This window comes from Xyrauchen texanus, chromosome 4 (genome assembly GCF_025860055.1).
Source record: "Xyrauchen texanus isolate HMW12.3.18 chromosome 4, RBS_HiC_50CHRs, whole genome shotgun sequence".
NCBI classification, from domain to species: domain Eukaryota; kingdom Metazoa; phylum Chordata; class Actinopteri; order Cypriniformes; family Catostomidae; genus Xyrauchen; species Xyrauchen texanus.
The window spans coordinates 8258128-8330216 of record NC_068279.1 but is presented as its reverse complement, the minus strand read 5'-3'; positions in this window follow the sequence as shown (position 1 = coordinate 8330216).

Below are 72089 nucleotides of genomic sequence, written 5' to 3'. Positions count from 1 at the left end.
AATGATGTGATGCAGAATAAGATAATCATGTGTATGTGTGTGTGAGAGGGGGTTTGTGCCCCCAAGAGTTTACTCTTCACAATAGCAGTAGTGTACACTTGGCAGAAAAGAGCAGTCAGTCAGAGCCTTTGAACAAGGATGTTATGGTGTGTTGTGTGTGCACTGATGTGAGGTCCGTCCGGAGGAAGCCGGCCCTTGTTTTAGTTCAACTATTAAAGTATGGCCTAAGAATAACATGAATGGAAATTTTCTTAATTTTCTGTGGTAAATTATTGTATAACTTGTTTAATCAGTATGAATATTAAACACAGGATATTTTAAGCTATTGTAAATGGGTGTTATTAAAAGGAATGTAAAATGAGTCAGGTTTCTTTTTTCTTTTCTAATTTCTATTTTTGATCATTGGCTACTTTTTATGGGGTAGATTCAAACCTGTTTTCCCATATAAGCACGATGGCCCGACATGTCTGGATTGTGTGCGCTAACCACTAAGTCATAGCTCCAACCTTGAATTACACAAACCATGTGTCCTCACTATGTGTTATGGTAGCCAGCTGGTACGTGATAGCTGTGCAGTGTGTAAACCTCATTCTCCAGGCCTTTAGAGATGCACTAGCGACCGAGGCTAGGGCCATGGCTATTCTAGCCTCCTTGCTAGCGTGTCCGACTCCAATGCTGGGGATCGCTGGTCCAAATCCCACTTGGGGCGGGTTGAGTCAAGTAGGATCGGTAACACTGGTGCCATTGACTCAGATGGGAGTGAGGTTTAGGGGGGTGATTGTAACTGTTGTCAGCTGGTACGTGGTAGCTGTGCAGTGACCACAACAAGCAACAAAAACAGGGCTTTTTTTTGGTCACTTGTGCTGCCTTGAAGTTCAAATCCTATTTGTCCATATTCCTGCTCCTCATAACTGTATATTAAATAGATTTTTTTCTCATGCCACACAGATTTTTTGCTTTTATTGTGTATTTGCGTATTTGTTAGGACACCGTGTCAGGCATTTTTATTGGTCAATCTGCAATATTTTTTTAGCAATCACTGTGCCAGTTATTAAACCTAATCTATGGATCAATAGCATCTAGCTAAATCAATCTAGGGACATCACTGCATTGAAACAAGAGACAAAATTTTCAGAATATAATGGATCCTATTGGAATCCTATGAAATCACAGTGGTTATGTTTACATACGTAGTTATAATCAAGCTAAAGAGGGTTTTTACGTAGTTGAGCTACCTTGGTTTTTCAGAGCTTGCACAAAACGCATAGGCAAGATGTGGTCCGATTAACGTGTATGCATGCTGAGGTTGGCATGTTGTTTCTGATATTTCCGGTACCCTAGGAACAGTCACATTATTCCTGACATTTTCCATCTCCTATCAGATATGTTTGCTATATCGGCTATAGAATGATTACCTTCCCCTGTGGGGCAACCAGAAATGCGTTGCGTCAGTAGCATGGGAGTCCCAGATTCGGATACCACGTTCAACCCAGGAAGTAATTGCATTTGCATGATTATTGATATGAACAATTCAGTGGATTCATTTTTCCCTAAAACTTTAAACTTTTCTCCACTGATGGTTAGAATTAGGTTTGGGATTTGGGTTACACTGTATTGCAGCATGTACAGCTGAAAACAACTCTCTTTTGGCGCCCCTCTGTGGACATTTCACCCGGAAAATGGAGCTCACACGTGCCCATATGCGGAAGAACACTTACTGCTTCGGCCACTGGGGGCAGTGTTTCCATTTTCGGCAGACTTATTACAGAAAAGTCAACCAACTGTTTCTGATTTCACTGTGAGATCAGTCCGAACATTTAATAAGCTGTGAAATTTAATTTCATTTGACAGTGAGAGAAAAACGTATGTGCAGTCATATTCAATCAAGCTGGGTAAACTCAACTGTGGAGTTTTGTAATTACTATTACTGTAATTTCCCAATATTTGGCTGATACTTTGAAATGTTATAAACAAATAAGTTTAAGTTGAACTGACTCTGCTATTCTCTGTCCAGGTTTGTGTGTGGGAAGAAAGATCATGGGGGAAAATTACAAATAAATTTTATCTGAGCTCTCTGAGTGAATAAACAGGTTTATTTTTCAGGCCATATATTTTCAAAATATCCTCACAAATGTAATGAAACATCAAAAAGTGGGGAGGAGATTTGAAATGGAACTCACTATTTGGTCAAATCGTGTTAATTTGACAAAGCATCCCTTTGGGACATCCATGGATGTCATTGGAAAAAACTATTGATGTGTATTTTATTTATTTTCTTTCAATTTTAAAAATGCAAATGTTTTTTTGTGGTAGGGTTAGGGTTTGTTTTGGGTTAGTCTATAGCAGGGGTGCCCAATACGTCGATCGCGATCTACCAGTCGATCGCAAAGGGAATGCTGTTAGATCGCACAAAATTTAAATGTACTTTCGTAAAATTTTAATAAAAATAAATATAATGTCTTTCCTTCTTTTAGTTTCTGTCTGACTTGCACTAGATGAGTAAATATTGACCAGGCGAGAATTTTGTTTATTCAGTTGCCATGACAACTAGGTTTGCACATACATGCCTTCCAAGGGCTTCTGAGAATAGAGCGCGAAATTGCGATGCTAGCAGTGTTTGAGACCTGCTACCAGCAGCTACTGCCCGGATTATGCTAAAAGGTCTGATTCCATTCAGTGCAAATAATCAGAATAAGGTAAATGCTATTGTGCTGTAGGTGTTTTGGGTTTAGTTTTAAACTGAATGATATCAACATTGAACATTATTATATATTTTTTTATTAAATAGAAGATGAATTCCATGTAGGGATACATGCAGTAGTCCCAACAAGCATTTTCTTATTTTAAATGAAACTGTGTTTTTTTAGTTGGTAGATCTTATTGAGTTGGTCATTTAAAAGTAAATCATCACGCAAAAAATTGTGGGCACCCCTGGTCTATAGTATGTATAATTAGCAAACGTAAAACATATAGAAGTCTATGGTATGTTCTCATTTAGTTAGTAAACCTGTGTTTGTGTGTATGTATGAGTTTATTGAGGCAGAAAGTGGGCACACCTTAAATTTGTTTGTTCCAGTAATCATCACTTTCCTCATTCAGTGGGCGTTTAATGATTCCAAAGTTCCAGCCCTTCTGGATGTCTTGACTGATATTTTGAAGGCTTTAGTTTCACCGGACTGTCCACACAAGCACACACACACATATGCCCAGTGGAGTCATATACCTCTGTTCTTTTTGTCTCTCTATTTTCAGTTTCTTTTCTGCTAGCATGTGGGCAGGTTGTGAGTCACCTGGGGATTCCTGGCTGTGCTTGTTTCTCTGCCCTCTCTCTTGAGAAATCATTGCTCGATCATTCTTTTATATACATCATGGAGGAAGCTGGTCAGGGAAAGAGAGAAGAGAGGGATGGAGGAAAACTTGGAGGAAAATATTTTTAAAAAGCAGGAAACACGAGAGAGAGGAAGTGTGAGAGAGATAGCTACCTGTAGTAAAGGAAAAATCTCATTAAGATCTTTTTTAATATAATTTGGTGTCTTATAAATAGCAGTGAGATGAAATGGTGAGCGATGTGTTATTTCTGCGCCACTAGCATCACCAAACATACTGTAATTGCAAAGATAAAAGGTTTTCCAAACACCCCCAACACCATCTACAAAAAGCCTACTTATATTTGTCCTTACATGTAAAACTGGGATAGAAGAAAGCATTTTAACTTTTTTTTTTAAATTACACACATCACCTTTAATATTCCTTTCACTTGACTTGCATGAGCGTTCCATGATGCATTGAACTATATGAAGTGCAGAGCGAAGTTAAAATGTTACCCCTGACACTTCATTGTGCACAGGCCAGTTGTAGTAACATAATGCGAAAAGATCATTTTAAACCTTTTAAAGCCCACCAATGATCACTGGGGAATTTGCATGGGGTGTCATTATGTGGTTAGTTGAAAAAAAAAAAATCTATTTACTTGTTCAAATTGGCGGATTATGACTAGGGGGGGTCGGGAACAACGCAAGCCTGGTCCCCAATCAGCCTGATGGGGATGCGTGAGGGATGAAGGTGGCTGGTGACGACGGTTCGAGAGAGAGAGAAAATGACATGGAACTGCTCTGTATTTATGTTTGTGTGTTTTACATTCAGTTTATTAATAAAACTATTATTTATATTGCCAAGCCAGTTCTCGCCTCCTCCTTGCCCATTAACTGCCTTACAATGTCTTTTTAAGTTTTCATTAAACATTATTTTGACTGTTCACCCGGTTCCCGCCTCCTCCTAGCCAATTTTACCCATGTTACACACACAAAATAAAATATAAATATCTTCTTTTACAATGAATAGTGACTCAACAAAAAAGTAATGTCCCTTTTTCAGGACACTGTATTTTAAATATAATTTTGTAAAAATCCAAGTAAAGGGTTTAAACAATGTTTTCCATGCCATGCTTGTTCAATGAACCATAAACAATGAATGAACATGCACCTGTGGAACGGTTATTGAGACACTAACTGCTTGCAGACGGTAGGCAATGAAGGTCACAGTTATAAAAATTAGGACACTAAAGAGAGCTGTTTACTGACTCTGAAATACACCAAAAGAAAGATGCCCAGGGTCCCTGATCATCTGCGTGAACGTGCCTTAGGCATGCTGCATGGAGGCCTGAGGACTTCAGATGTGGCCACGGCAATAAACTGCAATGTCCGTACTGTGAGAAGCTTAAGACAGCGCTACAGGGAGATAGGAAGTACAGCTGATCATCCTCGCAGTGGCAAACCACGTGTAAAAACACCTGCACAGGATCGGTACATCCGAATATCACACCTGCGGGACAGGTACAGGATGGCAACAATAACTGCCCAAGTTACACCAGGAATGCACAATCCCTCCATCAGTGCTCATACTGTCGGCAATAGTCTGAGAGGGGCTGGACTGAGGGCTTGTAGGCCTGTTGTAAGGCAGGTACTTACCAGACATCACCTGAAACATCGTCGCCTATGGGTACAAGCCCAACTTCGCTGGATCAGACAGGACTGGCAAAAAGTGATCATCACTGACGAGTCGAGGTTTTGCCTCACCAGGGGTGATGGTCGGACTGGCGTTTATTGTTGAAGGAATGAGCGTTACACCGAGGCCTGTATTCTGGAGCTGGATTGATTTGGAGGTGGAGGGTCCGTCTTGGTCTGGGGCGGTGTGTCACAGGATCATCGGACTGAGCTTGATGTAATTGCAGGCAATCTCAACGCTGTGAGTTACAGGGAAGACATCCTCCTCCCTCATGTAGTACACTTCCTGCAAGCTCATCCTGATATGACCCTCCAGCATGACAATGCCACCAGCCACCTGCAAGACAGGAATGTCCGATTTCTACAATAGCCCGGATCTTAATCCCATTGAGAACGTCTGGGACCTGTTTGATCGGAGGGTGAGGGCTAGAGCCATTCCCCCCAGAAATGTCCGGTAACTTACAAGTGCCATGGTGGAAGAGTGCGGTAACATCTCACAGCAAGAACTGGCAAATCTGGTGGAGGAGATGCACTGCAGTACTTAATGCAGCTGGTAGCCACACCAGATAGTGACTGTTACTGTAAAATAAAAGCAGTTGAAAGTGAGAGGACGTTTCTTATTTGCTGAATTTATAATAAATGTTTTTGTTCGACAGCACTTTTCATACTAAGCATAAAGAATTAAGCCTAAAGTATGAAATAATAGTATGAAAATTCTCATTTTTAAGGAGTGACTGAATTTTCACAGGGCCTTATTGAGGGGGCCTTGTATAAGCTGACAGCTGTGGGGGCCACATATTCAAGAGTATATAAACATTTATTTTCTTTATAAGTTGATGGGCTGCAAGGTCTGGCTACACCTATGTTTGTTAATGTTTCCTCCTATATTTTCACTGTTTATTGTGTACACTTTTCACTTTCTTGCTAGTAAACCCAATTTTCTGTTACCATATTTATCTGGAGGTCAAAGTGGCACATAATGCTTGTGCTGATGTGTATTGAAGCCCTGACACAAGTCATGTGAAAGGGTCTCAAGTCTTCTATATTTAATATTTTTCTCCTGAGCAAAAGACCCAGTTATCTCATTTATTTCTCCTCTAGGGTTCAGAAGAGATCCTACCAAGGTCAAAATGTGTGAACAGATTAGCCAAATTTACAAAACAGACATCCTCACTAGGGTTGTCAATCGATTAAAACTTTTAATCAAATTAATAACATGACATGATGATTAAGTTAATTAATCGCAACTAATCTAATACATCATTATTTGCTGAGCCCCCAAATAAAAATTGTATATAATAGTAATAATTAATAAGTAATAATTCACCCAAAAATGAAAACGCTCTTATCATTTACTCACCTTCAAGCTATCCCAGATGTGTATGACTTTCTTTCTTCAGCAGAACACAAATGAAGATTTTTAGAAATATAGCTGAGGGTGAACAGACATTTGTAGCTCAAAAAATCAAAAAGGAAACATCCAAGTAATCCAAAGTAATAAGACTCCATTGGTTAAATACATGTGTTCAGAAGTGATATAATAGGTGTGGGTGAGAATTGGAACAATACATAAGTCCTTTTTTACTCTGAATCTTTACTTGCAGATGTGAGAGTGAAACTAAACATGCACCACATTTGACTTTCAGATGTAAATGTGAAAGTGGAGATATAGAGTAAAAAAAGGACTTATATTTTGACCTGTTTCTCACAGATGAATAAAGAATTGATAAAACAATACAAAAAGTGGCCTAAGAAATCAATATCTTGTTTGTTTTAATATCATATCACTGAACAAGCCTACAGTTGACAGCAATCTGTTTTGCACTGAGTTTATCAATGTGTCCAGTCCTCACAGGACATGTTCTTGTGTTCCATCTACACTGTTTTTAATTGTTGCTCTATGTACATGTGCGTGCTTCAGCTGGAGACTTTGAGAGGGTTTTACTGGTACTCAGAATCATAAACCCCACATGTTTAGGATGCTGTGTCAAGTTAAATTTAGTGGAAAATGTGAAAATCGCATCTCAAGATTCCTGTATTCTGTTGTGCTTCCTCCACAACAACAGCATATATGGTTTCTGTGAAACAAAGCAAGAAGAAAAAGGTGTTTTTAGGTGTTTCCCAAGAAGAAACACCTAAACCTTACAGATAGTGTCTTTAAAGCAAATGCGAGGTAAACAAAACAGAACTTCTTACCTTAAACCAACACATAAACCTAACCGATGGTGTCCTAAAAGGACATGCAATTTGTATAGCACATTTTCTGAAACAAACACAATTTTATTTTCGCTTGAATTACATTTTTGTCTTAAGTGTCAGTTTGCATGTCTGGCTGGGCTCAAACCTTGTTCTCCTGAGTCAAAAGTCCAAAAACTCAGACGAGCTACCACGGAATCTAATCACATTGGAATAATTGTGTAAATGTAGGTGGGGCTGTAAAACAAGCATTAAAATGTATAGTTTTTCAATTGAAGAATTAGCGTATAAGTGTTTTGATGCCATGTGTGAGAAATAGAGTGAAAAATAAGTGTGTATAAAGTTAATCAGCCATTGTAATAGACCTTTTACGACTTCCGCATTTTCCGACCGGAAATACGTCAATGAAGTGTATTAGAACTTCCTGTTATCGTAGCGGCAGATCCGAAAAAGGGCAGAGTCGAAGAGTCGCATTTCTGTTGTGTTCCAGGCTGTTCGTCTTCCACCCAAAAACAGCCCTACATTTAGTTTCATTCTTTTCCTGTCGATCCAAAACTGAAACCCAAATGGATACAGGCGATCCGAAGAGAGGAAGGGAACAGTTTTGACATAAAAAGAGGTAGCACCTATGTCTGCAGCCGGCACTTCGCTCCGGAGGATTACGTTGGTGGCTGTGTCATTCGTCGCCTGAAGAGTGGTGTTGTTCCGAGCCTATTCCCTTGGAACAATTTTACTGCTCCTTTGAGAAGGGAGTCAGTATATGACAGAACCATCAAACGTCAGTCTAGTATCCAGCTATGCTGTGAAGATAGCACCATGGTGGCTAAGGCAGTAAGGATGGATCACGACTACGTGACACACCCACCTGCAGGTAAGATTGCTCATAATGTGTTTAGTAAGTTAACACTAGTCAACTACAGGTGAAACTCGAAAAATTAGAATATCGTGCAAAAGTTCATTAATTTCAGTAATTTCAAGCCTTTATTTGATATAATTTTGATGATTATGGCTTACAGCTTATGAAAACCCCAAATTCAGAATCTCAGAAAATTAGAATATTACATGAAATCAATAAAAAAAAGGATTTTAAATACAGAAATGTCGGCCCTCTGAAAAGTATAATCATGCATATGTACTCAGTACTTGGTTTGGGCCCCTTTTGCATTAATTACTGCCTCAATGTGGCGTGGCGTGGATGCTATCAGCCTGTGGCACTGCTGAGGTGTTATGGAAGACCAAGATGCTTCAATAGCGGCCTTCAGCTCTTCTGCATTGTTAGGTCTCATGTCTCTCATCTTTCTCTTGGCAATGCCCCATAGATTCTCTATGGGGTTCAGGTCAGGCGAGTTTGCTGGCCAATCAAGCACAGTAATACCATGGTCATTGAACCAGGTTTTGGTACTTTTGGCAGTGTGGGCAGGTGCCAAGTCCTGCTGGAAAATGAAGTCAGCATCTCCATAAAGCTTGTCTGCTGAAGGAAGCATGAAGTGCTCTAAAATGTCCCGGTAGACGGCTGCGTTGACTCTGGACTTAATAAAGCACAGTGGACCAACACCAGCCGATGACATGGCTCCCCAAACCAACACAGACTGTGGAAACTTCACACTGGACTTCAAGCATCTTGGATTGTGTGCCTCTCCATTCTTCCTCCAGACTCTGGGACCTTGGTTTCCAAATGAGATGCAAAATTTGCTCTCATCAGAAAAGAGGACTTTGGACCACTGAGCAACAGACCAGTTCTTTTTTTCTTTAGCCCAGGTAAGACGTTTGACATTTGAAGCCCATGTCCAGGACCCGTCTGTGTGTGGTGGCTCTTGATGCAGTAACTCCAGCCTCAGTCCACTCCTTGTGAAGCTCCCCCACACATTTGAATGGCCTTTTCTTGACAATCCTCTCCAGGCTACGGTCATCCCTGCTGCTTGTGTACCTTTTTCTTCCACACTTTTCCCTTCCACTAAACTTTCTATTAATGTGCTTTGATACAGCACTTTGAGAACATCCAACTTCTTTTGCAATTACCTTTTGAGGCTTTCCCTCCTTGTGGAGGGTGTCAATGATGGTTTTCTGCACAACTGAGAGACCATTTAAAGGCTCAGGTACCCTTTGCAGGTGTTTAGCTGATTAGAGTGTGACACTTTGAGCCTACAATACTGAACCTTTTCACAATATTCTAATTTTCTGAGATTCTGAATTTGGGGTTTTCATAAGCTGTAAGCCATAATCATCAAAATTATATCAAATAAAGGCTTGAAATATCTTACTTTGCTTGTAATGAGTCTATATGATATATTAGTTTCACCTTTTAAGTTGAATTACTGAAATTAATGAACTTTTGCACGATATTCTAATTTTTCGAGTTTCACCTGTATGTGTACCGTTAATGGATAAATGCATTTCTAACTGAATAACTTAACCCTTGTGCATCAATTAAACCGGCATTCTGTATATAGTCAAACCTCCAGTTTGTGAGGCTCCTTGCTCTTCCTCATTGACCTGAAGCATCTACCTCTCACTACAACCTGTCCCTGGAGTATATTTGATACTATAACCGCATGCAACAAGAAAATATTACGTGTTATCTCACATAGAAATACACAACTTTACTTCGTAACGTTAACGTTAGGTCACAACGTCAGTAACATTTACCTAGTACAGCTTCACCAAATTACTGGTTGTTATGTTATCTCATACCCTCTCACTTAAACATACACACGACAGATTCACTGCGATGTGTTATACCTTATATTACAAATTCACAACACCTAAGATTTACCATTAAGTTACTTACTTTACAGTTAACGTTAACAGAGTAACCGGTGATATGTTTAAAGCTAGCTATAGCAATTTCTTGATTTCTTACCTTGGTAATTGTGGATAAACTCTTCGTGGAAGAATTTATATCCCTTGTCCAGTTTGTTCCCTTTAGTGGACGAATGTATCTCCACACTCTTCACCACATCGGCGCTGGTGAACTTCGGAAGACAAGTCAGGCTAGTCGAAAACACTCTAACGGTAGCTGCCATTTCTCCGTCAACAAAGCTTACACCGGAACTGGGTTTACGCTTCCTTGACATATTTCCGTTTTTTGCGTAAATGGTCTATGGTGATTTGTGTGAAAGTAAATAAAACCGACAGCTGTTGTAGTGCCTCTTGTGTTAATTTCACCACGTTGAGAGTGCCCTTGTTATTGGTGATGCTATTGTAAGGAACGTGAAAGAAGAGACTCCAGACACTATTTTTCCATGCATTTCCTGTGTCAAAGTGTCTGAAATCAGATCTAATTTACAAGAGCTGACTAATGCTAAACGTAGATTTTTTTAAGATTGTTATTCATGTCGGCATTAATGGTGCCTGGCTTCTCCAGTTGGAGATCGCTAATGATAATGTTAAAGAGGTGTGCGTACTTACAAAAACAATGTCAGACACCCTCTGGCAATGCTCTAATATGCTCTGGCACCCATCCTGCTCATCGTGGTGAAGAGGTTTATAGTAGGTTAGTGTCACTGAACAACACTACCTCTTCGTCTATGTAAATAAGGAACTGTCAGATCAAATTAAAGTTAAGTATGGAGTGCCACAGGGATCAGTTTTAGGGCTTCTGCTTTGCTCCCTATATTTGCTTCCCCTGGGAGACATTATCAGGAAACATGGAATTAGTTTTCACTGTTATACAGACGATTTCAAATTAACAGAGTGTGTAAATGATATCAAAGAGTGGATGGCTAGAAATGTCCTTCTACTCATTTCCGATAAAAGAGAAGTAGCAATTATTGGAACAAAAACCTAAAAAAACAAGATGCTAATATATAATCTGACTCTTGATGGATGTACTGTAACATCAATTTCTACAGCAAAAAATGTAGGTGTTATATTTGATAGCAATCTAACCTTTAAAAAACTCATGTCCAATATTAGAACTGCATCCTTCCACCTCAGATATATTGCCTAGTTACAACACATGCTCTCTGTTTCTAATGCCGAAAAATTAATTCACGTGTTCATGACCTCAAGACTAGATTATTGTAATGCATTACAAGGTGGATATCCAGCAGGTTTAATAAATAGACTTCAGTTGGTTCAAAATGCACCAGTAAGAGTGCTAACAAGAACCAAGAATTATGATCATATCAGTCCCATTTTATCAGCATTACATTAGCTAACTGTTAAGTTTTCATTATAAAATTCTGTTAATTTCTTGCAAAGCTTTGAATGGTCTAGCTCCAAAGTACTTAAGTGACCTTCTGTCATGCTATAATTCATCATGCTCACTACGATTACAAAACTCTGGCCTGTTAACTGTACCGAGAATATCAAAATCCACAAAAGGAGGGAGACAATTTTCATATTTGGCTCCTAAATTATGGAATAGTCTTCCTAGCAGTGTTCAGAGCTCAGACACACTCTTTCAGTTAAGTCTAGACTAAAGACTTATCTATTCAGCCAGGCATACACCTAATTTATCCCTCAATTCATAGTTATGCTGCTTTACATTTACATATATTAATTTGGCTTTTATCCAAAGCGACTTACAAAAGAGTTTTTTTTAGTGACTGGTTAAGTGCTCATGGAACAGATGTGTTTTAAGTCATTTTTTGAAGGAACGTTTTTTTCTTTAGTTAAATCTGCCAGAACCGAAAGCACTTCTCTTATTCTTAAACCTTGCTTTAATTTGAATGGTATCAACACTAATTTTATTCTTTTCTTTCCCTGTCTAAACCTCAGGATTATATTCTGCCAGATCCAACTCTGGTCCTGCCTGATGTCTGATTCCCACTTAACTTGTTCAGTTTATGTCTTAGTTGTTGAATATATTTATGTTCACACAAATACTTACATGTTAAGTTTGCTGAAAATAAAAGCAGTTGAAAGTGAGATGACTTTTCTTTTTTGCTGAGTTTAGTTTATACAAAATAATTTTGTTTAAGTATTGACCCACAACACTGACTTAGTTTACTAATTTTAACAACTAATGGTTCTAAACATAAATAACATATTGGCATTATATTAATTCATTTCTGTTATAGCATAATGTTATGTACAGCTGCTTTGAAAGAAAAACGCCTGTTGTGAAAAGCGCTATCCAAAACTGGGGAGAAACATATCAATTCTTTAATTTCTTTGCTATCTCTAATCCTTGAATCCCTTCATAATTTTATCACTCCATCACTCTCTAACTTCCCCAGAATTCTCCATTGTGTCTGTTTAATCCCAGATTACTTTAACTTGCAGGAACAGTCACACTGCATGAGCCGTTAGCTCTCCTTTTATCCTGCTAATTTTCTCCTTCCATCACAAAATGAGTGCTGTGTCAAATTCAGGACTCAAGTCATTTTAATAATGTGATTAGCAAGCCAAAATCCTTCTTTACACACTCTCTCTCGCTCTCTCTCTCTCTCTTTCTTTTCCTCTTTTCTTTTCTCTATTATCTTGCAGGCAAAAAGTTCTTAATTTATTGCTAATAAAGAGGCTTTTTTAATGAGCTTAGGAACACTTGTTTGCTCTTTTCTTCTTGGCTTTGATCTTGTGTGCTGTATGTCAGCTAATTTGCTGTTTAGTCATGTTATGCCTGTGTCAGCATGCACTCACTGACGCTGTGTGTGTGTGCACGTGTGTGTGTCTTTGCCTTTGTCTTTGTTTGGTTGTAAGCAGTGTTGGGTAGTAAATATCTAAAAGTAGAGATGCTACTAGCTTAAAGGGTTAGTTACCCAAACATTTAAATTCTCTCATTATTTACTCACTTTCCTGATTTTCCAGGTGTGTATGACTTTCTTTCTTCACCAGAAAACAAAAAATATCTTAGCTCAGAAGATCAGAACCACATGTGGATGGTGATCTGACTATTAAGCTCCAAAAAGATCAGATAGTCAGCATAAATATCATCCATACGACTCCAGCAGTCAAAGAGCACCTATTATGATTTTTAAACATGCCTAATTTTGTTTTAATAGACTCATACAATAGATTTACATGTATCCAAGGTCAAAAAAGCCTTTAATTTGCTCATAATTTAAATTGCTGTATTACCTTTTTTCCCAGTGTCAAAAATGACTTGTTCAATGATCCGTTCTAAAGCATTCATTCTAAACTCCTCCTTTCAGAGAGCATAATCTGCTCTGATTTTTCTGTTGTGATTGGTCTACCGCTTAGTGTAGAGTTTGAGGGCAGGTCAAAGCGGTTTCCGAGCAGCCAATGAAGACCAGAGGTGTTTTTTTTTTTTTTACCAAATTACATAGATTAGTACAGGAAGTAAGTCTGGAATTACTAATGACTCATTTCAGGTGTTCAGAATCGGTTCTTTCTTTTGGGAGTCAATAACGGCATTAGTTGTGCACTTTGATTTGTGAAGACTTTTTTACATTCACAAACAGCTATATAACGCACTACATGAAAGGTAATATTTGAAAAACCATAATAGGTGCTCTTTAAATTAACATCTTCTAAAGTGACATGATCAATTTCGGTGTGAATAAGTTCAATATTTAAGTACTATTTAACTCTAAATCATTGCTTACGGTCAAAAGCCGTATATATATATGTGATGTAATTGCATTGGCATGTGAGACATGCAAGAAAGCACTGTTTACAACTGAGTAGGAGGAACATTGTACAGAAGCTTCTTTGATTTTGGTTTAGATCTGTATTTGTATCTGATTCATTACTCACAATGGTGCATTTGTGTGCTTATCCTGGATGTCTCAACCGAGAGGAGAACATGAGATTACATCCATAACATGACAAAGCGCTTCAAAAAGTACTTCGATATTTATAATTGTTCACACCACATGCGACCGTATCGCTTTAGAAGACACTAATTTAACTGCTGGAGTTGAATGGATGACATTTATGCTGCCTGTCTGTTTTTTGAGAGCTTTAAATTTCGGATCACCATCCACTTGCATTTTAAGGACCTACTGAGCCAAGATATTTTTCTATTTTTCTTCAAATGTGTTCTGCATAAGAAAGAAAGGTATACACAACTGGGACATCATGAGGGTGAGTAGATGATGAGAGAGTAAACATTGTTTTATGTCGCCAGATAAAGAGGTAAATATATTTATTTTGTCTGGATATATTTAATTATTCATAATTAAATCAAAAAGACAATTCAAACAAAGAAAGTACTTAAATACATACAAAGTTAAATACAATACATACAAAGTGAGGGGACTCCTTTACACCCTCATGACTGTGTGTGAAGTTTAAAAAAGAAAACATTTTAACATATTTATAAAAGGCACTTTTTATGTATAGCAACAGTTCCAAAGCTTCCCCAACACTGTTTAAAAGTATTTGTGTATTGCATGGTCATATGTAGGGTTAGATAGTCGTTCTCTAGATTTTGAACATTTTCTGTAGTAAAGATTTTAATTTTGCTGCACTGAAACCTTAGGAAAGCAAAACACACTCAGTTGGAGTTTTTCCTCAGGCAATGTGCTCACTGTGTGAGAACCATCTATCCATCATTAAATCCAGAAACCTCCACCCTTCTGGCCTAGTGTGGTCCTTCACACATTTCTGCATTCACACATCGGTGTCTGTGTGTGTATTGTTGGGTCTGGGTTGACAGAGTGGACAGCTGGCACCATTTCCTCTCTTCGACCCAGACAAGAAGTTAAAATAAGACGAAGCAGGAAATGAGTACTAAAACAATCCATTGTACAAATGAAGTGAAAGAGAGAGAGAGAGAGAGAGAGAGAGAGAGAGAGAGAGAGAAAGAGAGATGTTTTCTATCATTTATTCTCCTCGCACACACTGACTCTAACTGAATGTAGTATTTGAAAGAAAAAGAGATGAGACGTATGTTTCAGTGTGTGTTTGGGAGGGCTATGAAGGATGAAAGTGCCTTTATTCTGGGGCAAGGGCAATTGATTCAGATGTAAATGAGATGAATACATTTTCAAGGTTTCTTTTTTGTGAAGCGATACCTGCTAACCTCTCTCCCTTTCCCTCTAAATGTTTCTCTCCACCTCTCTCTCTCTCTCTCTTATGGTTAAAGAAAAAAAAAACTCCTGAATAATTTCATGGAAATCTAAAATAACTGGAGTAGAGAGCTGTATGCTAGCTTTACCATTTAAATCAATAGTATAGTAGTTGCTTGGCTGTGGCATTCCCTGTAATTACGCAAGAGAAGGAGGGGAATGAGATGCTGCATATGATCGCTCTGGGGACATCGGCTGAATGTCATGTGGTCGGAAGCCTTTATACAATTACGGCAATTTATTAGCTAATGGCACTTAAGCGACGCCCCGTAGGGAGCTACGTCACAGGCTCCATAAAGGCGCTTGCTTTCACGAGCCTATATGCCTTCTAGAGTGTATGGCCAGCTATGCTACGCAACGTTCCCTTTCATGGAACTGGAGCTGCGTATGATAGCAATGGGAATGAAATATATTAATGCCATGCAAACCGTAGCTGCCAACTGTCTAAGCCCATGTTGCAAGAATATAAGCAGCACATAAGTGAGCTAAAGTATCTGAACAAAAGGAATTATAAATGTATTACTGTTCCAAAAGACAGAACCTGGTAAGCAGGAGTCAAACCCTTGTCCAGATTATAAAATCCAACAAACGTATGTGGAGAGGCCCATGCTGCCACCATACAATTGTCCTCCAAGGACGCACCTCTAGCCAACGCCCATGAGGATGACATGCTACTTGTAGAATGGGCTTGAATACCTGAAGGCATAAACTGCGCACCTCATAAGTACTCTAAACTGGGCAAAGCATAATTTCATGCTACTCAGACTTAATTGGGAGGAGAGAAAGCCTGAAAAACAATGGTTTCGAGTGAAATGGCGTAGAACTAACCTTGGAAAAATAGCCCAAATGAGGTCTTAACACCCTGGCGCAAAATCCATAAACAAGAGATTGACCGATAGGGCATGCAAATCACAGACTCTCTAAAACGATGCCAATGCCACTAGCAGTGCCATTTTGAGAGTCAAAATAATATCAATAACTGTTGTTAAGGGCTGGAACGGAGCACCCGAGAGTGGCTCTAAAACAACAGATAAATCCCATAAAGGAACGCGGACAGGATGAAAAGGTCTAAGCCTGCATACCCCGCGCATAAATCGAGAAAAAAAGAGAATGTCTACCAATAGAGACTAATTGATTAGTGCAAGTTCAGCCACTATAGCGGCAACATAGACTTTAAGCGTTTCCAGGGCAACCCCAGCCCTGAAACGCTCCAGCAAAAATTCCAGCACTGTACTGACAGGGCAGAGAACTGGATTTTCACTATGCTCTGTACACCAAGAAGCAATAATATGCCCCTTAAACGTATATAGCCTCCTCTTTGATGGAGCTCTAGTATTTAGTATGATATGTGTATTGTGTGTGTATTATATATTGTGCGTGTGTGATGCGTCAGTGTAGTAGTACTGGAATGGCAGTGCATGTAGTTTAGCAGTTTAGTATTCATTGCACGCTGTACGCTGCATGCTACTTCTGCTTGCTACTTTCTGCGATCCAGGATCCTGACCCAGACCTGCCAAGGACCGTGTGGTGGCTGTCTGTGCACCAGCCTCCCCACGTTAAACAACGCCACGCACAGGCGTCCTCCACAAAGGGAATCCACCCTGCCACCCAGGATAAAGTCCTATGGTGATCAACATGTGGCGACGGGGGCAGGTTTGTGTAGTGTGGAAGTCCCTAGTCCCTGTGCGTGAAAGGCGCTATACAAATAAATATGACTTCACTTGACAGAAGGCGAGCTGGAGACAGGCATGCATGCATCGCCTGCAACTCCAGCTCCACACCTAGAGTCTGTTGCACTGACAAAAGGACACTCTTGTCAAGAATTGCACGCAGCCCTAGATTGCTGAAATGGCTGAGAACGACATCTCGATGTTGGGCAGCCAATTCTCTGATTGAGCTAATACCAACCTATCATGATAATTAAAAACGAGGATGCCATGAAGCCTCAAGGACACCAGAGCTGCATCCATGCATTTTTTGAAAGTGCATGGTGCCAGTGCAAGTCCGAATGGAAGTATGCAAAATTTTTACACTTTGCCCCAAAAGCCAATCTGCAAAAGTGCCTGTGCTTCGGTGCAATCTGAATATGGAAATAAGCATCCTTCAAATCTATTGTCATAAACCAGTCCCCTGGTGGTACTTCTGTGTCAGCATTCTGAGTTGAAATTTCATTGGGGTGAAATTAAAATGTCTCAAATCCAGAATGGGACGCAAGCTGCCGTCTTTCTTCGAAACTAGAAAATAATGACTGTAAAAGCAGCATTCACTCTGAGAAGGGGGAATCTCCTCTATTGCCCATTTTTCTAAGAGAGAGTGAATTTCCCATATCAAAAACGGGGCTTCCGAACATAGATGTCTGTCGGAACAACCCTATTGAATGCTGGTGGAGGCCATCTGAATTGAATGACATAACCATGCTCTATCGTTCAAAGTACGCAGTTTGAAAGGCTTTCGCATGTAGCACGACATGTAACCACTTGGTTTACTTTTGGCGACTGCCCCACAACCAGCGGCAAAACAGAGGGAGACTTTTCACCTCTGCTGTGGCTGGTTGAATGAGATTTAAGAATGTTTTTGCCTTTATTGAACTCAGGGATAAAAGATGAGCACCCTGAAATGCAGTTACACCAGGGACACTGACAGAATAAACTTTTTCCCTGGTATTTTGAGTGGGGAAGTGTGTGTGAACATTGAGGGGAATGTTTATTTGAGAAAACTGGTTCCCCACAATGGCCCCAGCATTCTTTATAGGGGGACAACAGGTGGTGCCTACGTTCACTGTGTGTTTTGTGTACAATTGTGCATGATTAACATCGAATTCTGTTGAGCATATCATGAGACCCTTGGTCATGGAGACTACATGGTTTTTTTAATGTGGGAATTCTAGTTGTCGGGCATTCAAGGTGTGAGCATTTTACAAAAAAATCACTGAGTGGGGCTTACCCTTAGTTTCACCAAATGTCTGTCTGGCTCACTTCTGGTGTCCTGCTGGCCATTTAAAAGGGGCTGGGCCTGCAACAGGCTTTTCTATCTCTCTGCGAGGAAGCATCTGCTGGAATGTGGCAGTCTGATGTCTTACAGCACAAAATTTTTGGCCTGCTGCTCAGCTCCCATTTCCTTGGCATCTGAGCCAACCTCCCAGGTGTCACATGGCCACGTGCCAATCTGAACCCGCCAACATGGTCTCTGCATTGTGAAACCCCAGACAGGAAACACACATGTCATGGGAATCCTCACCAACGATGAACCGCATACACGGAGGTAAGTGCTTCTTAAAATCCATCCTGTGTTGCCACTCAAAAGGAAGAAATAATAATCCTCCCTTTGACATGAGTTGCTAGTACAACCTGGGCTAGACCAGATCGTGGGCTGAAGAACATGATGGCATGTTGGAGCATTATGTTGGTGCATTATGGAGCCCGTGACTTAGCTCCCTAGGGGGTGTTGTTTAAGCGATCAGCCAATAAATTGCCATAATTGACAAGGTATGGAAGGAAGGGCCGAAGTTGAAGCTCCAGAAGAGTGGTGTGGCTGGCCATATGTTCCAATGGATCTGCCGGTACTTGAACAGCAGGAAAGCAAGAGTCCATGTAAATGGGCAGTACAGTCGAAAGAAGACACTGAAAGAAGGAGTCCCGCAAGGAGGAGTCCCATCCACCAGTCACACCCTATTCCTAGTCTTCTTCAACAACATCGTAAAGGACCTTCCTCGAAATATCTATGCAGATGATCTTGCACACTGGTGCTCAGAAGAGCATATCACAACAGCTAACTACAGGATGCAAGAGGCACTGAAGGTGCTTGAGGACTGGACAAAGAAGTGGCTCGTCACCGTCAATTCCAGAAAGACCACCTACATGATCTTTAGTCTCTCCCCAAAAAAACTGAAGGCCAACCTTAAGCTCTACGGACTGATGCTGCAGGCTGACAATACCCCCACGTACCTTGGTGTGACCTTCGACAGATGACTCACCTGGAAACAGCAGACAGGTAAATTCGAAGCCAGAGCTAAGCTGCGGTTAGCACTCATGAAAAAGCTAACCGGCACAACGTGGGGTGCAGATACAGCGATCCTCAAGAAGATGTATGTGGGCAGCATCAGACCAGTACTTGAGTACAGAGCGATGGCATGGGGCACAGCAGCCAAGTCAAACTTTGACTGAGTCAGCAAGGTGCAGAACCAGGTGGCAAGAATCATCACTGGTGCCATGCGGTCAACCCATGTCCAAGAGCAGGAAACCATCACCGGCCTTAAGCCCATGAAAGACAGAAGGGACACCAAATGCCTCACTCAGGAAGCCAAATTCAAAAGACTACCAAATCACCCCATGAAAGACCGACTATCCCAACCAACAAAAGCAAGACTGAAGAGAGGAAGTTTCATCCACCAGACAAGAGACTTGAAGGACACCAAGATATCCTGTACCATGAACCTAAATATATCCCCCAGTACCTAGAGAACCCAGGCTGGAGTGATGATGGAAGACCCCAGATACACTGCAGTGTTCCTGGCATTGGCAAGAAAAACTCTCTGAGTGATGCTGAAAAGAAGTCCCTCATCATGGAACATATCCACAACTCTTGCAGCGGTGGTGCCAGAATCTACATCAGGAGGTAGAGAAGAGCGCATCTCCCTCGCCACTGGCCTCTACTCCACTAACTTCAAGGCTGAAGCAGTAGCGCTCAAGACAGGTGCAGCCCACATTGAGCACAGTCCATTCTCCTTTAACAACATTGTGTTCTTCAGTGACGCCAAGTTAGTCCTACAGGCCTTAGATACTGCCAGAGACAAAGAACTGAATGACCTGTTGTCTGCCTTGACCACCCTGTGCAGAGCCCATACAGACATGCTGCAATGGGTTCCCTCTCACTGCAAAATACTAGGCAACAAAGCCACAGACACTCTGGCAAGAGATGGCACAACAAAGGAACAGTGTGACAGGTCAACCACCTACAAAGAAGCCAAGACCATCATCAAGGCAAAGCAACACAACAAGTGGCTGCAGCAGCACCACTATACAACCGAAATGACCCCTACCACCTGCTCTCAAGGGCAGTGCAGGTTCTCATATTCAGGCTGAGGACACGTTCAGAATTGGACAATTCACATTACATTTACATTTATGCATTTGGCAGACGCTTTTATCCAAAGCAACTTACAGTGCAATTATTACAGGGACAATCCCCCCGGAGCAACCTGGAGTTAACCCTCTGGGGTCTGAGGGTGTTTTGGGCCCTGGAGAAGTTTTGACATGCCTTGACATTTGTGCTTTTTTCAATTGCTTAAAAACATAGTAATGGCTAAAGTCTGATAACACTGTATTCAGCACAAACTGGGCAACAATAATATGTGAGCAACATGTAAAATAACGTTTATGCATGGTTTTTGAAAAAACGAAAATGTTAAGTCACTGAAATAAGGCCATGTAACACATACTAAACATTTGTCCACAAGACTTTTGAGAACTGGATCTTGTAGCCTTGTGTTTTTGCTACAAAATGAACATCTACAGCAGCCCTGCCCACTACTTGATGGCCTCAGATGCCAGATGTGGGCGGAGGAGACCACGGTGCAAGGAAAGCTCTTTGGTAGTCTGGAGGACCTGCAGTGAACAGCAACCTTTGTGCAGAGAACCGGCGAGCCCAGCCAAACACGCAAGGTGACACGTGAGACAAAAGTGTCATAGAAGTGACACAAAATGATGCGGTTGCTTCATAAAATGTGTTTTTCATTTTAAACGTTTTTTGTTTTTTTGACACTGTAGGTCAGGTTTAAGTGCTGGTTAAGTGTAAGGATCTCTGTTTAATGTCTACTGCACATTTAATTTTAGATCACTATTGGTTAGGTTAGGGAGGTAATTTTTTTTACCAATAAAATGGCATCTAATATTCACCTTAAAAACCTTTTCACTCACTTTTGACAACCCCTGCTGGATATTTCACTGGACAGCTGCAGCAAAATGTGTAATAAGGCACATAATCTTATTTAGCAAAAATGCTGCCATGGTCATATAATGTTCAAGCTGCATACTCTACATCCTACTACCCCTGTCTCCCTCCACTTTCCTCCCAAGGTTGGAGGAGATGAGTGTGGTAGGAAAGCCTGATCCATTCTGTTGGAGCTGCGGGGAAGCCAGGTACTGCCGGGATCAATGTCCGGTGATGAAGGAGGGGACACTGATCCTGATCCCTGATGCTTCGCATGCCTCCCTCGATCGGACAAGGGCGTATCGGATCCCGGTAAAGGTAAAAGTGGACACACATCAAGCTTTGGTGGATTCGGGTTGTTCTCAAGCATGTATCCACCAACGCTTGGTGCAAGGCGGGGCATTGGATAAGAATAAATGGGTGATCCACAGACCGGGGGCACACATGGTTGTGGAGCAGGCAGGCCAGATGTTGCCCCGGCCTGAGTCGGTAGTGGGGGTATGTAGCATGGGGGGCGTGGTCATGTGTTTGTCTGTGGTAGATGGAGAGTGGTAAGGCTTGTCACATGGGTTGTAATTACTCTAACACCTATCTCTCATTATAGTGATGGCGGAGGGAGACCTGATAAGGCACGCCAGAGCGTCAGAGTGGGAGAGACCAGAGAAAGTTGGCTGCATGTGCCTTTGCAGTGTGAAACCCCAATGACTTGTTTGTGTATTTTGGCCACCAAGAGCCTTTTTGTTTAAATTCTGTGTGATGCTGAAAGATTAATAAAAATACTCACAATGACTGTTCACTGTCTACTGACTCCTCCATTGCCCACAAACTTAGAAAATCACAATTATAAAATGTAAAATGTAAAAATAGTAATATTAAAGAATTAGTGTGTCCAAACTTTTGACTATTAAATAAGTGTAAATGCTAATTCTAAACAAGCACAACTGTAACAGTTTGCTGTGTAGGTGGAAACATGTTGCATTTGTGTCTAGTTTGATTGACCAATTAAAACCAAACCCCTTGCTCTTTCATACTATATGGTTGGATTGATCTCCATCGGTACCAATGTTTGAAAGCTCATGAGCATGTTGTGCTGTCCAGTCATTGTCATGGTGAGGTCAGACATGGGTTTTTTGGAACAGCATTTAAAACTGTAGCTTTAAACAAGTTGAGCATAACCTGATGCGTCACAGCTGCGGGATATCTCTTTGTTTCTCTCTTACCCTCTTTCCATCATAACATGCTGTTTTGAAACACACACACACACACACACACACACACACACACACACACACACACACACAAAAATCAATCACAAGAGTTCTCTCCTGTGCTCTCTCATGATCTAAGCAGATTTGAGCCGATCTACATTAGCATAAGCATGCAGCGTGCCTGCATAAGCTCTTTTCTGGATGGTGGTGTGTCACTGACCTAATTCTACCTTGCATAGTGTAGGGATAACCACTTCCCATGTTTGTTGTCTTGCTGTTAGAAGTATAGAAGACAAAAAATACGTACACATTTTGAAACCCTACAAGAGACAGGTTTGGACTGGGACTAAATCCCATTACAACCCACAGCAGACAAATGCATATCGTGTAAACTCATGGCTGCTCTACTAATGGTTCTAGTTAATATAGTGTGCAACAGTCCGGTTACGAAAGTATAAATTCCATAATTCTTTTTCCATTGGAGAACTGATTATTAACAATAACTCAAACACCTAAAAAGACTGTGAAAAAGGAGTTTAGCATCAATTGTGCTGTGTTTAACTTGAATTCTCCGAACTCCGTCCATGAAGGAATTCCATTGCCAGATGCTTGGAAAATTACATTTAAACAACCAAAACTGCAACACTTCTCATAATATATAATATTTTAATTGTTATTATTATTTTTGTCCACTAACAATTGCCTCATTAAGCATACAGTACCACTTGGTAACTTCCTCTGAGTTCTCCCCAAAAGCAAAAAATGGGACTTTCTGGACATGTTTCAGCAGTTCTTTTCATTCCTAACTCCTACTGATGTATCTTATTGATCTGCTATCAATATTTCATGACACTGCAAGGATTTTTGCTCTGCAGTGTGCAAAGCGATTCCACGTTGAGCAGAACAAATTGAGCCACAATATAATGGATGGAATAATATGTGTATGTTAGCTAAACGCTTAGCAAAATGTGAGTGTATTTTTTGTGTTTGAATTGTACCACAGTTAAGAGATTTTGTTAAACACAATGTGAACAAAAATGACATGCTGCTTTGAACATACCATGTCACAATGATGAAATCATATGGTAATTCCATGGTTCTTGTATATTTATCATTGTACTGAATAGTTTTTATATTCATAAACCAGGATATTTACATTGTGCTTTAAGGTACAACACAGAACGCCTTGGCACATTTCCAAAAAAAATGTTTTTTGGTACTCTACGTTAGTACAGTACCTAAAAACCCTTTAATATTAAAAGCAAACATAATAACAAAAAATTAAATTATAAAATTACTTTAACTCCACTTGTGGTCTATCAGTTTCATAAAGAAACATTAATTTGATAAAAGCAAAAGTCTAGCGGCAACAGCAGTATAATAAAAGCCACCAATGTTCAATAATTATTTTATTGCATTATTAATTATGATTATATTTCAGCAAGTAATATAGTTAATTAGCCTAACCGCTTGCTATTTACATGGTACATAATGGTACATGGCATAGTTCAACAAAAATTTAAATTCTGTCATCATTTGATCACCTTTATGTTGTTCCAAACTCAAGATGAGATGTTTAGCAAAACATTACTCATTCACCATTGGCTTTCATTAGCTCTTTTTTCCAAACAATGAAAGTAAATGGTGACTGAGGCCGAGTCAGTCCCTAATATCTCTTGTGTTCCATGGAAGAAATAAATTGTTACAGCTTTCTAATGACATGAGGGTTAGTAAATAATCCCTTTTATGAAGAATTAAATTAATCAAAGGTGCGCAAATATATATTTACTCTTATTTACAATAGCTCATCTAATCATAACTATCCAAGATAATAAACACACACATTTTGTTTTGTGTTTATCTGTACCACATCAATCTGTATGTTGAGTTGATCATGTAGAGGTGAGCCAACTCTCCTTTGTGTATTCTTTGAAGACTAAACATTCTTTTGAACAAAAAAGCAAAAGAACATGAACATGGGCAGGGCAAGGGCAAGGGCGAGAACTGACCTGTGCATGTGTAAATGTACCAACCGAACAGAGCGCACCTTTACCGTGGCTCTTACTGACCTGTTCCACAGTGCTAAGCACTGCGGAGACGTCCTCCCCTCCTTCACCTCCTTTGTCTCTACGTCACATTCCTTGTTCCGGTCTTTGTGAAAGCTCTTGCTCTCTTCCAGGAATTCTCTGGGAGGAAAGACAGCCTTCCTGCTCCAATAACACCTCAGTTGCCCTCTAAGCGCTCTTCGGATCTGAGGGAAAACATTTAATGTATATTTAAACAAACACACACACACACAGAAGTGAATTCAATCTGACCAGCATCCTGATTCATCCTGCAGTTTACACATCTGAATGTGCTATTCTATCGGCATTGTACGATATTTTACTAATAGTTACAACCTTTATAAAACCCTTACCAAAACATCACAATTGGTATAAATATAACTTGATCATATTATAAAGCAGGGACTTGATGAACTAGCTTATAACAGGTGAGCTCAACATATCATTCATTTGAATAATTTAAGACCCCATTTACACCTGGTATTAACCTCCTGAGACCCAAGCATGACTGCAGTGTGCATTTTCCATTTCCCTTTTTCATTTGTATCTAGTATCAACTAATAAACAAGCAAAAAAAATAAAAGAATTCTAGAGCAAATAGTTTTCCTAAAATTTGAAGTCCACGTTAATGGATAGCAGGACTAAGTTGTGAAATGTTAAATAATACCAAGCTATAGAAAGTCTTTTTTTTTATAAAGTTTTTTATCATGTTTCAAGGAGTGTTGGTTATTCATGTTTGTGAGGTAAGTAATTGCCAATCCAATCACTGCAAATCAAGTTTATAATAGTTTCAATTTTTTTATATAATTTTTATTTATATTTTGTTTTAAATGTTTCGCTCCATTTTAGTTTCGTTTTCATATTGTTTATTAATTCATTATTAGTTTTTATTGCATTAGGTTTTTATTTTAGTTTTAGTTTTTATTTCAAGTGATACATATAGAATGGGGAAAACAGGCATTTGTGCAATGTGGGTCGTATAGCTGGAGACTCAAATGTACAGTTTGAATATAATACTAATACTACTGTCATAATTGATGTCCCAGACATGACTAGAGCGTTTTCAATAAGGTGACCAGATTCGCGATACATGCGATACAGCTCTGGAAAAAAATTAAGTTACCACTCCAAATGTTGAGTTTCTCTAGATTTACTATTTATAGGTATGTGCTTGAGTAAAATGAAAATGTTTGTTTTATTCTATAAACTACTGACAAACTTTCTACCAAACCCCCCCAATTAATTAATTTATATATATATATATATATATATATATATATATATATATATATATATATATATATATATATATATATAAAATAAAAAAATATTCAGATAATTAAAATGCATTACATTCTTGTAGCAGAAGAGTTAATCATTGATAAGACAATACAAAAAGTGGTTTTAGAATACAATATGTATTTACTACCATATTATTGATCATAAGTCAATCATTGGCATACAGTTCAACAGCAATCCATTTCACAAGTGAATTTGCCAATCAGTTGGAGATTTATTATGAGGGCTTGTTTAAGGACCCGTCAATGAACAGCTGCATCAGACATCAAAATGTTTAGGTCACTGTGTGTAGTTAAATATATTTTAATACTTAGAACACATCTTGAGATCCCTTAGTTCGAATTTGCGCTCCATCAAGTGTTTTGAACGCAAGAACGTAACGCATGTTTGTGTTGTTCTGCTGAGGGGTGTTTTTCTTCACTGTATAAACTTCGCTGAAGTTTCACTTACTGCCCTCTGGAGTAAACAGGTGGTACTACAAGCTTGCATTTCTCAGCAATCTTCCTTATTACGGTCCGGGGGCGTTGCAATTAATGGCATTAATTTTTTAACGCGTTTTTTGTAGTCAAATTAATCGCACTGAAATTGACAGCCCTAATACATACATATATATATATATATATATATATATATATATATATATATATATACACTCAGCAAAAAAAGAAATGTCCACTCACATTCAAATGCTTTTCAGCAAAAATATTAAAAAATTATTCAGTGTAAATATTTGTATGAACATAAAAAGATTCTACAACTAAAACTGAATAAGTTTCACAGACTTGTGTCTAACAGAAATGGAATAATGTGTAGTATAATAATGTAAGTATCTGGTGTGGCCACCAGCTGCATTAAGTACAGTGCATCTCCTCCTCATGGACTGCACCAGATTTGCCTGTTGCCTGAGATGTTATCCCACACTTCCAGCAAGGCACTTGCAAGTTTCCCGGACATTTCTGGAGGGAATAGCCCTAGCCCTCACCCTCTGATCCAACAGGTCCCAGACGTGCTCAATGGGACTGAGATCCGGGCTCTTTGCTGCCCATGGCAGAACACTGACATTCCTGTCTTGCAGATCACACACAGAACAAGTAGTATGGCTGGTGGCATTGTCATGCTCAAGGGTCATGTCAAGATGAGCCTGTAGGAAGGATACCACATGAGGGAGGATGATGTCTTCCCTGTAACGCACAGCATTGAGATTGCCTGCATTGACATCAAGCTCAGTCTGATGATGCTGTGACACACTGCCTAGACCATGACGGACCCTCCACCTCCAAATTGATCCCACTCCTGAGTAGAGGCCTTGGTGTAATGCTCATTACTTTGACGATAAACGCGAGTCTCACCATCACCCCAGGCAACATTGTTGCTGGTGATGTCTGGTAAGGACCTGCCTTACAACCTGCCTACAAGCCCTCAGTCCAGCCCCTCTCAGCCTATTACGGACAGTCTGAGCAATGATGGAGGGATTGTACATTCCTGGTATAACTTGTGCTGTTATTGTTGCCATCCTGTACCTGTCCCGCATGAGTGATATTCGGATGTACCGATCCTGTGCAGGTGCTGTTGCAAGTGGTTTGCCTCTGCGAGGACAATCAGCTGTACTTCCTGTCTCCCTTAGGGGCTTCCTGTCTTAGGCGTCTCACAGTATGGGCATTGCAGTTTATTGCCCTGGCCACATCTGCAGTCCTCATGCCTCCATGCTGCATGCCTAAGGCACGTTCACGCAGATGAGCAGGGACCCTGGGGATCTTTCTTTTGGTGTTTTTCAGAGTCAGTAGAAAGGTCTCTTTAGTGTCCTAAGTTTTTATAACTGTGACCTTAATTGCCTACCGTCTGTAAGCAGCTACCGCTCCACAGGTGCATGTTCATTAATTGTTTATGGTTCATTGAACAAGCATGGAAAACATTGTTTACACCCTTTACAATAAAGTAAAGATCTGTTAAGTTATTTGGATTTTTACAAAATTATCTTTAAAATACAGTGTCCTGAAAAGGAACGTTTCTTATATATAATAATTTGCATTGGATGATGACAGAGAATAGCAGAGAGGAGACTGTCCACACTGCGGACTGTAGCGCGATGACGTAAACGATTTAATCCACCATATAGTCGTTTTCCATGATGTCCTGGATGTTATTAATGTGCACGCCATCAGCTACTTATTATATTATATTCTCTTTGCAATATTATTGTATTTAGTGTTGTCAGTAGAGCATATAGCATTTACATAATTTTGATTGACAGATTATAGTTGTCATGTGTTGTAAGGACGAGGCGAGACACACAAGTGGGCTGATGACAACTGGGAACTGGTGACAATGATGGGGACAGATGGCAGTGAATTCTGGGAAGCGTAGTCCGGGGGAAACAGAAGACAAAGGATGAAAACTATTTCAAAATAAGAGTCCTTGGAAACATGGTGACTGTGACATTAACCCCCCCATCCCTCCCTTTACAAGTCGACTCCTAGCGCCTAAAAGTGGAGGAGGGCAGGAGGAAAGAGGTGAGTGGGGAGGATCCAAGAGTAGACCATGGAGTCCAGGAGGGATAGGCAGATGATCCCATGGACAGGGAGGAGTCTAGGAGTGATCAGGTGTCCAGGGAGGTGGCCGCAGGGCAGGGACTGGGTCAGGAGGCCTGGGAGGCAGCCGCAGGGACTGGATCAGCTGGTGGAGTCTCTGTGGTAGGTGGTGAAGTTGTTGAAGATTCAGAGGCCGGAGCAATGGGAGAGTCTCGGATAAGGCAGGCGGAGCCATGGAAGGCGGAGCCGTGAGGGGCGAAGCCATGGAAGGCAGAGTCGGGAGGGGCTCGAGGGACGGAGTCATGGAAGGCAGAGCCATGGGAATGCTTGGGACTAAGAGCCATGGGTGACTGGGAACTAACTCCTGTGGTTGAGAGAACAGGTCGAAACTGGGGAACAACCTCCATGGTCGTGAGTACGCATGGGCGCTGGCTCATTAACCATGGCAGGCATGAGTGCTAGTTGTGGTCAATACTGCTAACTGCGTCGGGGAATAGACCACCGGATCTTAGAGACGTATTTAGGGGGAATGTATAGAGATAAATTACCTTGGAGACAGGGGTCGTGGAAGGCTTGGAGCAAGGAGCTGTGGAAGGCTTGTAGCAAGGTGCGTTCACTGTGGAAGGGGTCTCAGAACCAGAGGAGGATCCTCTTATTCAAGAGTTTTCAGGGTTAACCTAACGAATTCCCTCCATGTGTAGTCTCCCATCTAAGGCAGTTCCCTCCACCGGTAATTAGTTAAACCTATCCGGTATATTGACTTGAGATGGAAGTCCTCAAAACCTGTGAGGCTGGCAATGCCGCAGAAGCAAAGGGAGTATTCCCTAATGGGTAAATCCGCCTGGCTCAATTAAGTGAACATAGCTGCTAGATCCATTTTTGATTGGTCAGTTCTTCTGTCACGTGTTGAAAGGACGAGGTGAGAGAGCGGGATCCAAGTGAAGCAAGACTTTAATTTAAGGCTACTATATAAAAACAGTTTAAGGAAATGCAATCATTATTACACACTCTCATTTTTATTTACACATAATGCTACATAGTGTACATTAAAATCCATTAAAACATGGATTTAATTAACTACGTATTGGATGTCCATGACGTAGAGGATGAAATCCAATACGTCATCCTGCTACAGTCTGCAGCCATGACTTCTTGGAAAAGATCGCCAAGTACATGAGTTGTTGTCATGGTAACCAGATTCTGAGCAGATTGCTGCTAAACTAGAACGAAAGTATCATCAAATCGTCATGCAATGCAATAAAATATCTTCCCTTCCCTGAAATCATTACCAGACACAAAACCAAGAAGGACATTGAGGATATTTAATTTCAAAGAAGAAAATCTGTGAGCCTAACAGATGAAAAAGGGACACTGTTGCATTTTTTAGACAAATGATGGGACACAGGGACTCACTTCGTAAATCCGGGACAGATTCTAGTTTTCTTCCTGACTTGCTTCTCTCCATGATGTACTGTAGTTTCCCTCCTGCTCTGTATTTGGTCATTTATATTTAAATAGGAAGGGGTGTAAATCGGACGTTTCATTACGATACGATCTTGAATCGATCCTCTTGGCCTGCGATCCGTTACTTCAAAGTCTGCCAAGATGTGATTCGATTCTCTGGCCTGCAATCGATATTCCGATATTATTTTATACAATCAATTAAATGTATTTATTTGCCATCAAATGCATTCAAAATATAATTTGATTATTTAATTCAGCTCTTTGGGACATGCACAACAAAATAAGATACTTTAGATGTTGTAAAACATTTATATAGATAAATAATATTAAAAGCAATGTCACACACAAGTGATCATTACTCGTTTGATGACTGCTCATTTTTCAGTTTTGTCCAATTCAAAATACTTACATACTCATGACTTTCCAAATATCCATGCTACCTGCGGTTTTCTTTGCTACAACTTTCACAGTTGTAATGAATAATTCTGTTACAGTTAACTGGGATAAATATTAGTAAGTGTGTTGATGTGTAGAACAGATGTGTAAAGTTTTATAACTGATGCTGGAGCTTCAGGAGAAAAAAATTATATCAATATTTAGGCATTGTATCGATAACATTGGATCCAGATCGATGGATCGTTACACCCCTAGCAATAGGCCATCTGTTCGTGCTATAGTAGCATCTTTATTTTAAGGTGATAGTGGGTTTAAAGGTTTATCACAACCAAAGATTTATCATTACCTATCACAACAAAAACGAAAATGATATATTATTTTTATTTTAGTTTAGTTTTTCAGAGCCAAGAAAATTTATTTTAGGTTAGTTTCAGTTTTTCCAATTATGTTGACATTTATTTCAGTTTACAAAAATGTTTTTTTTTTACATTTAGTTTTCATTTTAGTATATGATAATAACCTTGCTGCAAAACATGTTAAAATACAATGTTGCATTATAAAATTCTGAATTTATGTACTGATTACCATTGTCCCGTGTCTGCCAAACATGTTGAGTGGTCCAAACATCATCTGCAGCCTGAAACTAAACTTTTAGTCAAATTTTAGGAGAGAATGCACTTAGCTGAATAGAAAGATATAGGATGCTCCCTTGCTCCCTGTTTAGTGAATGGCATAACCACCAGTGTGCTGTCTGTCTGCACTGGTATCAGAACAGTTCGGAATGCATCTTATTTTCATCCATACTCCATATAAAGCAAACTTTTTCTGCTTTTGGATGAACCCACTGATTCTTAATGTAAAATAAACTTCTGAACAGTATTCAGTCAGTTTAAACTGGTTTAAATGATGTGTTGCATATAATGAAGCCTAAATACATTGTCCACACAAGTGGATGCGGGGTCGCACAAGGTTAAGATGCATTTCACATTTGAGGTGTAAATGCTAATTCATCCTTAATGTGTCTCAGTAGTGAAGCACCTAGCCTCACCTGTAAATCAACCACTGCGCTAAAACAGGAGTTTAAACTTTGCTGGTTAAGAACTGCTTTATAGGGAAATAGCTGTCCTATACACACAAGCATGAGAACTTCACGGTTCTACTTCAGTGTCTCTGATATCAACATGCAGTGACACAGATGACAAGCACAAACATCTGAAGCTCCTTTAATACAGATACTCCACTAAAATGATGGATAATTCTGCTTTAAATGTTGTGTTTGTGCTTAGACTAAATTTCAGCAGCATCTGGGAGAAACAGCATGCCATTTTTTCACACTTTATTTGTCTTTTATGACTTTTGTTGTTTATCATCATGCAGTAACACACCAACATAGTGATGTATGTCGTAATGAAATCAGAGACCCTCCCCTCGAAATCTGAACACAAGTGGTCACAGGAGATGTATTTAAGCGACCAGGTGTATACAGTGATGTGTCTGCCTGACCACAGGTTATCGGATTACCCAAAATGTATCTTAATACCAGGCATAAACAGGGTCTAAAAGGCCATTAATCTGATTTCCATTCTGTGTACATGCCCAATAAAAATAACACACCTTAATGCACACCAAATAAGCACTTTAAGAAAAGGACGTAGCCAGGAAATTACTTTTGGCTTGACCTCCAAAAAATGGATGGACTAAGTTTTCACCCACATTTTCTTCACAAACTTTTCCTTAACAACTGAGAAGTAGCACATACAAACAATTCTTTCACACTTTGAGATCATAATTTATCAATTTTTTTAACTATTTTATAAATATCTATATGAAGTCAAAGAATAATCAATAATATTGTTGGTGGGCCTGGGTCTAATTTGGGTGGGCCCGGTCCCAACCCAGCCCTCAATTGGCTATACCAATGCTTTTAGTTATTAAATCTTGAATATTGAAGATGATGTGTGTAATATTTTCTGTTAAACTGTCCTATGCCGATGTAAAATGCAATTCCCAAAAAGTGTAAACACTGCTGCTTTATTGCACTTTTTCTATTTGATTGAATATCCCGATCAACCTGACATTGCAACACTGGCCTAAACAATGGTGTGAGTTTGGGGCGGGACAATCCATTTAGGCTGACCATGGCAGATGTGGGTAATGTTTGGGGAATTTTTTTACTTTCTGCAAAAAAAAAAAATTCTATTTGTGTGATTCTGTTTGGTGATGTTAGTGGCTTTAAAGCTTGGTATGTTAATAATATGTCAAATTATTGTCAAGGTTAATTAATAATATGAGAGTAAAAATGCTGTTGTGACAGTATTGTCCCTTTGAGTCAACAGCAGATTTTTGTAGTACTTTGTCTATAGACCTTTTTCAGATTAGTGCCATAATGAATGAAAACGAGGCTGTGAGGGATAGACATACAGTTTCGTAAATGGGTTACACTTATTGAAATTGGTGATGATGGTTCAACTGAAACATTGATAAAAAAAAAAACATCTTTAACAACAACAAAAAACCTCCAGAAAACAAGTTATAGAAGCTTTTTACAGCTTTATGACATTGAAGAGACATTTAGACTTTCAAGTCAAATGTCATCACAGCCTCATTTTAATTTCTGAAAAAAAAATAAAAAGAGTATGGTCTATGGCACTTCATTTGATAAAATGGTACAACCTGATCCAATACCCCTTATTTCTAATAGCAACAGAAAAATGCCTAAGGATATGAAGGCTGGCTTGTGAAATGGTTTTGGAGTGTAAATTTACAAAGGGCAACTAATCCTGAGTGGGTTATGGGGGTTCTTGCATTGCTCACAAATAACTTCGCAACCTGAGATGAACCTAATAAACGAGGAGGAACTTTTAAGTTTGAACTGCTGCTCTTTGCAAAATGAGGTCAATACCCAAAAATGTTGTTAGTTGTCAAACGATTAGAAGGTACTGCTGCAATTGACAAGCAGCTATGATCCCACTTCTTTATATTAACAAAATAAATCTAATGGCCTTTTTAGCTTATCCAAATAGAAAACCATTGCAGCAAATTACATTGTATGTAGCTCAACTGATCTCATAATACTTGTACTTTTCTATTGGACCCTTATAATTGCTTCTTTGTTCCTATATAATTACAGTATTGAAAGGATTCATGAGACATGTAATGATTATTAAGAATATGATCCAGGTTTTGTAGCATTAGTATTTGAGCTGACACACCCGCAGAGCATGGCAAGTTATATAAGCATTAACATATACACTGCATGCACAATTAGGCAAGTGAGTATTCTGATCTCATCATTATTTCCATGCAAATTTTCCAACTCCAAACTTGAATGCTTATTGGATTCAATCATTTTCAGGTGATATGTATTTGTGTAATGAGGGAGGGTGTGGTGAAAGTGACTAACACTTATCAAGGTATGCATAAGTATTAGGCAGCTTCATTACCTCAGGTAAAATGTGCCAAAAAAGCAATTTAACTGGCACTGAAAAGTAAATTTTTTTTTAAATGCATTTCGGACAGATGCAACACTCTTGAAATAGCTAAACTACTGAGGCATGACCACTGAACAATCAAAGTTTTTTTTTTTTTTTTTTGCGAATAGTCAACTGGGGCGCAAAAACGCATGGAGAAGAAAAGGTGAAAATTAACTGGAAGGCTCATGGCAGTTATTGAAAATAAGGGTGGCTATATTGGTCACTAAATATTTTTGAAAGGCCAAAAATGTTATTTAATTGACATTTTGTGTTACATATTTGTTGCACTTACTCTAAAACTTGAGAATAAACAATTGATTATTTTTGTAATTTAGTTGCCTAAAAATTGTTCACCCTAATTATTGTCTAATAATTGAGCAAACTTATGTATTCCCCTGAGAAAGAAAAAACAATTTTTTTCCTTTGTTAAACATTCAGGTTTGAGGTTCAATAACAATTTGGATTGACTGAGAACATTGTGTTTGTTCAACTATAAAATTAATCCTGAGGAATACAGTTTGCCCAATCATTTTTTCCGCAGTGTATAGAAGTATTAGTACTAGAATTATTTCACAATGCATAATGATCTGGTTTTATTTTTCAGATACAATTTGGAAAAACACTATACATTAAACAACTATTTTACTATTGCTATATTGTTTTAGTGGTTTTTCTACAGTAATTATCCTGTAACTCTGCAAAATAGACATTGTCTTTATTAAATGACTTTAGTGGTCATGGTGTCATAAAATATTAATTAAAGCAGGATAATTACTGATGAGGGGGTATTAAGGACATTAATGATGTCCCCTTTGGCCCTTGTGGAGGACAAGTGGAATTTGTAAGAGGGAGTGCCCTAAGGAAGGATATCCTGGGTCGAAGGTCACAATGTGAGCACAGGATTTCCTCTTTCCTCTCCTGGGCAACCAGCCCAGCCATGAGTACTGCTGACTTTGTAAATTCACACACTGGGCCTATTCACACACACACACACACACACACACACACACACACACTCATGTTGGTCTACCTATCATTATGAGGACTTTCCATAGACATAATGACTTTTATACTGTACAAACTATAGATTCTATCCTCTAAACCTAACACAACCCCTAAACCTAACCCTCACAGAAAACCTTCTGCATTTTTACATTTTCAATAAAACATTGTTTAGTATGATTTTTAAGCGATTTGAATTATGGGGACACTAGAAATGTCCTCATAAATCACATTTATAGCATAATAACCTTGTAATTACCAGTTTGTAACTTACAAAATTGTCCTCGTAAATCACAAAAACACGCACACACACACACACACACACACACACACACACACACACACACACACACACACACACACACACACACACACACACACACACACACACACACACACACACACACCTAGGGCTCGTTTCATAACTTCAGCACAACATATATCCTCTCCCTACCACCCACAATGTTTACAAATGACTTTGGTTTCATTTTCCTTCAAAAGCTTCCCTGTACTTTATTTCCTTCAAAAATTCTCTAGTAAAACTAGAAAAAAAAGCCAATTTCCTGAACCTGAGGAAACTTTACATTCATGAAGCCAGCTCAGACAGATGGATTCCACCATATCCATTTGGCAGCTTTTCTCTTTGCTGCAAAACATCAAGGCTGACAAATGGCACTTAGGTGTGACTGCGGAACTGTTTGCCATCATGTGTTCATAACGTTCCCTTCAGCTGGTTCACCGTGTATATAGTTCTACACAGCATCAAAACTGTCACATTTGCCCTGTCCTTTATTTCAGCACAAATATGCACTCCTGTCAGAACCTTCTCAAAGTTTTTCGGTTTGTTTTTAATGTCGAGTTTTTAAATCTTGCAAAAATAGGACCGAGAAGAACACTGCGTACCCAGAGCCTGGCTGATTAAAAAGAATGATGCTAAATATTTCTTGCTGTCAAGTTACTCCAAAGATTTACTCTGATTATTTATTCATTCACATGTGTCTGGTAAAAGCGTCTGTAAAAGAGAATCTTTACTGTGGGAACAGGCAAAAAGATTCATACCACATCAGAGCCAATCAGAGACTTACAGATTAGAGCGGAGTAGATCAGAGCTTTTGAATATAAGAAATGAGTTTGTAGCAGTTAAGGAGCATAAACAAAATCTTGCAAATGTAGTTCCAAAGTGGGACTCATCAAAGTCTTTTGCATAAAGTTTGTACAAGGCTTTGGATGTATGTACTCTGTGTTTAATGATGCATTTAATGCAATGTTTGTTCTAGGATTTAAATCATCAAGCCATTGGGACTTACAAAAATGAAAATTCTGACATCATTTTCATACTTTACTTACCCTCATGCCATCCCAGATGTGTATGACTTTCTTTTGCTGAACACAGATTCAGAATCAGCTTTCTTGCCAAGTATGCTTACACATACAATGAATTTGTCTTGGTGACAGGAGCTTCCAGTGCACAACAATACAAAACAGCATCAAGACATAGGTAATAATACAAAATAATAATACATTGAATACAATTTTTTTTAAGTATATATAGAATACACAATAAGACAATAGAAATACATATATACATAGAATACATATATACATTTAGAATACATATATACATACAATGCAAGTGAACATTGACCAGAATTCTGAAGGTCCAAATCTCACATAAAAGCAGCATAAAAGTAATCCATATGACTCCAGTGGTTTAATCAATGTCTCATGAAGTGATCCAATCGGTTTTGTGTGAGAACAGAGCAAAATGTTATTCCTTTTTCACTGTGCATCATGACAGCAGTCTCCTTGGCGATTGTGATTTCAAGCTTGTTTACACTTCCTATAACGCCATCTGGAACTCTGCACATGCTTCAAGCACTAGGAAGTGTAACCACGCTTTGAATCATGAACGTGCCTAGAGACTGCAATGGCAAGCTGTACTGTGTAACGGTGGCAGCTCCCAGGAAAGACAATTTAAATAAATCATTAAATAAATTGTTCGGGTGCCAGACCCGCATTTAAATCGGCAGATTCAAGAGTCCAGTTCTCATCGAACAACCATTTAAAAAACAAACAATATTAAAGTCAAATATTGTTCCCTCTAATAGAAATGAAAAGAAAGGAAAATTCATATACTCACTCAACTATGAAAAAGGTGCACGAATGAGTGCGTTGGCGAAAGTGGCATCAGTGATTGTATATGTGTGTATGTGAAGTACCGCTACTCTTGGTAACTTGGGGATTAGCTTTGAACAGGGAATCGCATGCAAAGATTTCCAGGGGAAATTAAGTTATCTAGACTGAAACACACTTCAGCTCTTGAGTTCACACACGCTCTGCGCTGGAATTCGAACTCTTCAGCACAATTCCTCGGAACACTCCCGAAATTGTTCCAGCCCTAAACACAGCGTGTGCCCTGCTGATGAGACTGTGTCTTTCTTCACTCGGGTACACACTTTGCACTCTTTCTCCTTCTTACTTCCCACACCCTTTCCTTTGATGACTCCTTATACACTCACCTAAAGGATTATTAGGAACACCTGTTCAATTTCTCATTAATGCAATTATCTAATCAACCAATCACATGGCAGTTGCTTCAATGCCTTTAGGGGTGTGGTCCTGGTCAAGACAATCTCCTGAACTCCAAACTGAATGTCAGAATGGGAAAGAAAGGTGATTTAAGCAATTTTGAGCGTGGCATGGTTGTTGGTGCCAGACGGGCCGGTCTGAGTATTTCACAATCTGCTCAGTTACTGGGATTTTCACGCACAACCATTTCTAGGGTTTACAAAGAATGGTGTGAAAAGGGAAAAACATCCAGTATGCGGCAGTCCTGTGGGCGAAAATGCCTTGTTGATACTAGAGGTCAGAGGAGAATGGGCCGACTGATTCAAGCTGATAGTAGAGCAACTTTGCCTGAAATAACCACTCATTACAACCGAGGTATACAGCAAAGCATTTGTGAAGCCACAACACACACAACCTTGAGGCGGATGGGCTACAACAGCAGAAGACCCCACCGGGTACCACTCATCTCCACTACAAATAGGAAAAAGAGGCTACAATTTGCAAGAGCTCACCAAAATTGGACAGTTGAAGACTGGAAAAATGTTGCCTGGTCTGAGTCTCGATTTATGTTGAGACATTCAGATGGTAGAGTCAGAATTTGGCGTAAACAGAATGAGAACATAGATCCATCATGCCTTGTTACCACTGTGCAGGCTGGTGGTGGTGGTGTAATGGTGTGGGAGATGTTTTCTTGGCACACTTTAGGCCCCTTAGTGCCAATTGGGCATCGTTTAAATTCCACGGCCTACCTGAGCATTGTTTCTGACCATGTCCATCCCTTTATGGCCACCATGTACCCATCCTCTGATGGCTACTTCCAGCAGGATAATGCACCATGTCACAAAGCTCGAATCATTTCAAATTGGTTTCTTGAACATGACAATGAGTTCACTGTACTAAAATGGCCCCCACAGTCACCAGATCTCAACCCAATAGAGCATCTTTGGGATGTGGTGGAACGGGAGCTTCGTGCCCTGGATGTGCATCCCACAAATCTCCATCAACTGCAAGATGCTATCCAATCAATATGGGCCAACATTTCTAAAAAATGCTTTCAGCACCTTGTTGAATCAATGCCACGTAGAATTAAGGCAGTTCTGAAGGGGAAAGGGGGTCAAACACAGTATTAGTATGGTGTACCTAATAATCCTTTAGGTGAGTGTATATATATACACACTATTACCTCACATCCGTTAATTAAGTTCCCAATTTATCTGACGGGTGGCAACAACAAAGGCTTGTTTGTTTTGTTTCCCAGCTCTGCCACAACTGTAAAAAAGGAGTTATATTTTGGTCTGTTCTCACCCAATACCAATTGGATTGCTTCAGAAGACATGGATTAAACCACTGGAGTTGAATATGTGCTTTTTGGCGCTTCAAAGTTTTGGTCACCATTCACTTGCATTTTATGGACCTACAGAGCTGAAATATTCTTCTAAAAATATTAATTTTTGTTATGCAGAAGAAAAAAAGTCACACATCTGTGATGGCATTCAGTTGAATAAATGATTAGAGAATTTTTATTATTGGGTGAACTATTCCTTTAAATATATTAACTGGCATAATAAAAGTATTAATTATAATTTAAAGAGGTCTTAAATGTGTGAACGGAAAGACAGGAATTGTGATATGGACTAATGGGATAATAAAAGTTCAAAAGGATATGATTTAATTATATAAGTGATCTCCAAGCATGTGAGAGCTTGTGAGTGTTTCCAGCTATTTCAGAGTGGTTCACAATCATTTGACCATATCAGACATTTATGACAAGAGATCACTAATGATCTGATTTGTATTATTGTAATACGTTGTAGATGATAATAAGAGTGCACATTTTATTTCCCTCATCTGTTTGAATGAGTAGCTGGAAGCAGTGAAGCACAGACATTTAAAAATAAGAGTACATGGTGTATTTCAGTCTTTAAATTTAAAAGTCCAGCAGAGCTATAAACGCAAACAACCACATAGGCCATCGTGTAGTTTTGCAGCAAGTCTTTTTTCTGATAATTGGTATTTTGGTTGCACAATAAACTGCATCTGGGATTTAATTCAATTTGGACTCTTGCTGCTTCTGTCTGACTGGAAGAAAAGATAAAGAACATGTTTAACACATTCAATAAAAGCTACCAATTTAAAAATTGTCAGCAGATTAATTTGTTATTGCCTTTCAACACATTATCGTATCAGCAAAATCCAATATCGGTCGACGTCTTAGTAGTATGTATTTATATAATGGTACATTATAAACCAATTTGGAAAACATGTTTAAAATCAATTATTCACCCCAAAATGTTCAATCTCTCATCATTTACTCACCCTCATCCCATCCCAGATGTGTATGACTTTCTTTCTTTTGCAAAACACAAATTAAGATTTTCTCAGCTCTGTTGGTCCATACAATGCAAGTACATGGTGACCAGAACTCAGAAGGTCTAAAAGGGACATAAAGGCAGTATAAAAGTAATCAATACAAATCCAGTGGTTAAATCTACGTCTTCTGAGGTGATATAATAGGTGTGGGTGAGAAAAATATCAATATTTAAGTTCTTTTTTAACTGTAAATCTACACTTTTGCTGCTACATTCTGGGGTGGAATTGACTTTCACTTTCACATGCAGCCACCTAATTTTTGGTGCTTGTCAAAGTTGGAACTTGATTGTGAAAAAAGAACTTAAATGTTGATCTGTTTCTCACCCACACCTACCATTGTTCAGAAAATATGGATTTAACCATTGGAGTTTTATGGATTACTTTTAAGCTGCCTTTATGTCCTTTTAGGACCTTCTGAGTTCTGGTCACCATTCACTTGCTTTGTGAGGACCATCAAAGCTGAGACATTCCTTTAAAAAATCTCCATTTGTGTTCTGCAGAAGAAAGTCATACATCTGGGATGGCATGAGTGTGAGTAAATTATGAGAGAATTGTTATTTTTGGGTGAGCTTTATCCCTTTAAGGATTTTAATCTCGCAGATACCCTTTTATTTTTTTACTGATAAGCAAAGTGAAGCCTGTTGAAAGTGTGCCCCAGCCCTTTTTAAGCAGAGCCTGTGATACATGATTTATTTTTAGATTTTGTGGGTTTGTGGTTGGCTATTCATTTTATTTGTTCAGTTCTTTGAAAAAGGCCCTAAAACATTTGATTTAATTTAATAATAAAAAAAACCCTGCAGCAACCCTGTTTGGAACACAAAAGGAGATTCTGAATAGAACGTTATAGTCACCATTTACTTTTTTTCCCATACAATGTACATATATCAGTGGAGACTGAGGCTTACAGTACATTCTTCCTAAAATCTCCTTTTGTGTTCCACGAAATAAAGAAAGTCATACAGGTTTGGAAAAACATGAAGGTGGGTAAGTAAGGGCAGGGTCTACTATTCCATTAACACTAGGTATAAGCAATAGTTATAGGTAGGACATTACAACACCTTTAATTCAAGTAGCATGATATATAATATATGACAGTTCTTTAAAGCACATCCCATTTCAGTTCAGTGCCTAGTCATTTAATTTATATTTGGCATTAAAATCCCACAGTTTAATGTGAAACCACAGCAGAAAGCCAATGCTTTCATACCACAGCATTACTAAATAGTTGTGCAAGACGATGCTTGTAGATATTGAAACAGACTCAGACCAACAAACAAACACATTTTCAATACTTTGCACACTCCTTCCACACCCATCTCAATTTCCAACTATCACTGGTGGTGAGTGATTTTATCATTTATGATTCATATTGCTCTACACTTTCTTCTAACTTTAAAAAAAATGTATAAGAACAAAATATTTATCAGATTCACCAGCTGTGCTCTCTCTGCAGGTGGGCATAGAAGCACCGCAGTGCAAATATGTGATGGCAGATTCACCCATGCACACTGCAGTTCACCTTTCCTGGCCTACTCCATGCATGTGGGACTTCATCTATTTATTCAGTCCAAATCTGTTTTATTCATGCAAAAATCATTAAAGACAGAGCACACTCTGAAACAACGATGCACATCTGTCTCTCTCTCTTTAATTTTCTTAACCCTATCTGTCAAAAACATTCTCCGAGAGAAATGCATGAATGGTATAACTCAAGGCCATTTTGAGTTTTCTTTATTTATCAAGCATAGAAATGCAACTTTGATTGAAGTTCTTTTGAAGTACGGACATCATTTCTCACAGTGAAGGGCTGTAGAAAATATTTGCTCAACCGCTATACAGAGCGCTTGGCCCTCAGGAGCAATGAGTCTGATTTAAATAGTTCTAAATTTTTTATCACTTTCCCTATTCAAGTTAAATTAGACTTGTATAATGCCTTAATAGAGAGAAAGAGTCAGCTTATTAAGAAAGCTAATCCATCAACTCCTTATAAAAAGTTTATTATTACCTGGTTCCGTCAAGTGCATATTAAAATTCTCATAATGATTCTCAAAAGTCATTAGACTTGATTTATTTTTGTGCCACGTTGCAGGCATTTCCATGCAGCAAACGAAGCCAATTGCAAAGATGTATATTATTTATCAGTGGCTTGGTGCTGTATTCACACTAATACACACACACACACACACACACACACTTTTGATTTTCTAACATAGTTGAGTCTTTCCATTAACTTGTTTTTATTGAAAGGTAATTTTATTTTATACTTATTATATAACCCTCACATAATTCTCTTTGCATTTGGAAATTTTAATTAAGACATTATTTTGCCATTTTCCTTGTGGGAATCATTGGCTGGTCCTCGCAAAGTAGGAGATTTCAGTTTTTACTATCCTTGTGGGGACATTTGGTTGGTAATTTATTAAAAACGTAATCCCCAACAGATTAACTACAATATTACTTCATTGTTGGGTGTAATCTGATTACAAACTAATTAGTTACTGAAATCAAATTACTTTTTAGTCCTAAATGTAGTCTAGCACATTCCGTTTAGAATTATTGTAATCACATTCTAACTTTTAATTAAGGGAATTACTTTTAGACATTACTTGGGTTATTCATATTTCTAAAATTATATAATTTATATATACATTTATAAATAAGTTATTAAAATAAGTATTCATATGTTCATATGTGCGTCTGACTCTGCTAGCGTTTCTGTGACAGCTAAAGTTTGTGTGACAAAGAAAAAATATAGACATTAGTTTGAATTTGTTGAGTGGAAAAACACATTTTGGTTGCAATTTATTTTACAGTACGTGTACTTTCAGTATACTTACAGTGTACTTACCCAAGAAAGTACTGAGTAATATTATCAACTACATGTACTTAATATGGGTTAAAGGGATAGTTCACCCACAAATGAAAATTCTCTCATTATTTACTCACATAAATTATGAATGTATCATGGCAACACGAATACTTCACACGAGAGACCACTTGAACTCCACCGTCTCGTGAAGCTTTACCGGAAGTGTTTGATTATAGTGAAAAAGTGCTTAAATATTGATATTTTTTCACACCAAAAGTGATGGTATCAATTTAGAAGATACTGATTTACCCGCTGTATTCATATCGATGGAGTTTATGCTGACTCCCTGTATTTTTGGAGCTTCAAAATAGAAATTGCCATTCACTTGCATTTTAAGGACCTACTGAGCTAAGATATTTTTAAATAGTTTTTTACATATGTGTTCTGGTGAATAAAGAAAGTCATACACACCTGGGATATCTTGAGGTTGAGTAAATAATGAGAGAATTTTCATTTTTAGGTGAAATGTCCCTTTAAGGTTAGAGTTGGGGTTAGGTTTAGGGTTAGTACCTAGCAATTACTGTAGTTGTTGTACATAAATGTAGAACAGCACTGTAAAATAAAGTGCTACCAATGTTTCTGTGAAGTGTTTTACAAAGTAACTTATAAGTAATTAGTAATGTGATGACTTCATTCACAAAGTAATCAGTGAAGTGTTTTGATTACAATGTTAGAGAAGTAATTTGCAATTTGTTGTCAATTTTCTTTTTGAGTAACATACCCAACACTGCTCAATACTTCATTAAAGAAGAAATCATATTACTAATTTGCTTTTAATTGACTTCCTAAAACCCAGACTACCACTTTTCAAAGAAAAGTTGTAGTTGTTCCAGCCAACAAATTCAAAATGATGCCTATTTCCTCCTTGTCCATTGTCACATCCAAGTCATACACTCCTACATATCCTACATCTGACTTGAATGGAACGCAGTATTAGTCCACCGTTGACATTGACCCTGCCGCAATACCCATTTGGCCTTCTTTTGCTTAAGGGTAATCGGCAGGCCAAAGAGGCTTGGCCATTGGCCCCAAGGAAGCCCCAAGGAAGCATGATGGAGCCCAGGAAATGACAGTGGGATTGCAACCAGCATGCACTAGCACGCCCCCATTTGGCCCGACAGTGGAAACGTGGCTACGAAAACTGCAACATAGTCTCTACATGATGGCCTATGTGGTTATTTGCATTTATATCTCTGCGTCGGTTGGTCTGCGTCATTCTGCAAGTACACAGACAAAATGAACCAATCACAGTTGTTGTGTTCTATTGAGACAAAACGTAGTTAAAAGTTTGGCGAAGTGCACATCAGGCTACGATATAGCCTACGTCATAGTTTGGATCCATAAGTAAAAATCGGCCTTTAGGCAGCTCTGTCTCTGTTATGACCAGACGGAATTCTCACTCTACACCAATGAACTCGTTCCTCTAAGGACACAAACAGAGACAACAAACCACAGCCTTTTTAGACACACACACACAAACATCGACATCACTGAGCTAGATTAATGACCAGCCTGATGTGATCTCAAAACCCATTACCGAATTTTCACTGTTGTTATCCATTTTGTTAGTCAGAATTATTTGAGCATCTCTCGACTCTATGTCTCAATGAGCCCCGGGAGGGCTGGGATAGGATTTTTCCTCCTAAACTCTCTCAAACAGTATTGCCCTTTCATGGTTGATGTGAGGCAAATTTTCATTTTTACCGCATTGTTGTTGTTCTATGGGACGGTACAGAATTTTTTGACCTTTTGTTCTGTTTACCTGGTTGCCTTGTCCTGGTTGATTTGAAATTGTTTCAGACATTCTTACAATCCATGGCTAGCTCAAATCAATGATAGTCTGGAAAATGCATTTTGTGAAAAAAGTGCTATTCTCAAAACACACTTTCACAATGCTGGGGTGTTGTGGGTGTTAGCCAGGGCTTTGCGATGCAGTTCTTAAGGTGTTCTGGTTTGTTGTTGGCGTGTTGCTGTTTGGTTGCTAGGGTTTTCATATTGGTTGTCATGTAGTTACACTGTAAACCCTAATGTTGTCAATACACATCACTCAATTATCAGTGTTAATTGAACTTATTTATCTTAAAAATCTATATTCTTAAGATTTTAAGTGTTATACTCTTTCTTTAAAGTAAACAATTCAGTACAAAATTGAGGATATGCGGAATACGCATAAACCCTTGCACTTGCTATTATTTTTTTTAATTCTGTTTCCTTGGTCAAAGGGAACATATGGGGGCATTTAAATAGTTGTTATTACATTTGCATTTACATTTATGCATTTGGCAGACGCTTTTATCCAAAGCGACTTACAGAGCACTTATTACAGGGACAATCCCCCCAGAGCAACCTGGAGTTAAGTGCCTTGCTCAAGGCACAATGGTGGTGGCCGTGGGGTTAGAACCAGCAACCTTCTGATTAACAGCCCTGTGCTTTAGCCACTAAGCCACCACCACTCCATGTTTTTTTATTAACTAGTATTTCTAGTATTATTAATGTTGTTTTATTGCAAATAGTAATGTAATGTCATCATTAGGGTGATATGTGTCCCCTTTAGTCAAATTGGACCCAGTTAGCTTGATTTCAGTTCACTATGTGCATGTGCTACTAAGGCAACCCCACCTTAACTTTTTCTCTCAACCATAGATGGCAATAAATCTCATCTCAACAATTTTAATGAATGGCTGTGCCCCTCTTAATCTTGATATTTCATCTGCATATAAATGTTTTTAGATTTATTCCATCTAAAAAAAAATTAAGTTACAGTAATTGATCTACTTAATACTTTTAGTTTATATAGTGTTTTTTTTTTTTCCTACTCAAGGTCACTTTACATTTCAAACAATTCAACACATAAGGGAGAAAACATACAATGCAAAATGAAAGACAAATACACAATACAAAATTAACACAATATAAGTATAGATATAAATGTATATCAGACAGGATATCTGCAATTAAACAAGAAAATGTAAAAGAAGATATAGATCAGGGAAACAATTAATGAAGGTAAGTTTTCAGTTTGGTCTTGAAATCAGAAATGGTGGAGATATCTTAGAGAGTTTTTGGTAGTGAGTTCCATAATTGGGGGCTGTGACAATAAATGCCCTTCTGCCAAGTGATGACAGCTTAAGTGGGGAGTATCAAGAGAACCAGAGCCAGATGACCTGAGTGCACGAACCGGAGAATAAGGGTGAAGGAGGTCATTGATGTATTGTGGAGCAAGTCCGTGTAGGGTTTTGAAAGTGATGAGGAGGATTTTATATCGAATCTGATAGGAAACAGATAGCCAGTGAAGGTTATGGAGAATAGGAGTAATGTGAGAAAACTTTTTGGAATAGGTGAAACCCTGGCAGATGATTTTTTTATATATATTGAAGTTTGTTGAGTAATTTCTCGGGGAGACCAAAGAAAAGAGCATTACATTAATTGAGTCGTGAGGTGAACAAGGGTCTCTGTATCTTTGGAACTGAGGATGGCCTGGCAATGTTACAGAGATGAAAAGGGCAACTTTAGTGAGTGAGGAAATGTGAAAAGTGAAAGAGAGTAAAGAATCAAAAATTAATCCTACAGTTAATTGTGGATTGTGTGTGAAGTTTGGACCACAACTCCATCAATATCAATAGACAGATTGTAGTATGTACTAATGAGATTATTGCTAACCACAAGTAGGATGTCTGTTTTACCTGTATTAAGTTTTAGGAAGTTATGGGTCATCCAATCCTTGATTTCTAGAATGCATGCTGCTAAGGAAGTGTGGGGGGAGGGGGACAATATGTTTTGAGCTGACATAAAGTTGTGTATCATCATCATAGCAGTGGAAGTTAAGACCATGCTTCTGAATAATTTGCAAAAATTTGACATGTAAATAATGAAGAGTAAAGGGCCAAGGACAGAACCCTGAGGAACACCTTGGGAAACTGGAAGAGTGGTGGACTTTGACTACCATTATGCAAGAATTCAGAAGGGGTCAGGCGTAATTGCTACTTTACAAGGTTAATACTGATGCTAACCACACCAACCAGCAAGCTACCAAACCTAGCACAACCAGACAGTTGAGGATGGGTGATAACCCACTATCCAATGTCTGTCTGCATCAGACTAGCAAGAGAGTGGAGACTCACTCACCGACTGAGAAGAGGGTGGTAAAGTTGAGAACCCACTGGGGTGGGACAATTGCAGGTGGTAGATGTAACTATTAGCCTGTAGCAGTAACAGCAGAGCCCTGTGCAACTTTAAGCATCCAGCCACTAGGATGGATGGATGGATGGATGGATGGATGGATGGATGGATGGATGGATGGATGGATGGATGGATGGATGGATGGATGGATGGATGGATGGATGGATGGATAGATAGATAGATAGATAGATAGATAGATAGATAGATAGATAGATAGATAGATAGATAGATAGATAGATAGATTGATTATCGGATCATCTGGCAATCCTTCATTTACTGTACATTGGGCATTCACATTCCACAATTCTTTGTGAAACCACAGCAGAGAGCCAATGCTTTCAAAACCACAGCACACACATAGAGAGAGACACATTATTGCTCTTGGCCTATTAGAAAGGCATATCTGTTTCAGTGTTGTATCTCTCCAGAATAACACAGATTCCTCCTGCAAGGAAAACAAACAGCTTCCATTTAAAGGCAGATGTGTGATAGGGGCTTATCTGTCATTAATAAACATATACTGTACTAACATGCACATGACATCTACACACATCTACACAAAAATACACTAGGTTCAGGTCCAGCTCAATCTGTGTTCCATAGCCGTTTAATCTCCTGTTTGTTATTCCTGGCAGCATTATCAAGCCTCTATAAAGGCCTACAGATGTCTGCTTTTGATTTTTTCCTACAAACTTACTGGCTGTTTACCCACATTGCGTTGACAAAATCCCTTCATTGCACACACACAGAGTTCTGACATGAAGCCAGAAATGCATGAAATATTTACTTGTGTCGAGGAAGTAAACAAGTGTTCCCTGTTTACTTGTTGGGACCAATCATGTCCTCCAGTTTTAGACTTGAAAGTGTGTTGTGGGGGGGATTGGTGTTGATGAGATGAGTAGAGGAGAGTGTGTCTGCCACATGAAGGGGAGGAACATTTTGGATGCTTCAGAATGGAAACTGTCAGATCAACACACTCAGAAGGAATCGCAACACGCTTCAATGAGCCTTTGGTCAAAAAGCGAATTAGGACACCTAACATTCAGAGCAGATACAAGAAAATAGACAGATGTCTAAATCTAAGTTTTAATACACCTGTCTATTCCTTTGAATGTTTATTCAGTAGTAATGAATAAACCACTAAAATAGCACACAAAAGCATTAATGTTCTTTGATCTAGAATCAGTCATACTTGATCTGAGGTAACTGATCAATTATTTATGTCTTTGATCTTCCTTTTGTCGCTGGTGAGTGTAATGTTTTGGAAGGAAATGTGAGTCAGGAAAATAGGTCTGAGCAAGGCTACTTTCAGTCTGAAGACAGTTTCGTATGGTTTCATATTGTTAATAATATATCCTTTAAATAAAAAATCATTTAAACTCAGCCCTTGTTTTGTTTTGTTTTTTTAAATAAAAATCACAGTTACAGTAGGCACATAAAATTGATGTGAAAAGGGCCAGAAATTTTAAATGTTAAAATACACGAAAGTTTCAAAAGTGTAGCCACAAGTGTAATAAAATGATTTACTGACCGTATCAGTGTAAAGATATGTCCAATATTACAACTTAGTTGCCATGATGACTTTTTAAACCCTGTAATCAAATTCCGTCACACTAAAACCATGTTTATGTCTCGTGGTTTCACTTTTGAAACAGTGTGTATGTTTACGTTTACTTGCCTCGTTCACTTTCATTGTAAGTGCCTTTCAGTAGTTACAGTCTTTGCATTAAAAAAAATTTAAATCAAGGGACGAGCTAAAATTACTCAGCCCACTTGTGCTTTGCGCTAGCAAAGAAAATCACACTTAGAATTACCACTCTCAGGAATTGGATGTTCTTTGTGCATAGCGCTGCGCTTTGCGTGCTTCCAAAAATAGAGTCCATAATGTTTACTTTTGAAACAGAGATGTGTTTTTTAATGTAAATGGACTAACCCCATTCAATTTCCAATGTAAGTGCCTTGCTGAACAGTGTAACTGTGTTTTTTTTATTTAGATTTTTAACAAATAAATAAACAGGGTGAAAAAAAGGACTGAGTTGATGTAATTCTTTGTGATAATCAACATTATGCCAGGAACATTCCTTTAAAAGGTGCTCACAAACCCTATACACCCTTGATACACCATTTTACAGATCTTGCACTGGTCTACAAAGTGGCCTTCCAAGGATGCATTACACTGCTAAAAAATACTTACTACAAAATTTAACGCTGGAATATAATACTGAACTGATGTGGATCGATACCCCGTCTGTGCGTGCGATGGTGCGAGGAACCGGTTGGCGGGAAAAAAAAATTATGTTCAGTGAAGAGTCAAAATAAGATTGCAATGTATGTAATTGTAACTATATCAGATATTATTAATAAAGCATGGGAAATCATTGCGTTGCCATTTTTCCCTCCATATTTAGAATTTCGGGGATGTTTTTGTCAATTTCGCTTATAACTTTCTTCTTCCCAAAATTTCTGAAATATTATGTTTTTGTACTTTGTAATTGTGGTGAAAAATAACTGTAGCGAAGTGTAATGCTTCATTTTTAATCAACTCAAGTAAAAGTATTATTATTTATTTATAATTATAAAAGCAGAAAAATGTAAAAAAAAATAAAAAATGTACTCAAGTACTGTAATTCGTTACTTTCCACCTCTGAGAAAGACAATCTTGGAACAGCATGAGGTTGAGCAAATGATGACAGAATGTTCATTTGTGGGTGAACTGTCCCTTTAAATTGCAAACAGCTTGCAACTTGACAAGCTACAGTTTCAAAGTAGCTTCCCCAACTCTGAGTTTGAGCAGGTCACCTGTTATAATGCTCTAATGTGTGCTGAGTCGAACAGAAATAACTGGAGTACATAGACAGATGAGCTGCTTTCTGCACATAAGCCCTTGCGTGGAGCAAATTAATCTCGTCTCCTCATACATTTCTCCCATAAACCTTCTTCTCTCCACACTTATTTAGCTGCATGCTGACTCAAAAATATTTGCTTCACAAACCTTTAAATTATGCAGTTCGACAGCAACAGTGCCATATGCTGTCATTAAGAATTGTGCCGTGACACTGTGATTAGAAGAATGGATTTTATTTTATTATTTTTTTATTTACATGGAAAATCCTTGCAATAGCCTTAGGATGCATGGGGAAATACTGCTTTTTTTCCAAGCAGAAAGCAACCACTCTGTTGAAATGAAGATTTCCAATGCCTAATGTCTGTACCTAGAAATAGATATAATCTCCAATGCACATTTGCCTACGTTTTTTTGTATGTTTATTTATTTACAAAAGAGTCACTTTATGTGTATGTTTTGGATTGTGTGTGTGTAATACAGTTAAAGATGCATTTTGGCAGCATTCTTTTGTGATAAGATTATTCACAATATGCAAAAGGGTCTAAATGTGTTAAATAATTATGTTGGTTATTGACAGCTTGCTTAAAATAGCTGTATGGATTATGAGCTCTGGGCTATAAAAAAATGCACAACACTGTGATACCATTACTAATACACACAAAAGCAACCTTGTGTGCATATGTGTGTTTGTACTTGTTTTGCTATACTTCTGTGGGACACATTTACTCACAAATATAGTAAAACCTCTTGAAGGAATGTTCTTGGTTCAAACAAACTCACATAAGCCTCAGATGCTGTCAATTACCACAGAAAATAATTTTGACGCATCCCTCAGTTTGTGCAAATGAACAAACATCGTTTACAGAGTAATGAACTAACAATGGAAGTATACTGGACAAGCCACTTCAGAGAGTTTAAATGCAAAAATGTAAAGCTTGTTTTTCCTATTGAAACACTTCTACGAATTATTCCATACAAAATAAGTTATTTTAGGTACAAAGTCTTAATAATAATTTTAGCAGTGGGACTAATGTTCTAAGTGGATGAACTTCTGGTTATGCAGTACTGAGGTACTAAAGTATGTTGTCAAGCCTCTATAAAGTTTAAGTTTTTTTGACACAGTGTCTAAATAACAGTGCACTACTGTGCAAATTTCTGGAAAAAAAGCAACAAGATGCAGTACAATGGTCAAACACCTACATCTAGTGCAATTTTACATATCAAAGCAATTGAAAAACAAAAAACACATTTAGTGTGAACAGCCCTTTACAAAGTCATGACTGGAGTTGAAAGATATATCATTTGCACAGACAAGGTTAGTAAGTGATTTTATTCTATTAGATTCGTGTTGATATGTGATATGTACAGTCTGTATCATTTTAAATATAGTGTCAGTTCAGGCAGGTAACGAAAGTCAAACTTGCAATCAGCTGACGCTCAGCAGACCACAATGTCTACCAATACAATTGAAACACTTATCAGAGCAGTCCTATTTAAGTCCTCATTTATTCATTGCCTTAGATGCCTTTCCATTGCATGGATGCCATGGAACACCCTCCTCCATCCCCAGCTTCACCCATTGTATGGCAGCTTTGCTTTTTAGTTTTGTGTTCTGTGGTCTTATGACTACAATTGTTTGCTAGTTTGGAATTCCTATCTTAAATGTGTTTTTGAGCCTTGTTCTTGCTTTATCAACTTTATATACTGTTTTTTTAGTTATTTTAAATGGAAAATGTACCCCAAAATGAAAATGATCTCATCATTATCTCACCCTCATGCCATCTCAGCTGTGTATGACTGCAAAACACAAATGATGATTTTTAGAATAATATCTAAGCTCTGTAGGTCCACAGAGTACAAGTGAATGGGTACCAAATATTTGAAGCTCCTAAAAGCATATTAAGTCAGTGAAAAAGTAATCTATAAGACTCCAGTGTTTAAATCTATATCTTCAGAAGCAATATTATAGCTGTGATTGAGAAATAGATCAATATTTAAGTCAGTTTTTAACATAATTTTTCCTCCCTGCCAATGTAGGTGGTGATATGCACAAAGAATGTGAATCACCAAAAACAAAAGAAGAATGTAAAAGTAAAATTGAAAGTGGAGAGTTACTTAAATATGGAACTAATTTCTCATCTACACCTATTATATCGCTTCTGAAGATTTACCCACTTATGGATTACTGTTATGCTAAGTTTATGTGCATTTTGGTGCTTAGAAACTTTTGGTACGCTCTCACTTGCATTGTATGGACCTGCAGAGCTGAAATATTCTTCTAAAAATCTTTGCTTCTGTTCTGCAGAAAAAAGAAAGTCATACGTATCTAGGATGGCACGAGGGTGAGTAAATGATGAGAGAATTTTCATTTTTGGGTGAACTATCCCTTTAAGTGTTCATTTCATCTATTATACAATGAAGGATAGTACCACATTGCACCATCAAAATGTTTAAAAAATGGAAGTTCTGCTGGAACAGTTCTGTTACCCCTGGGGGCTTTATTCGCTGCACTACCTGCTCTATCCACACATGGCTGCATGGATGGCCGGAGAGTTTGCCCAGATCAGAACTGTATCGTAAAGTAAAGATGCTGACTACCACCCCTGAATAAATATTTTGAATAAATAAAATTCAGGATCCAAATGTTCAACTTCCAGATTATTTGATTCAGGTGAACATTTAAAAAATGTTGGGATAAAAAACCTCTTACAATATGGATCCATATGGATCGTAAGGAGATTTACAGCGATGTGAAATCCCTCAGAGGATTGTGTCTTCAGACCTGTCTTGTTTTCAGCATATGTTCATTCAACGTGACTGTGTTCACGAATGTGTATTCAGTACACAGGTGTTCAATGTCAAAGTGTCTAGCGGTAATGTATTTGTGTCTGTGCCCAGCTGTACCAATGATGCCAACTTTGGCTTTGTTTGTTAGAATGATAGCGATGAACCTTCTCCCCACTCTCTTTCTCTGCTCTCTCCCTCCAACCCCCAAACTGCTCATCTCTTCCTCATGTTAAGTATTGCGAGGCTGTTCTCTCTTTTTGAAGTTAAGCAATGGTCATGGTGGTGATTATCATTACAGAGTTCTGCCGCTTTCATAACCACCTGCTCCTCCCTCCAGCAGTGTTTCCACTCACAGAAAATGGACCAGACGCTTTTTTAACATCATCTCATGGCCAGACAATTCCAGACACCTTGCTCTGATTTGCGGGTCTTCTGAGGTGATCGCATCTCTATGTCACTGAAGTTTGCACTGTTGCATCAGTTTGAAACTCTGAAGTTTAACATCTCCCTGTCTCCTGATTTATCTAAAGGGGTGTTTACTCTGACAGTGAGTTTCTAGTAGGCTTTCCCACTGGACTGCATTCCTGCTGAAACAAAAACAGATTAAACCAAGTCTAACGTGGTTTTGTAGGCTCCAAAATGGGTTCCGCTGTTCAGGCTGCCCTGGTTTTATCGTTCTAGAGAGGTTTTGAGCATTGGTCTGCTGGCCAGGAAGGGAGACCATCTGGTGAACTAGCAATACCAGCACAATACCAGCATTGCCCGACTGGTAAACCAGCTAGACCAGCAATCTTACATTTAAATATGTTTCTTATTCAAATAAAAATAATTATGCTTTTTAAATTCTACCCACACATTTTCTTTCAGATTGAGGTCAGGACTTTGTGATGGCCACTGCAATACCTTGACTTTGTTGTACTTAAGCCATTTTGCCACAACTCTGGAGGTATACTTGGGGTCATTGTCCTTTTGGAAGTCCATTTTTTAACCAAGCTTTAACTCCCTGGCTGATGTCTTGAGATGTTGCTTCAATATATCCACATCATTTTCCTTCCTCATGATGTCATCTGTTTTGTGAAGTGCACCAGTCCCTCCTGCAGCAAAGCACCCCCACAACATGATGCTGCCACACCCATGCTTCAGGGTTGGAATGGTGTTCTTCAGCTTGGAAGCCTCACACTTTTTCCTCCAAACATAATGCTGGTCATTATGGCCTAAAAGTAAAATTTTGTTTCATAAGACCAGAGTAAATTTCTCCAAAAAGTATAATCTTTGTCCCCATGTGCACTTGCAAACTGTAGTCTGGCTTTTTTTATCGCAGTTTTGCAGCTGTAACGAATCACGTCTCTGTAGTTCCTTCAGCTCACCATGAGAGGGCTCCATCACCCAAGTATTGACTTTAACTCTCTGGACTCCATTTCCCATAATTTCCAGTACCTGGCACTGATTACCTGCTCACCTGTTTCTCATTAATTCAGGTATTTAAGACTCACTCTCAATTTTTTGTCTTGTTTTGACCAGGCTGACATTTCTGAGCATTTTCTTAGAGTGTTAAAATACCTGTGTTTTATACTGGAACGTTTACCTTGTCTTTGATCCATTGCTGCCTGCCTACTATTACTACCTTGTTTTACCTGGATATAGCCTGTGATTGTCTGTAGCCTGCCCCGATCTCTTGCCTGTTTATTGAATATTCCTCTGTACTGCCTTTGATATTAACTGCTGCAGATGATTTACCCCTGCCTGTCTGAATTACTATGTTTATGGTTATTAAAAGCTGCACTTGGTTCTCACTCTGTTGACTCCGCATCACAGTCAAACATGTGTTTCACAGACATGCCTCAGCCTGCTCAATGCCATGTCACAGCCAAACCTCAATATGCCATGTCACAGCCACGCCTTAGCCTGCTCCATGCTGTGTCATAGCCACGCCTCAGCCTGCTCCATGCCATGTCACAGCCACGCCTCAGCCTGCTCCATGCCATGTCCCAGCCACGCCTCAGTCTGCTCCATACCATTTAACAGCAATGCCTCAGCCTGCTCCATACCATGTCACACTCAAACCTCAGCCTGCTCCATGCCATGTCACAGTCCAGCCTTCCACAACTCATTACTCAAAGGCCTTCACGGTCTGATATAGGTGCATAGGGCATTTTCGTACAAATTGTCAGTGCCCTTGCATGCCACAGCCTACGAGCCAATGCCTGCCATGGCCAACAAGCCAATGGCCATGCCTGCCACGGCCAAAAATCCAATGCCTATGCCTGCCTTGGCCAACAAGCCAACGCCCACAACTGCCACGGCCAAGGAGACAACTCCCACGCCTGCCATGGCCAATGAGCCAAAACCCATGCCTGCCATGGCTAATGAGCCAACATCCACGCCTACCACAGCCAACAAGCTGGAAGCTTAATCTGTCCCAGTGCCTGCTTTGTCAGCCTCGTCCTTCCCAGAGCCAGCTTTGACTACATCAGACAAGTGGAGGAGGAGGAGAAAGGCTTCTGTTTCAAAGCTTCTGCCCATGTACATGACCACAGAGGTCATTCCCAAGTATCTGCCCATGTACACGACCACAGGGGTCATTTCCAAGTCTCTGCCAGTGTTCACGACCACAGAGATTGTCTCCGAGTCTCAGCCTATGTTCACAACCACAGAAGTCGTTTCCGAGTCTCTGCCCATGTTTACGACCACAGATGTCGTCTGAGTCTCTGCCCATAAACACGACCACAGAGGTCGTTTCCAAGTCTCTTCCAGTGTTCACAACCACAGAGGAAGCTCTCGAGACTCTGTCCATACTCACAACCACAGAGGTCGCTCATGAGTCTCTGTTCATGCCCACGACCACTAAGGTAGTCTCAGAGTCTCTGCTCATGCCCACAACCACAGAGGTTGTTCCCATGTCTCTGTCTACGCCCACGACCACAGAGGTCGTTCCCGAGTCTCTGTCTACACAAACGACCACAGAGGTCGTTCCTAAGTCTCAGTCCATACCCATGACCAAAGAGGTCGTACCTGAGTCTCTGTCTATGCCAACAACCACAGAGGTTTCTCCCGAGACTCTGTTCATTGTCGTCTACCAGGTCTTCTGATCCAGTCCCTACCCTGAGATGGCCTCCTGGATCTCCTGGCCAACTGCCTGATCCGCTCTGGTCTTCTGGGTCTCCTGGTCATCCACCTGATCTGCTCTGGCCTTCTGGGTCTCCTGGCCATCTACCTGATCTGCTCTGGTCCCCTTGTTCTCATGGCCGTCTGCCTGATCCGCTCTGGTATCTTTGGACTCATGGCTGTCTGCCTGGTCTGCTCTGGCTCCCTTGGTCTTCTGGCTCTCTGCCTGATCTGCTCTGGTTTACTTGGTTACCTGGTCGTCTATCTGATCTGCCCTGGTTACCCTGGCGTTTCCTGTCTCCTCGCTTCAGGTGAAACAATCTGTCTGTATACAATTACTCATGTCATGCACAAAGGAGATGTCCTAAACGAGTTTTGAACATTTAAAGCAGTGGTGGGATATAGGCAAAATTCAAATAAAAACATTTGTCAGCAGTTTTCAGCCAATTCTAGTAATAGAGCAAGGAATGTGATTGAGACCCTTGAAAAACAAATTAATTTAATAGAATCCCAATTGATAAATACATATGAATCTGCTTTATATAATAGTTTAAATAAAAAGAAGAGAGAATAGAGTTTGGTTCTGAACAAGAGGGTGAAGGGAGCTCTGGTGTGGTCTCGTTTTATATCTCTGGCAGAGATGGATGCTCCAACATCTTTTTTCTTTAATTTGGAAAGCAGAGTTGCTCAACAGCGACAAATTCCATGTCTTAGGCTTCCTGATGGGAGGGTAACATCTAATGTTTTGGAAATTAGGGATCATGCAGTAGATTGTCCTATATTAAGAGGTATTAAGCAAGGCTGTCCACTGTCTGGTCAGTTGTACAGTTTAGCAATTGAGCCATTACTTTTTAAACTTCGAGAGGAATTGTCAAGTTTGCATGTGCCTGGATCTTCTGTTGTCTCCAAGATATGTCTCTTGGCTTATGCTGATTATATTACAGTTTTTGTAAATCATAAAAAGGATATTAAGATGTTATCTAAAGTTCTTAATTGTTATGAGAAAGCGTCATCAACTAAAGTAAACTGGAACAAAAGTGAAGCTTTTTGGGTGGGTCAGGGGCAGTTTGAAAGTCTCCCACAATTGCCATGGGACCTTAGGTGGGGTAGAGAAAGAATTAAATTGTTGGGAATGTTTTTGGGGTCAGTAGAGAAGGTGTGCACAAAGATATGTCTAGATGGAAATATTTGCTACCTCAGCTGTCTTATAGAAGAAATTCAAAGGATTCTTGTGAGTTTTTTCTGATCTGGACAACACTGAATCCGCTCTGCTGCTTTGTTCCGTCCTGTTCAATAAGGAGGTCAATGATTGGTAGATATAAAATCCAGAATAATGACTTTCCATTTGCAGACAGTTCAGAGATTGTTGTACCACAATAATGCATCCTGGATGGAAATTGCATTTGCTGTCCATAGGAGGTATGGGACTGGACAAACACCTGTTCCTTATGCAGCTCCAAGATGATAATTGGGTGGATCATGGGACATGTTTTGAGTATTAAGCTAGAAGATTTAAGTTAAATGACTGGGGTGAGATCATTGTGACTGCTAAAGAAAGCTACTTCTGAGATTCTTCAGCCTATGAATGTGGAATATAAGACTTCTTTAAATGACCCAAAAAAGAAGAATTGATCAATGGAGGAAGGGAGTTCCTTATTTGTTTCCCTCATTAAATGTAACATTTGCTATGGGGAGTGGGAAGATGATGAAAATTGTCTTTTGTAATGTAAAACCCCTCAGTTGGATGAGTTTGAGGAAGTAAAGAGGAAAACCCTTTATATTTCCTGTGTAAAGGCATCTAATGCTCACCTTTTGAGAGGAGTTCCAGCAACAAAATGGACTGAGTTCTTAGGAACTAATTCTTCCCCTAGAGGCTGTTGGCAGTCCCTATACAAACAACATATTGACAAAGGAATGGGAGACCTCCAATGGACAATTGTACATGGGGTCATAGCCATGAACAGACATGTAGCGCACCTTAATCCTTCTGTAGGGGTGGGTTTTCCTTTTTGTTCAGAAGTTTAAACGTTTTTTCAGGAAGGTTTGTTTTTTTTTTTTGTATTTATATGGTTTAATATTTGGTTTGTTTTTTGGAAAGGTTTTTTTCTGTGATTGAAAATACTGTTTTAATTAAGGTGTTTTTTCAATTCAACTCTCTCTCTCTCTCTCTCTCTCTCTCTCTCTCTCTCTCTCTCTCTCTCTATCTATATATCTCTATATATATATATATATATATATATATACACACACACACACACACAGTTCCAGTCCTCAAATCTGATTGGATTGATGGTCTCAGAGCATCAGCACTCGGACATTTCACTGTGTGTGTATATCACTCCGCTTATGTTCCTGCCATTCTAAACTAAAGTGTAAGATTAGTGCATATCTGTTAGGAGTTACTGTCTTTATTTTTAAATTACATATTTTAGCCAGCAGATGGTGGCAAAAGATAATTTTTGTGTGTAATATGAGCCAGTTGGTGATGTAAAGTGAATCCGTTAGTCATTCTTTACATAGAACAGCGCTTCATAATCGTTCGTACTACCACTACATTACTTAAGCTAGGACATTGTTTTAAATGGCTTTAAATTAACAATTTCAGGATTAAGGATAATCCCAGCTGAGAGACACAACAGACTGTTTGATTATAGAACTCAAGGCACTTACCGAGTTTCCACATTGGATACATACTTTTTAAAATAGCGGAGGACATCGCTGTTTCTATAGTGAATGACTCTTGGACAGCTACCACGCAATAGGGAGAAATACCCCTGCTTGGACGCTATTTTTCCACTGAGAAAGCTGACCTTCAGAACGCTGACAGCATCTCTGCTTGGGTGTGGCAACAGGTGATTGCACACGTGGCGTCTCTCCCTCTCTCTCTCACACACACACACACACACACACACACACACACACAAACAGAGAGACAAAGACACATATACACGGAACACCCATCAATCCATCCTTGTTTATCCAATAACATGTTAGAAACAGCACAAGCAATGATACTATTTCTGAAGTGAACTTTTTTAATTACTAATGAAGGCTTGAACGCATAATTTGTTTTGAACCAGCAATGGCAGATTCTGATCCATTGCATAAGAAAGTAGTTCCATGCACAAAAGCGTTTTTAAGACCATACTTGTTTTTTTTAATTCACATGTTCATTGAAAATGCAATATAAGCAATATCACAGTAGAAATTGTGCTATATGGCTCTATATCAGCACTGCTGTAATTACCTACAAATCACAGCAGTGCTGATGTAGTGCCATATCGCACTCTTGCTCATGTGATATTACTTAAATATGTGTGTGTGTGTGTGTGTGTGTGTGTGTGTGTGTGTGTGTGTGTGTGTGTATATGTATAGATAGATAGATAGATAGATAGATAGATATCAATTATCACTATACAGTATCTAAACAGTATACATATATATATATATATATATATATATATATAACAGAGGGTGTGCAAGCTCTACAACTTCACACTTATGTTTTGTAACCCAGTTGAATATAATTATAATATTAAGTGTCTAAGTGTATCAGGCTGCAGATCACTACATGCACTCCCATTGCTACCACATCACGTTGCTGCTTATTTAAATAAAGTTGAACTCTAGCGGATGTTGAAATTGCCAACTCTCATAGAAAACGAATTACTTTGTCACTTTGCCCCAGCAAATTTCTGTCTACGAACAACCCTCAACTTTTTTGCTTCCCTGCAGTCTTTTCAATAGAGCACTTCTTCAAGAAAGGCTTTTTAAATGTCATTATTGGTAGATGTTGCCTCCTGGCGCGTGCAGTTGTACGTGTGTCCCGTTACATTAACTGCTCTATTCAGAGAGCTATTTTCTCAAAGGCTTCCAAAAATGACGAAATAATTGCTGTGCTTAGCATGCTGTCTACAGTCATAATTTAGTCTTGTTTGAGAGATCGGTTTGACGCACAGTACCTGCAATCCAAATAGTTAAAGCAAAACGGTCCTCATGCATAATGTACAGATGCTCTCACTTTCGTTCTGTAATAAGTTTATATGCAGCCACGGGCAGAACAGCCCACAATCACATCAAATGATCCCTGAACCAAAAGAAAAGAGAGAAAGAGTGAGAGAAAGAAGCAAAGAAAGAAGGAGAGACAAAGAAAGTGATCTCTGCAAGAAAAGAAGGGCCTAGTCTGCCTTGCAGCTGAGACAGGGAGAAGTGGAATAAAGAATAGGGAGTGTTTGAAGTCAGTCAGCCTTTCTCCACTTCTTCAGATATTTGATGACAGAAACAGGGGGAGAAAGCGAGAGAGAGGGAAGGGGAGAGAATATGAGAGGTAGAAGCGCCAAGATGAGGCACAAAATGTACTCCATATTAAATGAAGAAAATTAAAATGACAGAGGAGAATTCACAGCAAAGGGAACAAAGAGAAATGCAAGATAGACTAGTCTTACACAGAATTGGATGCGATTGGCTGAGATTGAATAATAGAAATGCAGACAAGCCACACGTTGAGAGAGATAAACCTTTTCCATCCTTATTTTCTCACCCTAGTGTATAAATTGATTTCATTTCGAATCAAATTTAAAGTGATAACATTCCTAAGCCAACATCAGAGAATCAGGGCTTTGAACGTCAGATAATCACAAAAACCTGGTGGGGAGCAATGGGGCTTTCTGCAATTTTGTGTTTCATGTGGAGAACTGGGATTACAATTCCATTAAATTAATGAATCTTAACATTACGTAATTCTGAATATCACAACAATTCAACAATAGGGCATGTTAAATGAATGTTGATTGCAATTGATTTTATCGTGTTAGAATAGTATATATTTACTCTACTAGATTCAACCGACGGTGCAATTTGTAATTGTTCTGTTAATTTAGTTAACTGTTGCAGTTTGTAGCTAATTTACCCCATCATTAGCCTAAATACTGAGGCTCAGGTAATAAGGCTGTTTCTAATACTCAAACTCCAATGTTCCATTCCACTGAGTGAAATATACGCTCACTCGACTCACATTTCAAGCATATTAGTGGGTGTGCCTCTGTTTTTGTTGCAAATTACAACATACCTTGCTGGTACACTGTGGTTAGCCAATCATAACAGGTCATTTACATATACAAATCTTAAAGGCACAGAAGCATTAACAGCCTGTTTTACAGTGTTTTTGCTTTATTACATTTGAACAGTATTATAGCATGAATATTTAGAGCCAAATAGCTATTTATAAATAGTTTGAAAGGAATATTCCAGGTTCAATTTAAGTTAAGCAGTATTTGTGACATACTATTGTTTTCAGTTATGACAGCTCTCTGAAAGATTTAGCATGTTCATATGGGTATGACTTATTGCAGTGCTGCAATGCTGCTGCTGCAAAGCAGGTACATACTGAGTTAAGCATGTGGACATGCTGCTGCACATTTAGATTTAAAAGAATGCTCCGGGTTCAATACAAGTTAAGATCAATCAACAGCATTTGTGGCTACAAATTGTTGATTACCACGAAAATGCATCTAGACTCATTCCTCCTTTTTAATTCCCACTAGGTCCTCGTGGTGGTGCGGTTACTCACCTCAATCCGGGTGGTGGAGGGCAAGTCTCAGTTGCCTCCGCTTCTGAGACTGTCAATCTTATCTTATCTCAATCTCATTTTATCACGCTGCTCGCTGTGCCTGACACCACAGAGACTCACAGCACAGGTCCACGCACAAACTACCATGCACCCCATTGAGAGTGAGAACCCCTAATCATGACCACGAGGAGGATACCCAAAGTGGCTCTACCTCCCTAGCTACTGGGCCACTTTGGTTGCTTATGAGACCTGGATGGAGTCACTCAGCACACCCTGGATTCGAACTCGTGAATCCAGTTGAAGCAGTCAGCGTCAATACTCGCTGAGCTACACAGGCCCCCTCATTTATCCTTTTAAAAAGAAAGAAAAATGAAAAGAAAAAAGATGGTTACAGTGAGGCACTTACAATGGAAGTGAATAGGAACAATGAAAGTGAATGTGGCCAATTTTTGGTGAGTTTAAACACAGAAATGTGAAGAGTGTAATTTTATAAACGTACTTACAAGAATTCTCTGTTAAAACTCAGGTATTATTTGAGCTGTAAAGTTGATAAAATTGTCATTTTTACAGTCGTTTACACAGTTAAGGTTAGTATTTGATCACACTAAAATCCTGTTTACAAGCATATATTTTATATCTTGTGTCTATACTTTTGAAACAGTGAGTAGTTTAACAATCAAAATACCCTTAGGCCATTATGCTCATGAACAATTAAACTGCCTTAGGACTAAATACAGTGCAAAAATGTAAATACATATCTCATGTACATATGTCAATTACCATATTTAATTTAATAACTGTACATACCCCTACCTTACACATACATTACCACTTGCACATGTACATATGCCATTCTGTTATATATTCTATTATTTGTATGTCTATTTATACTATTCCCTTGTTTTATATTCTGTGTCTCTTTGTAATGTTCTATGTGCACTTATTTCTCCTATAACAAATACAAAAAATCCTTGTGTATGTGTGAACACTTGGCAATAAAGCTCATTCTGATTCTGATTCTGAAATTGGGCCCCCATTCACTTCCATTGTAAGTGCCTCACTGTAACCTCGATTTTTGCAAAAAATAGGAACGTGTCAAAATACGTTTTTATGATAATCAATATTATGCCACAAATGCTATCGATTGAGTTTATTTGTTCTGAACCCAGAACATTCCTTTAAATACAATCCCCCAACAAAACAGGGAAGCTGCCATAAACACATATCACAAAACACAACCCGAACCCCAACCAAGCAGATCTACCGCCAATACTTGTATACTGCTAGCTAAAGAGTGTATGCTAGCTAGATGTGCCTTGGCCTGCTTGGCCAAATGGCATAATGCTAATGAACTAAACTGCTGTGTCTCTGGCCTGTTTGGCTGAATTGCTTAAACGGCTAGTGACCTGGTAGTGTGTCCCTGGACTTGGAAAGCCCATAGCTTAGTGAATTCTTCAAGCTATGTGTGGATTTGTTAAAACTAATGATCTAAGATAGAGATCTGTACCAGTGCCTGATTTGGCTACATTTTAGCTTTATAAAGACACACTTCTATGTGTCATGGCCAAAAGCAGACCGTACCATGCAAGCTAATAGAAGTAAAAGCCCCAGCAACGACCGCCTTACTTGCAAACTGAATATATTCATTTTAGGCAAAGAGAGAGCACGCAAGTTGATTGGCTACCCGATTACAAGTTCTATCAGCTTACAACATGTGAGTCGATTGGCTTGACATATCAAATGTGATCTGATTGACGGACAGATAATAAGTTCAGAAAACCTATCAGCTGTGCCATGTTGAGTTTAATGCCTGAAAGAATATTTTCAACTCGTCCTTTGTTATTTAAAAATTACTATTACAGCAAAGCCCCGGTCACACGAGGCATTGAGCACAAAAATTATTTTGAACATCGCAATGGACCAGGATGTGGTCCATTGCGATGTTGGGTCAACCACTAATCGCAGGGTTGGCGGTTCGAATCCTGGCCCACACGACTCCACATGCCGAAGTGACCTAGGGCAAGACACTGAACCCCATGTTGCTCCCAATGGCAGGGTAGCACCTTGCATGGCAGCCTCTGCCACCATTGGTGTATGAATGTGTGTATGAATGGGTGAATGAGTCACAGTGTAAAGCACTTTGAATACCTTTAAGGTTAAAAAGGCACTATATAAGTGCAGACCATTTACCATTATATAATAAAATGTTAGAATGTGCTGTCTACACACTTTCCGGGCAACAAAAAATAAATAAATCTTGAGATTTTTAGAATCAATTCTGTATTTATTAATTTTATTAATATTATTATATTATTATTATTATATATAATTTTTTTTCAGCCCTTGTGCCAGCACTGTTTCAGGAGCTCCACAGTCCACAGCAAAATCGCATACTCTACATATCTGGCTTTATTCTAGTTGGGAACACTTTTTTCACAGTCCAATTCATTAATTGCTGATGTATAAAATCAAGGCCTACCCAGACCTTTTCATTCTCCATGCTTTTACAGTATATTCTCAAACCTACAACTAAACATTTTTGGCTGGATAAATCTGAGTTTCTGTGTTGTGGATGAGTTAATAAGTCTTGGGGTTTTTGAAAACAGACTTGATATGCTGTCCTTGGACTTTATGCTCTTTCGTTTTAAATTATTGTTTCTCAAACCTCTTTTAACAACCCTTACCAAGACTAAGAAACAGAGTGAGTTGTCACATTCACTGTGTGTGTGTGTGTGTGTGTGTGTGTGTGTGTGTGTGTGTGTGTGTGTGTGTGTGTGTGTGTGTGTGTGTGTGTGTGTGTGTGTGTGTGTGCCTGTGTAGCTTTTGCATTAGTGTGTGAATGAGAGAGAAACAAAGGGAAATAAGAATGATAATGAGGAGGCAACAGTCAAGATTAAAGAGTGAAATTACATTTTAGATAACATCATTAACATAATAGTGTCTTTATCTTTATTAAAAGAAAACATTTCCAAAACTATTCTCCACTCCAATTTGTCTACTGTAGAACTAAATAGCAAAATGAAAGAATTGTGTGTGTATGTGGCAGCATGGGTTTTCTTTATTGTCTTCTGAGTTGTTTTCCTACCAATAGCTCTCAACATACGGACTACTTTCAATCAAAACACGCTCTCCTCAGTGTGCAACACAGCAGCTAATGAGACCAGGTCCTCAAGCTGAAATAGAAATCCAAGATTAGAGTGAGCCTAGTCCCTGTCCTTTGATGGATGTTGACTCTTCGACTTTCCTGTGTACATTTGCATCAAACCCCATGTGAAAGCAAACAGCATGCACAAAGAAAGATGAACAGATTATAAGTAGGCATGGTTTGGAGAGAGTGTAACTCTGTGTTAGAGCTGGGAAATATGGTTAATATTTCTCAATATTTTGTTATTATTTTGATGATATTCAATATACAAATTAACTGACTGCAATGTTTAATGCTAAAATAGTTCAAATATAATAAAAATATATCAAGGCCAGTTGTTACACACTTTGTTACTAAATTAAGTTACTTAATTTTCATTTATGTGCACATATTTAACGATACATATTAAACATATACATTTACATTTACATTTATGCATTTGGCAGACGCTTCTTTCCAAAGTGACTTACAGTGCACTTATTACAAGGACAATCCCCCCGGATCAACCTGGAGATCAACACAATGGTGGTGGTTGTGGGGATCGAACCAGCAACCTTCTAAACAGCAATATGTGCACATTTTAATCGTTCCATCAGAGTTTTGAATGACAGTTTTAACATATTCATTATCGAACTAAGCAACTCTAAGGGGCTGTTCAGACTGAACTGAAAGAACAGAACGCAGGTGTGTTAAACATTTAAATTCTTATAAATTGACACGGTGTCTAAAAAATAAGCAGCTTCTGCGCAAGATGCTGAAAGTAATGGTAAAAGACATCCGTCTAGAGCATGTTTACAAAGAAAAAAACAATTGTGGAATGGACGCAGTCATTGAACAGCCCCTAAACATGATTCAGAGACACTATCAAAGGAATATTCTGGGTTCAATATGAGTTAAGCTTCATCGGCAGCATTTGTGGCTTAATGTTGATAACCACAAAAAATGATTTAGACTCAACCCTCCTTTTAAAGCAAAAAAGAATGGTCGCAAAAATTGTTACAGTGTGAAAGGTTAGATTGAGGCTCTTACAATGGAAGTGAATGGAGCCAATCTTTGAAGGGTTTGAAGGGCCCGTGAGAGATTGGCACTGGGATGTTTAATTCATTGAAAAGGTTTGGTTCGTTCTGATGTTTCATTGAAACATGAAAAATAATCCACAGACTTCCCAGCGTCATTTGAGAGTTAGGACATAAGAGAGAGCGTGAGAAACTCACACATCTCTCCCTGTACTGCGCATGCTCAGCTTGCACTTGCACGTCAGCCAAGTAAACGGGAGAGCAAACATTTTGACCATATTATATATATATATATATATATATATATATATATATATATATATATATATATATATATATATATATATAGATTCCTTTAAAACATAACACTCTCATAATATAAAAATAGCAAAACAAGGAACGATCCCTAAATAAATGACACTCTCTTCAGGAAACTTTAAATTTTTTTAGGAAAGTTTAATGTCCAAATAAAAAGTGCATTTAAATGCTAGCGATATTTATACTGTCACTTCATTTTGTATCGGCAGGAAAATGATAACAAACATATCATGTATATTCAGTATGTCGACCAGCCCTATTGTGTGTGTGATTTTGTTGTGCTTGCAGCAAGAATAATATTTCATGCAACTTATTTGGTGATGCAATGACATGCTGCAGTCACAGAGCGCATGATAGATACACTAAAGACAGTAGATAAAAAGTAACCAAATATGGCGTAACTCATGACCTAGACTTTCATAAGTTATTTGGCCAATGATGCATGACCACATGATGCTGGATCTGCCATTTCGTAACTGAAGTCTTATGAATAGGCTCATTAACTGTAAGGAGAGCACATAATCATTGGGGAAGCGTAACTTCATTAAAGTCCTGGCCATTACCCAAATAGTCTGCAAGATCGCTTCTGTGTAGCCAAGCTGAACGGTCGCTAGCAGCTGGCTACTCTTTTCACTTCCTGAACTCTGTGAACTGACATTTTATTGATTGTACGAATGATCCCTGCTTCGCTGCCATTTTTGGATCATGGTGCGGTTGTTGTTTCCGCAGCCTTGCTTGAGCCTCCCTTTGACACAGCATAAAGAATGCTGTCTCATGCCTCTGACATTTAAGCCCTACAACCTTTCCAGAATACACAAGAGCTGGAGCTCGTGTTTATATAAATGTTTTCTGTGTGGAATACTTATTAATGCATTTCACATTGGGTTTCCCAAGTGAATTGCCTTTCAGAATTCAACACTGCTTAATGAATCATGTGCTGTTATGTTCCGCTTCTTCAGCAGTGACATTCTTTTGAGCTCTCTGTAAGCGGTTACAAAGCAAACATCAAGGCAAAGTACTTTTAAGTTTTGATGTTGTAAATAGAAATTCTGTAAAAGAAGATGTATTTTCAATTTGATTTGTTTTTCTTCTTTGCCAGTTTAAAGACTTTCCGAAGAGTGTAAAAGCTGTAGCCTAGGTTACAACCCCCCAGGGTTAAAAGGCACCTTTGATTTGACTTTAAATCAAAATATTAAATAGCATCAAAAACGTCAAGGTTACTGTTGTAAACTCTGTTCCCTGAGGGAGGGGTCTTCCTTGGGAGCCTCACATACCAGGCTGCTGCGTGCTAGAAGCAACTGTATCGGCCGCACGTAACCCTCCCCAACGCCCCCAGAAAAAGGTGTCATATACAGAACTTAGGTTCCCAGCATCCCTAAGGGGGGAACAGGTGCTACATGACCATCATGGGAGCAAGCCAGCCAGCCGCTGCCTTTTCTCTCTCTATGTTTCTCACATAGAGTATAAAGCGGCTTATATCTTAACGCTATAAAATATGTCCTATTCTTTAGGGGGGAAAGACCCTGCGGAGACCACATCCTGCCCAGACTAGGTGGAGGTGATATGTGGCCAATACATCACATGGGTTGTCAAGCCACAAGTGGGTTGCGGAGCGGTGGTAAGTCCTACCTGATGAGGGAGCTCTACAAACACAGCGACTGGGGGCAGTTGGACTGCCCAAAAGAGACGCGGGTCCACTGACAGTGGGACCGTACCGCAGAAAATACATCACAGGGAGTGTAAGCCTGTGGATCCCTACCCCAGTACAGAGCGCTTGTGGCTCATAGTGGGTCTGGTTGCAAGTTCCTTTGCTGAATTTGCAGGCCAGAAGGCTAGGGAAGAAGAACATCAAGGGAGCTAAAGCTTAGTGGCTAACCTGGGAGAGAAAGCGCACTGGATCAACTTGGTGAAGGGCGCTAGGTGCAAGCGGAACAGCCGATCGGCTGAGAGATCCCTAGGAGGGGAACAGGCTTGGCCAGGGAGGATTCAGCCTCTGGACACCTCTAAGGAACCTGATAATCAAGTATTGCTTGCCCAAGGACTTGCCATCCACTGCGTTGTGGTGGGCCGCGATAGCGGCTACATACACCTTCAAAGTGGAGGGGGACAGCCTCCCCTCCAATCTTTCTTTCAGGAATAAGAGCACTGACCGAACTGCGCATCTGTGCGGATCTTCAGATCGGGAAGAATACCAATTCGTGAAAAAGAGCCACTTCAGGGTGTAAAAGTTGCCTGGTGGAAGGAGCTCTGGCTTGGTTGATCATGTCTACGACTGTAGGTGGAAGGTCACTCCGATCTTCCGTGTCCCGTCCAGGGGCCAGACATGGAGGATGCCATGGGGTGACCCATTCCTGGGAAAGAAGGTCCTTTCTCAGGGGAATTTGCCAGAAGGCGGTGCAAGAAGGCTCACTGGGGGAAATGCGTACTTGCGCAGCCCCCGGGGCCTTCTGTCCCAAGAGGGGCTTCTGTCAGGTAGTACCAGAGCGGGCAGTGAGAATTGTCTTGGGAGGCAAAGAGGTCTACCTGTGCCATGCCGAACCGGCCCCAAATCAGCTGGACCACCTGGGAGTGGTCCAGCTGTGAGAAAACAAATTTAAGGTTAAATTAGATGTGCAATAAATCTGTAAACTAAAAACACAAATGAGGATTCAATAATTATACAGGTTGCAGTTATTACATTGTCTGTTATTGAAATCTGATATATTGCCATACATGAACAAATACAATTAGAGTTCATATATTTGAGCATTTATGTAAAAATTTAAATTCCACTAGTAATTAAAATATATATATATTTGTTACATATATGAAAATGGCCATTTTTGTCATATTTTGAAACATAGGCATATGTTGCATATATTTACAAGTATATATGTGACCTTTTTTATATCAGTAAAAAACATTTATGAAAAAATATTTTCAGCATATAAGTATTCGCATATATTGCAATTTTCAGATTCGTTGCCTACTGTATTAATCACTTCCCATTCTAATAACATTTTACTACACAGCTAAGTGAATGTTAGGATTACTGTGTATAATCGCAGATTTTATGTCTCATTCGCAGCACATAGGGTGAAGATTAAAAGCTAGCTGCGATGTAGCCTCTGTGTGCTGTCTGCGGTCCCACAAAAGTTTAGACAAGGATTTTTATGGTGATCGCAAAACTTTAGAGATGATTGAAAGGCAGCTGAGCATTTATATATGTTGCAACTGCTTCAAGCATTTCAAGCTTTAGTTTTTTCGCTGTCAAACATGAAGGAAAGCAATGTGATTCCCTTAGATTTACAATTTTTGTGAAAATGTTGTGGAAATTATTAAAAATGACAAGCTACCACAAATAATGCAGACATTGGTTGAATTTGCAAGAATTCTTTTGATCCCATGATCACAAAATTCTGAGGTACTGATTAAGTATTTTATTAGTAAGTTCACCATGTAGGTTTTTCCACAAAGTTTCCACCTAAAGAAATGAATACTTTTGTTTTTTTTTAATGTTTAAAATTAAAATAAACTCATACTATGAAGACTCCTTCGCTTTTAAATTCAACTCTTTTACATTTTGATGCTAAACATATAACCTTTTGATTGGCAGCTAAAGGTTCTTACTAACATCCCTAAGAGATCCACAAGTCTTTAAGAACTCAAGTTTGAGCATTTCATTTAATGCAGTTGGCAGTAAATGTTCTGGCAGAACCTCAGATGTCTTGAGGTTGGACAAAATAAGTTCATTTTTGGGTCATCTCAGTACACGTAGCTCTTTCTAGAGACTTTCCTCTTCACAAACCTTTCCTTTCTTTTCAGTGTCTCCAGGCCACTCTTACGATTTCAACAACATGATCACACGGGAGTTCGGCATGTTGTTTCCGACACACTAGGATCGGTAACATTATACAGACTCGCGGACCACCGTCATCTCCTATCAGATCAAATTTGCATCAGATGTGATTGCTTACCCCTATGGCGTACCCGAAAGCATGTTGCGTCCGCAGAGGGGGAGACAAGGGTCGGGATCCTGTGTCAAGACCATGGAGTGGTCGCATAATCAGTGATGAGCGCGATTTGGACATTGAAATTTCACCTCTAGCGTTACATTTTTGCTCCACTAATGGTCAGGGTTAGGCATAGGTTTGGGTTGGGTGGTAGACTTAATAAAACAGGCATTTTTCTTCACCGTATTAATGCCTGTACAGCTAAAAAACAGCTTGATTCATGTCTTGATTTTGGCGCCCCTATGCGGACAGTACACCCAGAAAATGGAGCACACACGTGCTCATACACCCAACAACATTTACCGCTTTGGCCACGGGGGGCAGTGTTATGAAATTTGGTCAGTATTGACAAATTTTAGCTAAAGAAAATTTTAATCTCACTGTGAGATCAGTCTAAATTCAAAGGGGTTCTTTGGACAAGGGGTCTTGTTTGGACAAGCTCACACTAGTGTCCTCTAGTGCACGAATTCCAAGTAAAGATTGCTTATCAAATAATGTATTGCATCTTCAACAGGGTTGGAGAGTAACAAAGTACATGTAATGGGATTAAGTATTTAAAATACAAAATATAATTAAGTGTATTCCACAACAGTTACCATTTAAATCGCTGGTATTTAGAATACAGTTACATTCAAAAAGTATTTTAAATACCGAAGTATTTAAATACCGATAGAGCATTGTATTGTCATTTGATTCATTTGATATTTAGACCTTTCAGATGGAAAACATTTATACATATAAATGATGCGATCCAAAATGCATTTGAACAGTGGTGAAACACTTTCTTATGATGTGTTGGTTTCATTCATACCAGCAGACAGAGAAGTAAGTTTGAAGTAAGTTTGGAGCAGAAGAAATAGAAATAAACCTTGTTTAAATTGTTAGCTTTACGCTAAGCTAAAATGCTATTTCTAGCCATTTTACGTGCACGTTACCAGGCACGATCTTATTTGTTTTTTTTATTAAGAAAATTCACGTTGGATCATAACCTCGTTTTTTCTAGTAAGACCTTTTGATATTAGGGCAAAAATCATATTCTTGATAATAATTTATTTGTATTGTTTTCCTGTAAAAATATCTAAAATCCTTAAAACAAGATCAATTAGATTGATCTTGTTTTAGAAACAACACTGCATAAGATATTTAGGTTTTTCAGAGAATGTATTTTTAACATGTGTATTTTGTCTTACTGTACTGGAAGAGTTTTTATTGTCAGAACAAGTGAAAAAATCTACCAGTCTGAAGAAGTAATCCAAAGTATTTAGAATACGTTACTGACCTACAAATTACATTTTACGGCATGTATTCTGTAAAATGTAGTGGAATACATTTCAAAATAACCCTCCCAACCCTGGCTGTCAACATGCATTATTCTACCTGATTATATTAACCAAGCCGAAATTAAACATGTGGACATCAACTGAAGCTTGTTTTCTGAATTCAAGAAATATTTTAGATGCTGTTCGTGTTTTTAATGTCAGAATGTTAACCGATACTTAGACAAAGGGCCACAGATTAAAGACAAAAGTGACTCATTGGTTTGACATGCTACACTAAACACACAGTCTGTATAAGATCAAAAGTAAGTTATGAGTGGGTTTGAGGATGATAGTATGACTTAGCCCAATGGGTATGTGAGTACTGTGAAGAGGGAATGCCACTTCCTGTACACTCACAGCAAGAGGGAAAGAGTGATTAAGAGAGAAAGCAATGACTGGTTGTTTAAAGTTTTCTTTCAGCAGTTTGCCACACTTCGCCTCCAGGAGATCATGCTCCTCTGTTTTTCATTCTGTTTCAAGATTCAAGTAGCTTTATTCAGGCTTTACACAGTTGTGGGAAACCTGAAAATTTGGCAATCTATATACAATGATTTGAAACCGTATAGAAGACTTGATCAGAGCATTTTCTAGCATCATATGCTGTATACTACTGTGTACAGGGTCCAGAACACTTTTTTAAAATGTACTTTTATACCCTTTCACACAAATCACGAGTAAAATAGCAGATTATCCATTCATAAAAACCTACTTTTGCTTTGTTCCTCACACAATAATATCTCATGACATGACTTATTAGGTGATACAATTTAAAGAGTTAGTTCACTCAAGCCATCCTAGGAGTATATGACTTTCTTCTTTCAGCCAAACACAATCGGAGATATATAAAAAAATATCCTGGCTCTTCCAAGCTTTATAATCGGAATGAATGGTACCTTAGATTTTGAAGCCCAAAAAAGCATATCCAACCATCAAAAAAGTAATCCATAAGGTTCCAGGGGGTTAACAAAAGTGATGCATTTTTGTAAGAAAAATATCCATATTTATAACTTTATAAGCTAGGTTCACTGGCTTCCTCTATACTCTGCACTTCCATGCTCGTCACTACTCACCGGAGCTTACACTACGCCTACGTCATACGCCGCAACAAGACTCTCTTGTGAATGTGCAGACGGCTGTTTCCAGAAGCCAGTGATTATAGTTTATAAAGTTATAAATATGGATATTTTTCTTCAGAAGGACTTTATTAACCCCCCTTACAGTATGACTGAAAGTATGTATAATATTGCAGTTCCTCATGAAATTACCAGCCACCAGCGAGTACATATTACATATTAAAGCCCATTTTTACTTAACCTGCCTATTCTGTTCAGTAATTTTTGACTAAATAAAATGTTCAGATGTTTTGTTTATCTGAGTGGTACAAGATTTAATGACTTTTCATCTACTTGCCATCTGAACACACACACACACACACACACCACACACACAATTCTTTACAATTGAA